General features: G+C 39.2%; 4 protein-coding genes across 5 annotated transcripts; 2 read left to right on the forward strand and 2 right to left on the reverse strand.

Moving 5' to 3' along the window:
* The first annotated feature begins 7262 nt into the window (after positions 1 to 7262).
* On the forward strand, positions 7263 to 11119 carry LOC135595199 (putative respiratory burst oxidase homolog protein H). Its single transcript, XM_065085811.1, has 14 exons — positions 7263 to 7712; positions 7786 to 7948; positions 8031 to 8079; positions 8153 to 8266; positions 8344 to 9150; positions 9219 to 9314; positions 9379 to 9494; positions 9574 to 9676; positions 9764 to 9852; positions 10022 to 10172; positions 10246 to 10383; positions 10462 to 10590; positions 10676 to 10754; positions 10831 to 11119. Exons 1-14 carry the CDS (start codon positions 7355 to 7357, stop codon positions 10938 to 10940), a joined length of 2502 nt encoding a protein of 833 aa, XP_064941883.1. The 5' UTR covers positions 7263 to 7354; the 3' UTR covers positions 10941 to 11119.
* Positions 11120 to 12079: 960 nt separating this feature from the next.
* On the forward strand, positions 12080 to 15262 carry LOC135595201 (uncharacterized). Its single transcript, XM_065085814.1, has 2 exons — positions 12080 to 12220; positions 14832 to 15262. The coding sequence occupies exon 2, from the start codon at positions 14855 to 14857 to the stop codon at positions 15020 to 15022; it is 168 nt and encodes a 55-aa protein (XP_064941886.1). The 5' UTR covers positions 12080 to 12220; positions 14832 to 14854; the 3' UTR covers positions 15023 to 15262.
* Positions 15263 to 15604: 342 nt separating this feature from the next.
* LOC135595200 (protein CANDIDATE G-PROTEIN COUPLED RECEPTOR 7-like) lies at positions 15605 to 19740 on the reverse strand. Of its 2 annotated transcripts, none has more exons than XM_065085812.1 (2): positions 18256 to 19740; positions 15605 to 15815 (listed from the first exon to the last, which is right to left on the reverse strand). In XM_065085812.1, exon 1 carries the CDS (start codon positions 19627 to 19629, stop codon positions 18274 to 18276), a length of 1356 nt encoding a protein of 451 aa, XP_064941884.1. In that variant the 5' UTR covers positions 19630 to 19740; the 3' UTR covers positions 15605 to 15815; positions 18256 to 18273. The 2 variants fall into 2 exon arrangements, with proteins under 2 accessions (XP_064941884.1, XP_064941885.1); XM_065085813.1 differs by having other exon boundaries at positions 18240 to 19740.
* Positions 19741 to 49377: 29637 nt separating this feature from the next.
* On the reverse strand, positions 49378 to 51241 carry LOC135594879 (exocyst complex component EXO70H1-like). The gene has a single exon (XM_065085389.1). The coding sequence runs from the start codon at positions 51118 to 51120 to the stop codon at positions 49507 to 49509; it is 1614 nt and encodes a 537-aa protein (XP_064941461.1). The 5' UTR covers positions 51121 to 51241; the 3' UTR covers positions 49378 to 49506.
* Between the last annotated feature and the right edge of the window lie 998 nt (positions 51242 to 52239).

Genomic DNA, 52239 nt, shown 5'->3' on the forward strand with positions numbered 1-52239 from the left:
TGACCCAAAAAAATAAAGTATCGTATACAAGTGATCAAGTTATTATTAGCAACTAACTCTTAGTCACTATTTTGTAGCAGTTACTTCATTTAGTCAGTCCATAGTGGGTAAACATGATGTCCATAAACCATACTGTCTGAGCATACAGAACGCACTACCAATATCATATGTCAATGTACATCCTATAAAAGGCATCTTATACTTTAGAAAACTCTTCTAACAAAGTTTTTTTTTTTTTTTTTACGAAGAATGCTCAAAATCTTGGTAGTAAAAAACCAAATTCCTGGCTTCACAATATTCAAAATAATAAACATCAATGGTTGAGGGTTCGAAATCTCATCTAATATATATATATATATATATATATATATATATATATATATATATTAAAACCCTAAAACCCTAGTTTCACGATGTTTAGACTATCTAGTTTCAAAATATTATAGAAATAGAGACATACCTTATAGAACCTAAAAGTTCTGTCACAAATGATGAAACCCTACCGGCCAACAAGCTAAAATTAATGTAGGGGAATATATGAAACTCGATGAGAAAATGAAATGTTAAAACCCTAGAAGCCTCTTGTAGTGACGACGGAATACAATGGAATAGTGTTAGTAGTGTTGGAACTCGACGGTCTTTAACACTAATCAAAAATCTTAAACCCTTTGATCCGTGAACTCGATAGAATAGGAGAAAAATCATATGCCACCGGTCCCGTCGATTGATAAATGTGAAATAAGATGGTATAGTGCACCGTAAAAGAACTGTTTCAAGTAAAATCAATTTTTTTTCTAATTTTAAGGTAATATTATCTTTTAAAAAAGTAGAGGTGTTATTTAGGTATTTTTCAAAGCTCTACTAAAAAAATAAAAAGTTTGAGGCTTTTTCTCGGAATTTACCCATATAAATTTATTTTTTCCTTTTATCTTTTCTTAGGATTTTTTTTTGTGTCTATCAAAATCTGGAATTGACAAAAGGATTTGATTCATGTGTTAAGTTTACTTGGATGATTTATAATAAATTATTTAGTGCATATAACATATCGAAGCCAATTATCCACTCAAATTTCAGGACCCAAATTTGGTTATCACAACAAATTAGGAATTAAAAATTGACATCGAAGAGAATTTAGTTTACGATCATAAAAAAATTTAAAATTTTAACTATATATTGTTAATATAGATTTTGATTGTCGGAGACATCAGGTCACAAAGCCAATTAGTTCTCGTTCGAGTCCATCACAAAAGTTGAGATCATGCCTTTAGAGTCAAGGAAGTAGCAAAAATATATAGAGGTAGGTGTTGGAGGGCTCAAGATTAGAAGAATGAAGGCTTCGATAATCGATGAGTGTTAAGGAGAATTAATGTGAAGAATGGAATGAACATTGGAGGATTGAAGTAAACAACATCACACGTTGTGAGGTACTTGGGCTGATGTGTGGGACTGACGAGGTGTTCGAGAACATTGGTGTGGCATTCAGATGTTCATGTATTTGGATTCCCCTTATCATTCTTCGATTCAGATGTTGATGTTTTTTTATTTGAACGAAAGAAACAAAATTAGTCAATTTATTATTTATTCCGCGCTCGTTTCTCTTAAAGGTGCGATTTGGATTGGGCCGCTCGGCCCAATTACATGGGCTGACGTCAATCGCTAATCAGCATCCAAGCAGCCCACAACGATTTCCAAAGGTTAATTCTTTTCTTTTCTTTTCTTTTTTTACAAAAAGAAAAAAAGAAATATGAATTTACATTGACAAAAGATAAATAATAACCCCCATTCACTTTCCCGCAAACCAAGAGATCTACGCTGAAGGAAATGAATTCCTTCATAGAGTGGCCCCGAGTACGAATGGATTATTAGATACATGATTTTCGAATTTGTTCATAATATGTTAGCCACTACATAATATGCCAATTTATTCATTAAAAAATAATAATCAAATTTAAAATATCATATTTTACATGAAATTTATGAGAACATTTTACATAATTGCCTCCTCATTCTTTCAATCGAATGGCAGATCAGACAAAGCAATCACGTGCTTACAGTGACTTTTAGCATCCCATTTGCTGCTGCATTGCATTTTTCTTTTATGATACAACGAAAACCACATGCGGTTTCAATGAGTAAAACCCGATCCATTGGCATTTATAAAAGACTCCATTGTTACATTCTCGTATCCATTGGCTTTTAAACTTTCAGATATAGTCAACTTCTTCCTACAGCCACAGACAAGAGTGTCATGTTTGGTGATTGGTGCACTTCTTCTTGTACTGCTAGAGGCCAAATCAAATGAGTGGTTTTACTTGTGGTTTCCGAGGAGGGAGGAGGAAGCTGGAAATCGATGAGCGAGAGATGGTGAGTTGAACCACCCACCATTTGCACGTCTGAAGCTCGATCTTGGGAGTAGATCTGTGAGCGAAGCTTGCAAAACTACTACAAGTTAGAAGGTGAAGAAGAAAGACAAGTATGAGATAATTTCTCCTTGTTATTTAATAATCGGTCATAAATACTATCGGTCAATCATTATAGTAATCCTGTATCAAATAGAGAAAGACCTGTTCTCATGGTAGATCTATGGAGGCTCTCCGAGTAATCTTCACTTAACCCTCGGTCAAAACATAATTATATCGAGCGTAAGATCGGAATGAGTTTGGTAAGCTGTCCATCGTACAATCAGCTCTTGTTAATTTCTAGATGGAGACGAGAGGGTGAGTGACTTCTCACCGGGCATCATTTTTGGCTGTAGCACAGGAGAAGGAAGTAGTGCGGAGGTTTAGGTGGAGAGGGAAGAGACGACTGCGGACAAAAAGGCGTCACATGGTCTCCAAACCACAACATATAATTTAGAGCTCGGGCATGTGAGTAGGGGTAGGCTGTCTCCATCCAGCCTGCTGTGGCCAGCCAAGCATGCTGTTCTTTCGACATTGAACTAAATCACGAGGATAAGTCAAGGGGGCGAGAAGAAAAGTGTTAAGTTACTCTTTGGTTCTTAATATATTTTAATATCTTAAATTAGTTCAACATCGATGGTAAGAGATAAATTTATTTGAGAGAACATGAATGTTTGACCTACAAGTGAAGTTGAAGGAGATCAAGATTAGGTAGGATTTTTGACGTTGTTTATTCAACTCAAATTTATAACGAGATGAATAGGTAGTAAATGATCTTGAATATTTTGTAAAAATAAATAGAATATATTTTAAAATATTTTATACCAACTATGTTACCACATGTTCAGTCATGATAATAGATAAATATTTCTCAAGACTATTATTATTAATTTATATTAAATTATTTTAGGCTTTAAACTCAATAAAAGGTTTAGTTGTGATTGAAAGTGAGATATAACTTTATATCATTTATCTAATATTAACCAATACTTAAACGTGTTGTTCAGACTCAATAAATTAATGAGTCGCTTGGGAGCAACAGAGTTCGAATTAAATAATAATAATAATAAACTATATGTGTTAGCGAGACTACAGGACACGTTACGACCTGACGCCTCATGTGCGTCATTCTATACATTTTTTATCTAAACGATCCTTACATCAAATCTTAAACTTATTATAATAAGTTAGTTAGACTTAAATATTTTAGCTCATTGATTTATGTTTAATGAATTAATGGATCGATTTATTGGTCGAGTCGACAAGATTAGCCTCCACAAAATCATGATCCTCATAATTTAGATAAAAAAAGATTGAGAAAAATAAAAAGAAGAGGAAGAAAATGGAAAAGAAAAAAAAAAAGAGAACATTTTATATATATTCTTCCCACCAATAAATAGAATTTTCTTATCTCGACCAACCCACCGACAGACCGATGTGTGACACACAATCCACGAGATAGTCGAACGGTGTTGCCTATCAGGAGAGCGACAAATAACTTATTATAAAATTTTAAAAATTAATTTATAACCTCTTTAATTTTATTTTTACTCTTTTTTTTTCTTTTTTCCATAGCCCCCGACTACCTACCCTATTATCATTGACTCTCCCCATCGTTTACCAATCCTATTGGAGAATTTTTAAAAACTTAAAAAAATATGACATCTTTTAAGTTAATATGATTGATATAAAACATGATACCACCTGAGCTATTACAAAATATACATAACCCTAAAAATACTAAATCAGTCAAAAACTATTTCTCATCATTTGGTTTATTTTTATCATTTTATGCCACCTCTCATCATTAAGAGGAGAGAGAGAAGAAAAAGAAGGAAAAAAAATGATGTCTTTTTATAAAAAAAAATAAAAATATTAAAATTTCTTAACATAAGGTTATAAATTACAATAAAAGGATTACAAATAGTAATCTCCTGTTCGTTTTACCTATGGCAAACTTGGACGAAAATATCTTTAGGGTTTTACTTAAATAACTTCATCACATAGCTATTCAAAAAAATCTTTCATTTTGATAATTAATTATAATAAAATTCTTAAAAAATAATACTAATCATCTTAGAATTATGTCTAGTGATACACTATAATTTTGAGTTGGTTTAGTGGATGTTGATAGAGTTGCACACGATTATAGTACCAATTCAAAATTTTTAAAATTTTGATAATTAATTAATATAAAATATTTTAAAAAATAAAAATACTAATTACATTATATTAAAATCAGGTCCTAGTAATTTTGTAAATTTTAGGCTAATTTAGTATAAGTTAGTCAAGTTATACTTGAGATTAAATTAAGTTACACTGGATTATAAAATATAACCTATTCAAATACATTTTAATTTTGATAATTTGATTATTATAAAATCCTGTAAAAATAATAAAAAAATATTAATCATCTTAAAATATGCTTTGTTTGGTGAAAATTTGAGTTGGTTTAATGAAAGTTGATCAATTTACTCGAAATTTAACTAAGTTACACTCAATAATAAAACATATTAAAAAATCTCTAACTTTAATAATTAATTATCATAAAATATTTTAAAATAAAAAGATACTAATCAATATAGAAAAGTTTAGGTTGATTTAGTAAAAAATGATAAATTTATACTCCAAATGTACTAAGTTATACTCAATTATAACTAATTATCATAAAATTTATATAAAGAAAAATAATATTAATCATCAAAGTTTGGATTGACTTAGTAAAAATTAACTTAGTTATACTCAAGATTATACTTGATCATACAACCTATCTAAAAAGTCTTTCGTTTCAATTGTGTTTGGTTCATGAGCATTTTTATCATTAAAAATAAATACCATAAATAAATATCATCTTAATCAAACTTATATAATAAATATATATTTTTTATCTATGTACAGGGTCAAATTATTATAAAAAGATCTCATTCCTAAGTATATAATAAATATTAATTTTTATGGTAACATCAAAAATTCTTATATAGAGTCAAATTTGATAAGCGATGTGATAAAAGATAAGATTTAATAAAGCTAAAGCTAAAGCTATTTTAATAAAGCTTCTTCAATAAAACTTTTCAATAATTATTCTTATCTTCTATTCTTTCCATCATGGTATCATAGCAGTGAGAAAAGCTAAGCTTCGCTCTTGCCTTTAGCCAGCGACATTCCTAAGAGGCTCCACGGTTAATCCTCATCTTTCTCACCGCGGTAGTCTTCGCTGATCTGCCAATAGTCGACGGACTTAAGGAGAATGAAGGGCAAACTTCAGAAAAACGAAGGGAACGCTTGTGCCCTCACAGCAACAGCAATCGCACCATTCTTTGTATCGATCCAAGATTTGTATCCTTTCAGGAGCCTTTCTCATAATCTGTATAAATAGGAGATGGAACATATTAATGTATTCAAGCTAAAGCTTCTTCAATAAAGCTTCTTCAATAATTGTTCTTATCTTCTATTCTTTTCATTAAGAAGATAACAACAATTATTGAAGAAATTTTATTAAATAAGCTTTATTAAAATAGCTTTAGCTTTACATTAACATGTCCTTCTCCTATTTATACAGATTAGGAGAGAGGATTTTCTTCAACAGAATAGAGGATTTCCTTTCCCTCAACAGAATAGAGAGATTTCCTCATATAGTTGAGGAAATCTTATCTGCTATCATGTGCTCCAAATATACCAATCTTGAATTTATGCAAAGCAAACAGTTTACGAGTCAGAGGCTTCATGAATAGAGCAAGAGCAAATCGTTGTTGCTGTTGTTGCTGTTGCTGCGATGGCGATGACTATAATAAAGGAGAAAGCTATAATAGAAGTGCAGCAGAAGAGGAAAGGTGGGGCAGTGCTGATGAGCGTAGCACTAGAGACGTCACAGCAGAAGGGAATGGACGTTGGCGTAGAATGGCAATGGAGAAGACAGTTCTTTTGTTGCCGGAGATGGAGAAGCAACAGTGATGAGTCAATAGCGAGAAGAGAGCTTGCTCTAGGTAAGCGGCTCTGATACCATGATGGAAAGAATAGAAGAAGCTTTAGCTTGAATATATTAACATGTTCTCTCTCCTATGAATTTTTCTCAATAGAATATAGGATTTTCCTCAATAGAGAGCTTGCTCAAGGTAAGCGGCTCTGATACCATGATGGAAAGAATAAAAGAAGCTTTAGCTTGAATACATTAACATGTTCCCTCTCCTATGAATTTTTCTCAATAGAATATAGGATTTTGAGAGATTTTCTTATATAGAATGAGAATCAGGCTCATTATCCTTCATTGATGATCAAAATCTACACTAATAATTATCAGCATGGTTATATTAGTTAATTTGAGTTAAAAATATATTTTGATATTTTATAATCATGATAATAAAAAAATTAAAATTTAAAGAATATCAAATAGGAAAATGACAGTGAGTTGATATAGAACATCCACAAGGCTATATAAATGAATTTCTAAATTTACAAGGATAAATATATTAACATCAATTTTATGGGAAATATATTAATGTGTAAGTAAGATAGGTACAAAACTCACCCCTACAGTATAGAAATAAGAGGATTTAATGACACAGAGTATGATTGGTGATGCCAATTGACCACCGTGTTATCCTTCCTTTATATAGGTAAGAAATTGTAGCCTTCTTCTGAACCAGATATCATGGACATAATTCAATATGTTGATAAGCTCCTTTTTCTTTACTGAATCATCTCAGATCAATTTAAAATATCCAAAACATAATTTAAATTATTTATCATATTTAGGAAATATCTCCGTCAATTTCCCACCCACTCTCTCTCTCTCTCTCTCTCTCTCTCTATCATAGCATCCTTAAAGCTCCCATCTTTTGATTGGTTCTCTCCCACTCGCACATCTCTGTAACGCGGTGGCGCATATAAAGTGAGGACAGCGGCAAGCGAGTAAATATCCAATCTGACATAAACCATTGGGAACAGCGCACGAACACATGGACATTCCGCTTGATGACCGTCCGACGCATGAGCTGGAGAGCATCATCGTCGCCCACGGCGACCAGATCCAGCCGGCTGCTTCCAATCCCCCGCCCCCGAGAGCATCCGGGCCGTCGGGGAGCCTCGCCCGGACCCTGCTGTCTCAGCCATCCAAGATCATGGCCGGGGTGCAGGGGTTCGCGTCCCGGGTCGGCGGGGATAAGAGGCATCCCGGGAGGACGACGGCAGCGTCCGGCGCCAAGGGGCTTCGGTTCCTCGACAAGAAGGCCGGCGGCTGGAAGGCCGTTGAGAAGCGCTTCGACCAATTCGCCGTCGACGGCAGGCTTCCCAAGGAGAGCTTCGGCCGCTGCATCGGTGAGTCTCTCTTGCTCGTCTGCCGGTACACGTTCTTCAGCTTAGTCACCTGGTCGGGGTTCCCTTTGCCAAGGCATGGGCGAGTCGCAGGAGTTCGCTGGCGAGCTATTTGTTGCTTTGGCAAGGAGGGGGAACATAACGCCAGAACATGGCATCACCAAAGACGAACTGAAGGAGTTCTGGCAGCAAATGACCGACCAAAACTTCGACTCTCGGCTGCAGATCTTCTTCGACATGTACTCAATCATTCTCTCACCATAAACTGCTTTCAGCAGCACTGAATTGACCATCACATCATCTGCTCTGTCAACACAACAGGTGCGACAAGAATGGCGACGGGAAGCTCTCAGAAAACGAGGTGAAAGAGGTACCAATCTTCCTAAACCGCTCGATTGATCCCCCATCTTCATGTTCTCAAGTACCGTTGTTTGTCTCCTCAGGTCATCGGTCTCAGTGCCTCAGCAAATAAGCTTTCCAAGTTGAAAGCGCATGCAGCGAACTACGCTGCTCTCATAATGGAGGAGCTCGACCCAGACGGTCTTGGCTACATCGAGGTAAAAGAAAGGCAAATTTCTTCGATCAGTAGAGAGTAATCACACAAGCGCTTACTGGTGACGACCTTTCGCTCCAGATTCGGCAGCTGGAGACATTGATTCGAGGGATGGTGAGCTCACAGGTAACCGAGAGAACACTGAAACGTTCACACGGGCATGCAAGAAGGATGATACCGAAGCGATACAGATACCCGGTCAACAGATTTGTGGGCAAGGCTACAGATTTCGTTCTGGACAACTGGAAGAGAATATGGGTTTTCTCCCTCTGGTTGACCCTGAACGCCGTCCTGGCTGCGTGGAAGTTCTACCAGTACGAGAGAAGAGCAGCATTCGAGGTGATGGGCTACTGCGTCTGCGTAGCCAAGGCTGCGGCTGAGACCCTGAAGCTAAACATGGCTCTGATCCTCATCCCTGTTTGCCGCAACACCCTCACAAGGCTCAGATCGACTTGCCTCAGCTCCGTATTCCCTTTTGATGACAACATCAACCTCCACAAGGCCATTGCACTGGCGATCACAATCGGGACTCTGGTGCACACTCTTGCTCATGTGACCTGTGACTTCCCGAGGCTGATCACATGCCCCGAATCAAAGTTCATGAGACTACTGGGACCTAATTTCCACTACAAGCAGCCCACCTATGCATCTCTGTTAGCAAGTGTTCCCGGGGTCACTGGTATCCTCATGATCATCATCATGGCGTTCTCCTTCACTCTGGCAACACACTCTTTTAGGAGGAGTGTGGTGAAGCTACCACCGCCCCTCCACCATTTAGCTGGTTTCAATGCGTTTTGGTACGCTCACCATCTCCTGGCCGTCGTTTATGTCCTTCTGATCGTCCATTCCTACTTCCTATTCCTCACCAAGGAATGGTACAAGAAGACGGTAGGTCATGATGCTTTGTACTTCGGCATGGAGCAATGACACAGACTTAATTACCTGCATTTGCGCAGACATGGATGTATCTTACGATTCCCCTCCTCTTTTATGCCTGTGAGAGATTGATTCGGAAAGTTCGTGAGAAAAGCATTGGCGTCAGCATCGTTAAGGTATGCTGCTCATAAATATATCGAGATTTAGAGGTATTCATGCGCTGATGTATCGATCATACAGGCAGCTATATATCCAGGCAACGTCCTTTCGATACATATGAGGAAGCCACCAGGTTTCAGATACAAAAGTGGGATGTACCTGTTCGTCAAATGTCCGGATGTCTCACCTTTCGAATGGTATCAGCTTAGCTTCAGATTGAGTTGGATTACAGGGTTGCATTTCCTCTGCTCACCTTCTTATTGATGATTTCAACAGGCATCCGTTCTCGATCACTTCTGCACCGGATGATGAGCACTTGAGTGTTCATATCCGAACCCTGGGAGACTGGACGACCGAGCTAAGAAATCTCTTCGGAAAAGTTGGTTTAAGTAGAAAGATTGTTCTTGATGTCAGGCAAGATCAGATTGCAAGTTCATAGTACTTAGCAGAGATCTTCTTGACGCAGGTCTGTCAGGCGCAGGTTACTCTGAAGAAGGCTAATCTGGTGAGACTCGAAACCACAGTCGTCGCAGATGTTCAATTCGACGATGCAAGGTGATGAGAACTCTGCATTATTAGAAGTGACATTTGATAGCAGATAAAATTTTCCCAACTGCACGAGAAAATTTCCTCAACAAAGCAGCGTTGTGCAGTTGGAAAACTCTTATCTGCTATCAACATTAACCATGAGTAATCCACACACTCTCTCTGTGTGCTACTTCAGATTCCCAAAGCTCTACATTGATGGGCCATATGGCGCACCAGCTCAAGACTACAAGAAGTACGACATTCTTTTGCTCATCGGATTAGGAATCGGTGCAACTCCATTCATCAGCATCCTGAAGGATCTCCTCAACAACATAAAGTCCAACGAAGTATATACCACATTCGCAGACATCGACATGCACTTGCATGCACTGTTGGTTGACAAGCTCAAAACTCATGCAGGAAACACACGACGCAGCTGCAAACTTCATCCAAGGAAATGGCCCTGGAAGAGCTTACTTCTACTGGGTGACCAGGGAACAAGGATCATTTGAATGGTTCAAAGGTGTCATGAACGAAGTTGCAGAGAGTGACCACCATGTACTAATTAAGCATCACTGCTTCCTTGAATCCATTTCTCACAGAACTACAATTGACAGGAAATGGTTGGATTTGCAGAATGTCATAGAGATGCACAACTACTTGACGAGCGTGTACGAAGAAGGTGATGCAAGGTCAGCCCTCATCGCCATGATTCAGTCACTGCAGCACTCCAAAAGTGGCGTTGACATCGTCTCTGGGAGTCGGGTAACTAATTGACCATCTATAATGTAGTGATTCAGATAGAAGAAGAAAGATTGATCCGTTCTGGTTCCTGACTCATGCACGACAGATACGAACACACTTCGCGAGGCCAAACTGGAGGAAAGTGTTCTCGGACTTGGCCAATGCCCACAAAGATTCTCGGATCGGTGAGCTTTTCTCGAATTCTTAGCATATGTCGTTGTCATCTTCACTTTCTGGATTCCTGACATGGGGGTGTTGCAGGTGTTTTCTACTGTGGATCAGCAACTCTTACAAAGCATCTCAGGGAGCTATCACAAGAATTCAGCCATGACAGCGCCACTCGTTTCGATTTCCACAAGGAGAACTTCTAAAGCAGAGACCAGATGATGTTGATAGGCAATTTATTGTTGTATACGAGACGAAAAAGGAGTAATTAAGTAGTACAGTCCTGTAAAAATCTGTGTTGGTTGATGTTCCGGTGCATGGTAAAGATTAAGAACAGGTGTGAAGCAATAAGGAATGATTCACAATCCCCAACTTGATTCCAGGATGACTCAAAGCGTGTTCATTTACTCCATCATGCTATATTGAAGCAATGCTATTTGGTTTATCTTTGCTTAGAGTTCCTGCTCACTGGTCATAATCGCAACTCTTCCTGTAGAAAGTACCTTCAACTGATATTGAGTCGGTAAGAAAGTAAGAAGCCTCTCCTGCAGGCCGAATTCCTTTTGAATAGATGCCGTTCTCCCGAGCGAGTGCTCACTTTGTGTGCTTTAAGGATTGAGTACAAAAGACTGAGCTTGCGGATCATCTGCAGCATACAAAAAGTGAGAACTATGGGATCTACCAATACATTGTTAGCAGCTCTCGGGATGTGATTTACCTTCAGTTTGCCAACAACCAAAAAAAGATGTCTCAAAAAGACATCATCGAAAAAACAAGGGGATGAGGTTTAAGCCTGTACAAAACAGACATGATATCAATCTTCTTGCCCTATATACATAAATATTGAGGTTAATTATAAATTATTTATATAATAATTATCTTTAATATTTTGATTCTTATTTTTTAAAATTATATTGAAATCTGTATACTTACGAACGAACGTAAAATTTGAGATGGTTAAAACGATAATTTTATAAAATTAAAAATTTAAAAATTGATGAAATATAAGAACTCTCATTATTTATTTATTATGATGTAATCATAAATTTTTTCTTTGGACGTAATAAGATGTTCAAATCATTTAAAAGAATCCTCTTAAGAAATTATATATTTAATCCGATGATTGGATTCTTAATGTCAACGCAAGCCGAAAGAAACTGTGGGCGAGAATCCAACATGGGTCTTGGTTCCACATATCGGATCGGGTTTCTAAAGCGTCGGATCGAATCCGAGTTATCCCGGGTCTGATCCAACTCAGATCCGTCTACATCGGCCAAGTCCGTACCGTGCCTTTGTCGATCCGCACCGAGATCGATGGTTCCTTGTTGCGGTAGCAAAGCCCGTTCGCCCATGGAAGGCAAGTGAGCAACCCAGGGAGGAAGGGCGACAGCCATCACCACCAGTGCTCCCTCTCTCGGGGTCTCTGCCTCTGTACCGTCTCCGCCTTCTTCGGACCAGCTGCACGGTTGAGGAAAGCGACGATCAGGTGAGACGTTGCTCGTGTTTGTGTTGACCTACCGTGCCGTTTAAATTCTTGGTCTTCGATTGAATTCTTTTTCTTTCCCGAGGAATGCATCTGATTTGTGTTGTTTCTTTTCTGATCAAATCTTTGTTTGATTGGGGAAAAACGAATAAAGAAGTGATCTTGATCGCTGTGCGAGAATAGACTCAGCCCTAGATTTTAGCGCATCGATTAGGGTTCTTCGTCTTTGACGAGGTATAAAGTAAAGACTTCGGGCAAGGAAAGCCATCTAGAAGACGATTTCCGTGGGGTTTCAAGCAATTATCTTTGTCCTTGTGAGGAGTATCATCTATTTGTGCTGTCTGCACGGGGATCGTAGGTGTGCCTGTGTCTAGGACCTGTGGTTTTCTCAGACATTGGTTGTAGTTGAAGTATGCGCACTTGCTTCTCATCTCTCCTAAAGGCTACGAAGATTAGAAATCATATGAACAGTTTGCAGTGATCTTTGGTTACGGTGTCGATGTTCTTGCTGATTTCAGACCTGGTTGAGGGTTTCAGGTTTTAGGCCACTCATTGACAAACTTGTGATCAAGAAAGGTGGCACTTTGAGGCTTTTGATGGAATGGTCATCGGTGTCTTGGGTTTTGGCACAAAACGTATTCGATGAAATGAACATGGGAATCTGATCACCAAATTAGTGTAAGAATCTCTGAGAGCCTCTGATATCACGAAAGATGAGGAGAATTCTATGGCCGGCTGCGTGCAATCAACCAATACCAATGGAAGGTTTGATGATATATTTTGATGCGACCTTTGTCATCTCTAAGGTGCTCGACAGAGATAAGGTGGATCGTCTACAGCTTCAACTCGTGAAGGTGGTGGAGATATGCTAACGTTTGATTTGAACAATTTATAGGATGTTATGCTTGCATATAGGATGCTTGGGTTCACGTGATCAGGATTACAATAGGGATCACATTGTGATCTAAGATCAGGATGAAGATTGGAACCAGAATCATTTTGGTCAGATATGTAGAGCCAAATAGAAAGTTTTAAGTGAAAATTATCTAAAAGAAGATCAAGATAGGAAAAAGTGTGTTGTGTGCTAGAATTTCTAGGATATATTTTTATACATGTTTATGAAATTTGATGATCCTTATGTGTGACTTACAAATGCGATGGCATCAACTTTCTCTTCTTCTCTCCACCGGTTATGGTGGCATCCTACAGCCAATTCTAGTAGGATGCTTCATTTACTTTGGGTTTGGAATGGCTTGTTGATATGATAGTGTTGGAAGATTTTGTTTAGAAAGAGGCTTTTCTCTCCTTTTTCTTTCTGTTCTCTCTCTGTTTCTGTTAATCTCACCTGGCTCTTCCTCTTTTCTCTTTTCCTCTTGCTTTTCTTCTCTCATTCTCTCTTTCTCTCAACCCTCCCTTTTCCCCTCTCTCATTTCATCCAACGCAACTCAGAACTGACTGCTGCAAGTGACATGCTGGCAGCCATTTTTTTGCCCACTCCTTTTTATGCTTTTATTTTTCCCTCTTTTTGTCTTTGTGGTCGGCTCTTCGGTCGCTTTCTGTTATGTTCTTGTTTCCCTCCATTGATCTGTTCCTCGGCAGCAAAATCCGCACGGAACAGGGTGAATCTGACTCCCGGTGAATGAGAGTGGAACTGGTAGTATTTGGTAGATTGTGAACCAGTCTTGATGTACCATATGGAAATTGTTACACTCTATTTTTCCAACCTCCAAAAACAGGTAATGGCTGTTTAGATGTAACACACATGGTGGTATGTTCTTGGTCTGATTGTGTCTAATCAGCCGGTAAAAGTTTCGTTGTTCTGAAATTACCCCTAATGTGATAACTAATGGATATTGATTTGTTATATTTAGCAATGATAGTTCTATACCTCTTTTAACTTAAAAAGACCACTTCAAGACAAAGCCATATAAAACTTTTTCCTCCAATTGTTTAGCTGTTTCAATGAGGCAATGGAAGATAAGAAATAAAACAATAACCTATATTGTGATTGTGGAAGAGATTACTGCTAAAGCAAACTCATTTAAGAGCTTGTCCAATGCTATTAGAACCCGAAGTATTGGTGAACAATAAACTCCAACAGTAGAAATCTGAAGTTGTTCTGTGCACGTTTAAAGCATCTGCTCGTTGCTTAGTAGTCAGAATTAGTGTTAGATAGTATTGTTCGAAAGGAGATTTCAATACATCTTTGGGAATATTCCTTCACTGTTATAGCATGATTAAGAACAACTCCGATCGATATGATATGGAAGTTAGTAGGGCAAGATTGTTCTATTGGTTAGTGCTCTTCTATAGGAAATCACCAGCTAGCAACAGCCCTCCAACTTTTCTTGAGACTAAGGCCTTTGTGATTTTAGAGAAACCTCATTTCTTATGATGAATGACAACTTATCTACTACGGTCTGGGGTCCTACACAACAACCTAAAGCCATTTTTTATATTTATCTATCATCTTTTTGTTTTCATAATTCTTAGGTACATTTGATATGTCATGTTCTTATGCACATACATGCAGTATAGTTAGTACTGTGAAAGCCACCATCATGATATTTTCCTTACTCCCATTCAGAGATGCTGACTCTTCCTTTTCGTTTAGGTTGCACTGCAGAGCGGTGCAAGATGGGGATAATAAGGAGCAGCTTCTCATTTCTACTGGGAGCTGGTTGCGGTATTTATGTTGCACAGAACTACAATGTCCCCAACGTAAAGAAGCTCATCAATACTTATATTTTCGTGGCGAAACACATAGAAGAAACCTACAGGAAGCCTAAGAAAGACGAAGACTAGTCACAAGAATTCATTAGCTGAAGTCATGCCAATAAGGCCGATTATGGTCCACATAACAATACTTTCTTTGGTGAGCACATGTACTTGTAAAAAATCGTCGTCACCTCACGCTTAGTTTCAATGGATACTTAGCGCTTCATTGCGGCTCTTCTCCTATGAGGTTTTGTGGATGGAAGACCTTGAAACTTAAATGTAGCAGCTTATTTTGTGTGGATGAAAGATTTGTATGTTTGCAGCTCACCGGGGCGGTTTATGTGGATGATTCTGTTGAAAGATAATAACCACTTGCAACTCAAGAGAGCTCATATAACATTCCAATTTATTTTCACAGGAGTCTACAATCATTTTAACTTGGATGAGATTTCAGTCTCTTGGGTCAATGATTCATGATCAATAAAGTTATTTGATTAGTTATCTTGTTACGGAAAGTGGACTTGCCTATCTTGAATCTGAATCAGTGATACAGACTCAATAAGCTTATGGGGTCAAGTATCTTGAATTTGAATCAGTGATACAGACTCAATAAGCTTATGGGGTCAATTATCTCATCGAATTGAATCATATCGTGGCATAATGTCACAGTTAGTTCAATCTAACTTGAAAAGGACCAAAAACAACCAATAATGTAACACATTATCAAACTGTAAACATAAACTTGGACTAATAGAGAAATCTACCTCCAACATAACACCAGGCATTCATATGTATTCTCGAACCAACTTCTCAGAAGAAGAGGCAGCACAGAATCCATCAAACAAGTATAGGAAAATTCATCACCCTTGGGATAGCACATCTGCATTTTAAATGGTAGTTGCAACAATTTAGTTGGATAGAAAAATCCATCAAACTTCCCTCCAACTTTCCAGACAAAATTTACAGACAAAAAAAGTCATGTTTAGTAGCTGCATTTTACCATGGTCACAATATAAGAATCAGAATTTGTGGGTGTAGTATACAAATTTTGACCAGTATCAATAAACGGCATGGCACAAAACGTGTGCTATGTAAAGCAACATGAATCATGGCAGTGGCATGGCAGACACTATATAAATTTTATTTCTATCCATTGCTTGTATCTGATTTTTGCCAACTCAGATCTCCTAAAAGACTACATCTCAACTCCACTGGAATAGTCTGACTCACCAACCATGCATCAAAGTAAGCATACCTTGCACCTTGCAAGTAATACCAACTAACTACTTTGTGGTAAACCAGCTAAAAGATGTAAAATTTGAATAAAGCATTTAGAAAGAATGAGGACTCACTTGATGGAACATTATCAAAACATGGTAAAAAAAGGATTAAGAGGAATATTATCACAGATGAACAATTACTACACCAAAACCGTAACAATGAAATTTTTGTAGCGGCACCTAATGAATGAATTAAAATAAAAAATTTGTTGTGCCAAGTAAAGATGAGTTTTCCATCAACTCTGTACAGTTCACAACTTTCTGTGTTTGATGGTAGCATGTATCTATTCACGAGCAATCCAGTGGTGAAATTATAATAATTTTCTGCAATAAATCTTGTTGGTGATCTCTTCGAATGATTTTATTAGTTTTTACATTGACCAATCCTCTGCATGATAATACGAGAAGCATCAAGGCCATAATAGGATGTCAATATATTCAAAGCTGCAGGTGGATTACTTTTGCATCTTTTTTATGACAATTATTTAATATCCTTGTACTAAATAATAAAATTGATGTTTTATAAGTATATCAAATTACAATAATGAATTATTTACCATTGCTTTTTTATTTTTCTACTATACTATTTTTTATCTTCTTTATTATAGTTTCAATGTAATTTTTTAGAAGTTAGATATCTTACAGAACACTAAGGTATAAGAGTTTTTAGTATATAATATTTTATTTCCTCAAATTGCACTTTATTTTTAATTTTGTGCTCATTTTATGACTTCTTATATTTCTTAAATTTTAGATTGTTTCCCTGGCAATTCTGATCCCGCCAATCCTCCAATTAATCTTGCCAATTTCGATTGTATCATCTCTAGATGATTTTGGTCCTGACACATATTTGATGAGCTCTCCATAAGACTATTAAACAAGACAGCTATGAATTCACAACAAGCTCATGCTAACCAATTCAAATCAAACTTCCAGTGCCTCTAGATTCTTTTTTGGTCATTGTCACACAAAAAAATCATTTGTGAGATATATGTTTCAACTTAATAACATATTTAAAGAGGTAGAATAATGCTAATAGTATTTCTAAGATCTCCAGGCATGCAGTCAGAAAACAAAAACAAAAATAAAAAAGAATGTTTTAAATATCTCCAACAACATTAAAATAGACACATTTCTAGAAACCATTCCTTTCTCCTAAGGTATATATGAAAATGAAAAGATTGTTTAATGATGGCAAAGTATTTGTCCCATTTCATACCTGTCCTAAACTTGTAGTTAATCTTCTAAAATGATGCTACCCTGGCATATTGGTATTCCCTTTCTGGGAAGGCTCATCTGATCTATGGAAAATGAACCACAATTAGAAAATGAACCACAATCCTCTTCTCTGTCTCATTTACTGAAGGTACCCCAATTAAGAAAAAAGTTAGCATATGCTTTAATAATGCAAACTCCTGATTTTATCTGATCCGCTACAACCTAAAAATCACTGTACAAGAAAGATAACCTGTTTCTGAGTTCCTAGAGCCCTCTCATGAGCTCTCTTATACTTATTGACATGTAATAATCTGCTCACAACACTAATTGTGTCTGACTACATATTTGGCTAGTGATATCTATAAATACCTATGTCTTCTCTTGACAATCCAGGAATGCAGAATTGCAATGCAATTGGGAACATGGTCTGTTAACCTAATCCATATGATAACCAGCTGAATTCATATAATGGCACACTTTATGTCCAACCCTACATTTTTTGTCTAAGCAATTTGTATGAATCTCCATTTTTCTCCTTGCCAATTCAGGCAAAACCTAATCATGTGATCAGTGTATGCAAGAGTTCGTCTCAGTAGTCCACAATGCTTCACATCTTATCTGCAGATATTTCGTAGCCACCAAGATAGGAGAGAACACTATGAAAACTTAGATTCATAAGGAAAAATAAGATAAGCAGAGCAATGGATAGAGCATCCAAGATTCTAATGGACCATAGAAAAGTACAAGAACTGCTAAGCCTTTTCACTCTATAGAATAACATTACTAAATAAGAATAGAGACCACACCAGGAAGCAAACATACAAATGAATCTGCAGAGTTTCAGAGCTCGAACTCTTCCTCGCGCAACACCATTTCCGCAGCCTCTTCCTCTTCGTCATCAAGCACGAAGTACTGATTCTTCTCCACTGGCTTAAACATATAAAACATGAAGATGTAGAAGGCAAGGCTCGCTGTCTCTTCAGCCGCCACACTGACCCATCGGTACTTGTAAGATGCAATCGTCTTTAGCGCATAAACCACAATCCTCGTGAAGTACAGATACCCGATCACCACAATGTAGAACTGGCGGAAAAGAGAGAGCTTGGCGAGGTTCCTGGCAGCCTTTCCATCGGTCTTTGAGGTCTCACGGAGAGATCTAATTGACCAGATGATAGGGAACAAAATGGCGCAGCAGCAGATGACATCGATGAGGAGGAAGACCTGATTCCAGGTGACCCAGTCCCGGATGAAGGGCCCGGTCTCTCCAATCACGACTGACGCGATGTTGGCGATGACCTGAAGAGGGATCACGATCATTAGCACCTTCTTCTCTCGCTCCTGGAGGAAGGGCTTGAGGAAGGACCAGCCAGTGCCGATGAGGACGATGACGGTAAACAAGAGGACGCCTTTTAGGAACTGGAAGAGGTAGAAGAGGACGTCCCACCCGTGGGGGGTGCCAGTCTGGCGAATGTAGTGCTGGTCCTCAGCAGCGAAGACAAGGTTGAGGGCCTTGGTGAGGAGAAGGCCGGCCATGAGGTGGTGGATCCGGTGTGCGGCGAGGCGGTTCTTGAAGAGGGTGAGGTAGATCCAGACGGCAAAGAAGGCGATGTAAGCGGCGGCGAAGAAGGTGTAGAGGGAAGGAACGGGGGACTGGCCGACGGAGAGGAAGTCGCGGGAGCCATCAGGGCGGGCGTTGTACATCTCCGTGAAGACGGACATGGAGACCGCGGTCTCGGGGGCACAATTGGCGAAGAAGAGACTGTACTCGTCCGGGAGGGAGACGGGGAAGGAGCGATTCAAAGCGACGGAGGAACCCGGGGAAAGCTCGGCAAAGGTGAATAGGAGGCGGACGTAGGTGCTATGAAGCACGCATCCCAGGTTGGGTCCGGGGTTAGGGTTAGGGTTCGAGCGGTGATCATGCTGGGAATCGTAGGCCGCCTGGATGAGGCTCTCGTCGGAGAGGAAGAAGAAGCCGAGGAGGGCGGGGTCGGGGGTGCCGAGGGCGGAGGAGACGGAGACATCGGAGACGGCGATGGTCACCTCTCCGCGAGGGGTGAAGCCGAACTTCTCGAAGAGGATGGTCGCCCGGGAGTCGGAGGAGATCTTGAGGTTCTTGATCTCCGCCAGGGACGAAGAGATCGAAGCGAGAACGACGAGAAGGAGCGGGAGAAGATGAATCCGTAGTGGCCTCGCCATGGAGATCAAGACTACACCTTCGCGACCGCGTCGGCGAGAGAGAGAGACTCTCGATTGAGTGGAGACCAGCGAAGACTGCGAGATGAAGTCGGTGGGCGAAGGCGCGGTCTATTGTCTTCGCTCTTGAGCTGGTCCGGCAAGTGGTCCTACGCTAATCTACAACCGTCAGACAGACTTTAAGATTGATGACAGTTGCCGAGGGTAAAGCTTTACGTGGAGATCGGGCGAAGGAATAAAGTTTTGGGGCAACGGAGACTTCATCGCAAAGCAGTCAATAGCCAGTTATTCTGCACTTAAGGAATAACGTAAGAAAACAAATGATGTGTATATGGCTTCAAATTTAAGAAGCATAGATTTAAATTGATTAAGGGAAAGGTAAAAGACGCCTAAACACCTTAACTATATTATTTAATTCACATATACGGTACCAAATTGGATCAGATATATGAAGTAATAGACCTCACGAGAGCAACGTGGGAGCTGAAACACCAGCCAAGACGCCCTGCTGAAGCCTTATTTTTTCAGCACAACCAGGGCTAAATATGCTACTTCAAGATGGTGTCTTCCACACACAACCAATTTGACTATGAATAGTCAACTATCTCTCTAAATGATATATTAATTTTAGATAATATAATAATAAGTCATTTATTCGGAACATCGGACCGATTCGAGTAATTGGATGAGGAGGACCCGATCGAGCCACCAAAGACCCCGTAGACTCGGTTCCTAACGTTCTCGAGCGAGAACCACATCACCTCCCCTATTATAGCGTCGAAGTTCCTCAGCATCGTCTGACGCTGCTCGTAGAACTCCGAAAAGGCATGCACCACCATTTGCATTACTGCCTCCCTTACATTCTCTCGCAATCCCCGTCCCCCATGACCATCCCGTTAAATTATGTGACTCTTTATAATTAGATAATATATATATAATAGAACTAATTGGATTCTGATGATAGATATTGACTAATAGAAAAAAAAGTTCATATTATAATATGATTCCTTAGGGGATGTCCTTGATGGAAGGAACTCTCCTAATAATTTATTCTAGACCCTTTGCTTTCGCTTATATATAGACATTACTTTTAGGGACTAAATGATGTATATCATAGAGAACACAGTTGAGAAATTATAGTTTCTCTCTCAACCTCCCTAAATCATCAATAATAGTGGTTCAGTGAAAAATTAGGAAGAGAGGAGAAATAGTATCTAGTTGTCCTTGCAGATTGACATCATTGTGATATTCGAATCCGGGGGACAGCGCATTTGCAGTTCACATAGAAATCTTTTCAGATGATATTGAAAGGTACAAGTCGTAAATCCGGTCTAATATTATTTGATTTCAATCATCGCATAAAAGTTTTTTCACATTACATATGACATATCACAGATTTTATGCTTACAATTTGTATTAGAGCCTAAATTCTTAAGATCAAATATATTAGATTTATTATTTTTATTTACGATGCTTAAATGATCCATATATTTTGTCGATTTAAACTCCTATCTTTTCTATATTGCTGCTTACTTGCGAGCGATAAAAGATTCTTTGTAACGCAATCTTTAATGATCATGAAGCAATGACAATTGCTGTGCCACACCATTGCCGACCTCGATGTATACGGTCGCTATGGCAGATCTACTAGTGGCAGTGGTTACGCTGGGCAACATGGGCACTGCAATAGCAACAGTGACCATGAGTGGTCGCTAGGCGAATAGTAATACATCGCAATTGACCACGCATCGCGGCGGCCATGCTAGCGACGATAATATTAGTGAAGGATAATATTTTGGAAAGAATTGACCGCACATATCTCTAAGGAAAGAAATGAAAGATTAGGAAAGGATAATATTTTGGAACATTTAGACTTCACTGATTTTGATATTTGTATAGATTGTATTAAGGGATAGCAAACTAAACATGCAAAGAAAAATGCCACAAGAAGTAACGAACTCCTTGAGATTATTTATATTGATATCTACGGACCACTCCATATTCTCTGCTTTAGTGGAGAAAGGTATTTCATTACATTTATAGATAACCTATCCAGATTGCTAGTCATAGGTGCCCTATAAGCCAATCACGTGAGTGAGGGTATGTATGACATGATATGTGTTAGGATCGAAATTAACACTAAGACAAAATCATAAAACTCTTTTCATTTTAAATAAATTTATAAAATTTTAAAAAATATTTAAAGCAATCACTTTTATATGCTAAGAAGTATGTTCAATTGTATCTACTATAATCCTCAATAATTACAAAGTCGTATTTACTACCTTCTAGACTTGTTGTATCAATTGGTCTAAATAAATCTATATGGATCAATTGTAGTGGTCTAGATGTGCTTATTGATTCTTTAATTTGAAACTACTTTTTATTTGTTTTCTTAGTTAGCATGCATTATAAACTTTGTCTTTGATAAACTTGTTGCGAGGCATTCCTCTTACAAATTCTCTAGTTGAAATTTGAGAGATTAGTTTCCTACTAGCATGACCTAATCTCCTATGCCAAAGTCATACATCATCATTTAAAGCCAAAAAATATATTTCATCACAAAAATTATCAATATTAATAATATACACATTATTATGTGTTAAGGCAATCATAGATCTATTTTTGTGTGGTATTTCAATTATACAAGCATTAGATTCAAATTTGATGGTATATCCTTTATCACATAATTGATCAATGCTTAGTATATTATGTTTTAAACCATCTACTAATAACATGTCTTTAATCAAGAGTCTTAACTTATTACATATGGTTCCTTTGCCAATAATTTTTCCCTTGTTGTTGTCTCCGAATGTGACATATCCTTCGTCTTGGCTAGTGAGCTTAGAGAAGTGTGTTGGATTTCTAATCATGTGCTTTGAGCATCCACTATCAAGGTATCATCTCTTGCTCCTAGCTTTTGATTGTAAATATATATATAAGAAAGAAAGTTTTCTTTTAAATACCAATTTAACTTTGGGTCTCTTATTAATAGATCTACCTATCTTAACTATTAGCATTGAGTTATTCATGGTTGCTTTAGGAACTCAAACTAATTTGTGTGGACTATACTTTTTAAATGAATATATATAGGCATAATGTCCAAATCTACCATAAAAATTATATTTATTTCTAGTGAAATATGTAATGTGGATCCTTTAACGAAGATAGTTGGCTTTTGTTGAGTGTTACTCACAAAGCTAATTCCTTCCTTTCTATGAATATAACCCTTATTAGCAAGGATCATGTTTAAAGATTTATTATTTATTTTATTTTTTTTTAAATATTTTTTATAGTAAAATATTTTCTTTCTTAATTGAATCTAACTTTTCACACTTGGTGCAATGAGCTAATATACAATCATCATGCTCATTTTTTTATTTTTTAAATTCACTAGCAAGAGAAGCATGATCCTTTATTAATAGTTTATATTTTTTACTAACAAATTTAAAATCATCAAATACGTCATTAAATGCATTGAATAATTCATGTAAGATAAGGAAGATTCGTTTGAGTTATATACCTCATTGTCAAATATCATTAATTTATAATTTATAACTTCTTCTTTGTTGGTTGGCTCCTCATCTTTAGATGGACTTGAATCATCCCAATTTACTTTGAGTGCCTTCTTTTTCTTTAGTAGCTTCTTTTTCACTTAGGGAGATTTGTCCTAGCTTATTGCATTCATAGCATATCACCGTGTTCTTTTTGGATTCATTTTTGTTCTTAGTATCTTGTTTTTGTTAGGATCGGAGCGGCACTAAGAGGGGGGGGGGTGAATTAGTGCAGCGGATTAAAACTCATAAGTTTGAAAATGATTTCGTAAATACAAGGAGATTTCGTTTCGATAGTAACTTGAGTAGATGAAAACCGAAAGCTTGCAGTAGTGTAAATAATAATTTCAGGAAAGTAAGAACTCACACATTCAAGGAACACGCCAATTTAAAGTGGTTCGGTCAAAATGACCTACATCCACTTGCGAAGCCTTCTTCAAAGAGGCTCCCAACTTCCACTAGCAAATCACTTTGAAGGGGAAGGACAAATACCCCTCTTACAATCTTTTACAAGTGGTTCACACTTTTACAATTTTTCAACGAGAAAGAAGGAGGTGAACACTCAAGCAATTGAAAAACAAGACTTGCTAAAGACTTTGCTAAGACTTTATCTCAATTTCTTACTCCTCAAAAGGTTGTGTTCTCTGCTGAGAATTGAGTGGTATTTATAGGCCCCAAGAGGATTCAAATTTGAGCTCTAAAATTTGAATTCTCTTGGCTTTCCGAGGCTGGCGGTGCCACCGCCTGTCGGTGGCGGTGCCACCGCCCGACCTCTCGGGTGCTGGGCGGTGCCACCGCTCAGTCCAGCGGTGCCACCACTCAGTTCTCAGGTTCTAGGCGGTGCCACTGCCTACACTATTTCAGCTCACTGGTTGGGCTCCAAACTTGGCCCAAACCAGTCCGAACTCGGGCCTAATTGGCCCCTACTTAGGTTATAGGATTAACACATAATCCTAACCATAATTAGCATACTAACTACAAATTTAAAGACATTTCCTAAGCTATTACAAAGTCCGCAAGTCAAGATTTTTTCCGACTAGCTTCCGGCGGTCTTTCGACGAACTCTCGGAAACCATTCTGCGGACTCCCGGCAAGCTCCTAGACTTCACGATTTGATCTTGGCAAGTTCCAATGAGCTTCTTCGGCAGGCTCCGATCTTTCTCAGTGAGCTCTGCGAACTTTCCAACGAGCTTCCGAAAAACCCTTCGGCAAGCTCCCTACTCATTCTCGGCTAGTTCCGACAGCATTCCCGACGAACCTTCGGACTTCCGTCAAACTCTCGAACTCGCAACGAATCATTCGCGCTTGACTCTGACACTTTGTTTTGCTTTATGTCTTCATCATTATCGTAGTTAATCCTGCACATACAAGCCAAAACTCTACTATGATCTAGACAATTATTACGACGCGAATTGACATTCTGTTGCCCGGCACGTCATTGGTTGGCGCTTCGTTTGATTCTTCAGTGCATCGTCCTCTCTTGTGGCTTGTTGCCCAATCGGCGGTTGACCTCCGCAACCCCGATATCCTTGGCGCAATTCCGCTCTCCTTGGCCCGATGCCTGACGTCCGAAGCGTTCTGCCGTCCAATATCCTGACATGATCTCCTCCGGCGCAACGCCAATTCCTCTTGCTTTAATTGTCTCATCCTGATCGAAGCAACCTACGTCACTCAAAACACAGATTAAATCATAAACACATATCAAGTGGTTTCATTATCAAAATACGAGATTCAACAATCTCCCCCTTTTTGATGATGACAACCACTTGATGACGGAGTTGACCTGAACTCCCGGAGTTTAAACAAACTCCCCCTATCAATATGGCTTATTGATAGAAACTCTTGGATTCAAGAATCCAAGCAACATGTCATCATAAACTTATGCATAGCATGTCATGTCATCATACTTCTCCCCCTTTGTCATCAACAAAAATGAGAAGTTCCTACTCTTATGTGTTTAGTGATAAAAAGTTTCATACATTGCATGAAAAACATAGTATCAAATTTTATCATCATGCAATCTAGCAATTAAAGATGTGTAAGTTTAGCATGTTTGCTTTTCTTGAGATAACAACTAATTGCTTCTCTTTAGACTACAAGCTAGCAATTTTCATGATATGCAAGTTTCAAGCTAGCAAATTTTTGCTTCCTTTGCAATGTTTGAGCTAGCAATTTTGCTTCCGTAACAAGTTAGCATGTTTTGTATTTTGAGATAGGCAAGATAGCACATTTGCTTTTTTTGAGATAGCAACTCTTTTGAGATAATGATCTTAGCAAATTTTACATCATGCAAGGTAGCAAATTTTTGTGATGTTCAAGATGGTAAGTTCTTTCTTCTCTTTTGAGAAGTGCTATTTTTGCTTCCTTTACAAAGTGCAAGCTAGTAAAGTGTTTGAAAAAGTGAGCAAGTTTTGCAATATACAAGCTAGTAAAAATTTCAAAAGCAAATACAAGATAGCTTTCTTGTTGAAGTGTGTAAGCTATCGATTCTTGCTTCCTATTGTAATGTGCAGGTTGCAAGTCTTGCTTCTTGAGATAGGCAAGATAGTGATGTTCAAGAAGACAACTTTTGCTTCTTGAAATAAGCAAGTTAGCAATCTTTGTTACTTAAGATAGGCAAGCTAGCAATCAAGTTTTTGCATCTTCTTGACTTGTGCAAGCTAGCTATCTCCCCCTTTGTCATTGTCAAAAAGAAGGGAAGACCCTTTACATCAATTATGACAAAGGTAAGTATCAATCTTATTTGTGCATCATCATATTTTCAAATTAGAATATGCATATTTTTAAAAATCTTATATTCATTCATGCACGATATTGAATAAATCGATCAACATTATGAGGATGTCATACATGATACTAAAATTTTTAACGATTTGTCAATATTTTGATCATGATACCAAACATTCATCATTTAGAGTATTCATGATACAAAACATTAAATCAATATTTATAATACATCATTTTAGCAACAACTCATAGTATTTTAAATCATGATTTACAAGAACGCGATTTCGTTGGGAGTTCGAGAGTTTGTCGGAAGTCCGAACGTTCATCGGAAGTTCTACCGAAATTGACCGAGAAGTCCAGGAGCTTGCTAAAGAAGCTCATCAGAACTCTCTAAGAAGATCATCGTGAAGTCCAGGAGCTTGTCGGGAGTCCATTGGAACATTATCGAGAGATTATCAGAAGTTCGCTGGAAGATCGTCGGAAGCTCACCGGAAGAAACCTAGACTTACGGACTTTAGCTTAGTAAATGTCCAAAAATTCATAGTTAGTACATAATTGGGATTAGAATTGGGCCAACCTAATTAGAGGATAGTTGGGCCCAATTTTGGGCTGTGTTTGGCCAAGAAAAAGGCTCAAACAGTGATCAAACAGGTGAAACCATCATGGCACAATCTCTAAGACTGTGTCAGACGGTGGTACCACCAGTCTAGGCGATAGTACCACCTAGACATAGTCTTCTAGGCGATGGTACCATTAGACTGGATAGTGGTACCACCCAGTGTCAGACTGTAGGTGGTGGTACTACTAGTCATAGGTGCCCAGTAAGCTAATCACGTGAGTGATGGCACATGTGACTTGATACAGAATCTTTTTGCTTATTATATTTTGGCGTATATCACTTTATAACTATTACATAAATGCATATATATATATATATATATATATATATATATATATATATATATATATATATATATATATATATATATATATATATATATATATATATATATATATATATATATATATATTGTGATGTCCTTGGATTTGTGCAATGGGAATCGGATCGTGATGAGATCGATTCACCTTTAAACACATATCCTAAATAATCCCGGTCATAGGTTACTCGAGAGGGACATCGTGATAACCGGACAGACTGGTGTGCTGTATACCCGTCCATATGATGGATGCAGTTGGTCTCATAGCTGCTCGTGTAGGGACACTAGGGATACAGTACAGGTGCTCATTGGAGAATGAGTTCACTGATTGATCCGCTTACGGAATGCTGGATGGTTGATGATGCCTTATTGTCAGATAGTGATTCCGTAGTCCTAGTGGTGTATCTAGTCCTTAGACTTGAGACACCAAGGATGTCCTGTATGAGTGCTCCACTCTTTCATACCAGACTTATAGGTTTGGCTGTCCCAGATCTAGTACAGCTGGTCATTGGGAGTGGTAGTCGACATTACGAGGGCTATTGAGTGTCGATAGAGGATCATCCACTCTCGGCGTCATGAGAGGAATATCCCATGTGTTCTTGCTCAGACAAATCCCTGGCTAGGGTCATTCGGGTTGAGAGAGAAAGAGTTCTCCGGGAGAATCCGATTAGAGCGAGACTCGAGTAGAAACCGTATGGGTCTGACAGCACCATGCTCGATATACGGTCTTTGGGATATTAGATGGATGAGGGACTATAGGTACACGGTAACTGAGGAAAGACAGGTCCAATGGATTGGATTCCCCTGTATCGTCTGGGGACTACGGCGTAGTGGTCTAGTACGTCCGTAGTCGATGAGTCAAGTGAATTATTACAGAGATAATAATTCACTGAGTTAGAAGGAGTTCTGACAGGTATGACTCACGGCCAGCTCGATATTGGGCCTAGAGGGTCACACACATATGGTAGGCATTGCGATGAGTACAGGTTCGGATATGAGATATCCGACGGAGCCCTTGTCTTATTGGATGCTGATCCAATACCCACTAGGGGAGGACCCGTTAGGTTTTGACAGGGGACCTCTATAAATAGGAGGGATTCAGAGCCTCATAGGCTAGAGCCTTTGCTTGCCTTTCCTATTCTCCTCTCCCTCTCCACCTCAGAGCAGGCCTAGAGTTTTGAGGAGCGTCGTTGCAACCCTGCTGTGTGGATCACCGCTAGAGAGGAGGACGCTTGACCTCCTTCATCCTCTCCTAAGGATCTACAAGGAAACAGGGATATATGATCTCCCTAGGTAACACAATCTACTCTATATGCGGTTTTAAGTATCGCGGATTTTGCACACCAATCTTCGCACGACGACGAACATCATTTTGGGAATTGGGGATTTTGTTTTCTTGTTCTTCCGTTGCGCATATGATGTTGCCCCCAAGATTTCCCAATAGTGGTATCAGAGCCAGGTTGTTCGTGCGAATGATTGGTTTTGAATTGTGTGTGTTGTGTTTAGGAAGAATTTTGACGTTAAAATCATTGATGCAAAAACAAGGAAGGGCAACAACAGTTGTTGCCCTCGATCTGCGTGCGTGCAGCGCAGCCGAAGGTGGACAGCATAGGGGCTGCGTCTGCAGCAGGCTTGGGACAGCACCGCCTGCGGGCGTTGCCCCGCCAGCAACGCCGCCTGCAGGCGAGGGCAGCGCCCTCGCCCCGCCGTACAGGCCGCCGCCAGCAGGGTGGCGGCGGCGGCAGTAGTAAGAGAGAATTAGGGTTTTGGACAAAAAGACAGTTTTGCCCCTGTGAATTTGAGAAATTCCAATTTCTGTCTTTTATCTAAATTACAAAAATACCCTTAGGAATTGAAAAATTCCCTACATGTCCCTGATTTCAGAAAATATTAATTAATTAAAAGGTTTAGTTGATTATTATTTTTATTATTATCTAGTAGTCCTACATGATGATGATTATTTATACATGTGATGTATGATGTGTGGACGGATGATCATGGACCGTGTGATGTGTGTACTTGTGATTATTATTATTGAGGTCTGCGTGCCTCCATTATATTTCTCGTTTATTGTCGGACCTGCGTGCCTATGATTAAGTTGTAATCACATGAGGAGGCACAGCGGGAGCGTGGATGCGATAGTAGGACCCACGAGACGGACGATCGTGATGCATGAAGATGCATCAAGATGTCGACGGAACCGACGAGGACGAGATGGACGATCATAGGGCATGGAGATGCACCGTTGCACACATAGATCATGATCATCTGGTGTGATTGCTTATACACATACTAGATATGTATATATACTTGCATGCAATGTAGATATATATTAAATATATATATGTGTGACATGTCATATTAGGAGACCAAATCACAGAAACATCTCTCGATAATATTAAGTCGGTAAACGTGAGGCAATTAGATTGACCCACGTGGCCTTCCATCGTTATGAGTAGGAACCGAGTCCCGGTGTAGGTTGAGTTGGTCGAGTCCCTTGAGACTCACCTATATCGCGATTCGCTATCTTGCTTATGACATAGAGATGTCATCGGTGACCTGAGGGCATGGTATGCTTGGTCGAGTCCCTCGAGGGTATATCATCAAATCAGACTTATCTTGTAACGAATGTGTTGATTTAACCGAGCATCATGGTTGGTCGAGTCCCTCGAGGCTATGGTGATTCGGAGGCCGAACAGGACAGGAATCACAAGGAGTTGTGATCAGCAAGAGTTGCCTACCTTTTAGGCTTAGTGTGATTGGTCGAGTCCCTCGAGGTTACACTAAGACGCTGATTGAATCCTGATCCCCACTAGAAGTCTGCCGGAGACTTCCGTTTCACGTGCTGAGGGTGTCGCGTGACTCGTTAGTAAAATAGTGGGAGCATATTAAGATAGAAGTCCATATCTTGATAGTTTATTTCTTACAAAATCTGCATGTTATTCATTTCTACTGCATCTTTATTTTCAGAAAATGTTGCTTTCAAATCCCTTACGTGGCATACTTGATGTCAACCGTCTCACTGGTCCAAATTATATGGATTGGCTCCGTAACTTGAGAATTGTTCTCACAGCGGAGAAAATCGTGTACGTCCTTGATACAGTGATGCCTACGCCCGAAGAAGGGGCAAACGAGGATGAGATCGCTCGCTACGTGAAGTACATTGATGACTCCACTCTTGCTCAGTGCTATATGTTGGGCTCTATGACTCCTGAGTTACAGAGACAACATGAAAAGATGGATGCCAGATCCATTATCCTACATGTCCGTAAATTTTTTGAGGAACAGGGAAGGACTCAGCGATATGAGATATCCAAGAGCCTCTTCTGCGCTAGGATAACTGAGGGGACACCGGTTCAGAACCATGTCCTAAAGATGATTGAGTGGATAGAGAAACTCACAAGTCTAGGAATGGTCCTAGAGGATAACTTGTGTGTGGACATTGTGCTTCAGTTCCTACCAGATTCCTTTTCACAGTTCATAATGAATTTGTTAGAACCCTTACAGAATTCAAACTTGGGGTTGATCTCTTTAGGGGATCGGCCTCCTTGGAACTCTATAGGGGTTCCTCCCTCCAAGTTGCTGCTCAAAGGCTGCAGAAAAGATTCATCTATTGCTTATCAAAAGAGAAGAAATACATGGCTATTTATAGGGCTTCTAAACCCTAACTCCTACTTAAGACTCTTATTTCTAACCAACTCCTAGTAGGACTCCTAGTCAAGACTCCTATTCCCTTACAACTCATAATTCTTCTCTAAGAAAACACCTCCTACATGAATGCCCCTCTCAATTAGGACTCTCCTAGCTAGAGTCCTAACAGAATGTCCCTCTCAATTAGGACTCTCCTAGCTAGAGTCCTAACAGTTTTACATGAATGTCCCTCTCAATTAGGACTCTCCGAGCTAGAGTCCTAACAGACCCGCCCTCTTCAAATCAGCCTTGTCCTCGAGGCTGATGATTCGTGAATTCTGGGAATTTGATCTTCAAGTCGTCATAGTTCTCCCAAGTGGCATCTTCTATTGGTAGGTTCGCCCACTGTATTAGCACTTCATTAGTAGGTCATCGTCATCGAGTCACGATCCGTCGATCAATAATGGCACTTGGCTGGGTCTAGAGTTCTCTTTGGGTAGTCATATTTGGTGGGTGGCTTTGGGTTGTCTCCAAGCACCTATTTAAAACTTTCATCTGGCCGTTGGTTTGTGGGTGATATGTCATACTCCTTTTCAATTTAGTATCCTGCATATGGAATAACTTTGTCCAAAATCTGCTCGTGAAGATGCAAGTAGAATTTATCATAAGCACAATGCGTCCCTTATAATGTAATTCTTTTGAGTCCCAATTGTAATGAGCCATGGGGCTTGGTGCTTCCTCCAATTTTTTTATAATCTTACTAGTCTTTGAATCTTCCTGTCATTCCATCTTAATATCCTTAAGAAAGTCGCTGGTCGGAAGTGAAACGGCCGAAACTTCAACTTGCTCGGGTAGCTACGAAAGTACTTGAGGCTTTTATGGTTGGTTTTAATTTGAAATCGTCGGCCAATCAAGTAGGGTCTCCACCTCGTTGTTGCGCGCACAATGGCGAGCATCTCCTTATCATATGTTGACTTATTTTGATGGGAGGGAGATAATGCCTTGCTAGTGTATATGAGTGGTCGACCATCTTGCATGAGAATGGCTCCAATTTTGACTCCATATGCGTCGGCCTCAATAATGAAGGGTCGGTTGAAATCTGGTAGTGTTAGCACCGGTGTCGTCGTCATGGCTGCCTTAAGTTTGTCGAAGGCAACGGAGGCTCTGTCCGACCATTGGAAGATATCTTTTTTCAGTAAGGAAGTAAGTGGTGCACTGATCTCTCCATAGTTTTTCATGAACTTGCAGTAGTAGCCTGTTAAACCCAGAAAGCCATGTAGCAATTTTATGTTCCACGGGGTTAGCCAGTTTTGCATTGCTCCAATTTTGAAGGGGTCTACTGCCACACCTTCCTCTGATATGATATGCCCAAGATATTCCACCTTCTTATGAAGAAAGCAAAAATTCATAGTGGTTGTTGTGTGTTCAAAAGGTGGTTTTCGGTATGTCTTTTTCGCATACTCGTTTTTGATGATACCCGGATCGAAGGTCCAGCTTTGTGAAGATTTGTGCTCCCTTAGCAACTCATCTACTACTGGAATAGGGTATTTATCCTTGATGGTTTTGCCATTGAGAGCTCGGTAATCAACACATAATCGCCATATTCCATCCTTCTTTCGTATGAGGAGCACCGGTGAAGAGTAGGGGCTGCAACTTGGCCGAATAACTCCTGTTTTGAGCATATCTTTTACAATCCTTTCTATTTCATCCTTCTGGAGATGTGGATATTGATATGACTGAGCATTTGCTGGAGATTTTCCTGGAAGAATAATTATACAATAATCATGCCGACAGGTAAGAGGTAGGTTGCGCGGTTCATCAAATATATCCGAAAATTCAGCAAGCAAAGGAAGTAGATTTGGATCTTTAAATTTTGTTGGCTCTCCCTTAGTTTGTTGCTCAAGTTGTACCAAAAAGCCGCTGCATGCTTTATGCAAAACCTTCTTCATTTGTTGTGTGCAAATCGTCGTTACGTCGCCCTCACGTTTCCCATGCAATATCACCGGTTTCTCCTTACTATAAAATTTTATAATTAGTTGCAAAAAATTCCAAGAAATATCACCTAATGTCATCAACCATTTAATTCTGAGTATGGCCTCATGATCATCAAGAGGGAGGAGGAAGAAATCTGCAATTATCTCTTGGTCCTGCAACAACAGTTTCACCTGCGGGCACCTATGATCACACTTCAAAATCCGTCCGTTGGCGACCTTAACGACAAACCTGCTGCAATTCTCAATAGGTAAGTTCATATAGACAGCAACCTTACTGTTTAGGAAGTTATTAGTGCTGCCCGTGTCGATGAGAACAGTGATCGGTTGTTGTTTGAGAAGGCCTCCAACTTTCATCGTTTGTGGGATTGAGTAGCCAACTAGTGTATGTACCGTAACTTTGGTCGATTGTGGCTCTTCTTCTGCATCTTCTTCTTCATGTTCAAGGCTCTCTTTTGGATGTTCAATGACCTCTTCTTCTATCAGTTCAATCATAAGAAGTCCCCCTTTACTACAGCGATGCTCATGGCTCCACGGCTCATCACAATGCCAACATAACCCCTTCGCATATCGCTCCCGAAGCTCTTCTCTTGTTAACCTCTTTGGTGTAGGGACTTGGTCGAAAGTAGGGGGGGCTAATGGCTTCAATATTACTGGTTGAGGAGTGACCCTAGTCCTCTGAGCTTTATGGTTCAATTGCTCCTCTTGATGTCGTGCGAAAGAGATGGCTACCATAAGCGTATACGGTTGTCGCGCTTTAACTTCTCCTCGGATCTCCGGCTTCATGCCCTCAATAAAGGTTCTCAATAGCTATTTTTGAGACCAATTATGAGTTTAATTAGATAAACTTTCAAACCTGGTTTGGTACTCCTGAATGGTAGAGGTTTGTCGGATCTTTGCTAGTTGTCCGTCAATATTCTCGTAATCGGTTGGTCTGAAGCGGATCAGCAGTTCTTCTTTAAATTTTCGCCATGAAAGGACTCCATAAGTATGTTCAAACCAGTCAAACTACTGTATAGCATCCCCTTTAAGATATATAGCTGTAATTTTCACCATAGATGCATTCGCGATTTTATGGTACCAAAAATATCGCTCCGCGCGCGAGATCCAACCAATTGGGTCTCCTTCTTCCCATCTAGGGAAGTCCACTCTCATGCATGGATAATTGGGGTTGGTCATAGAGCTTCCCCTCTCTTGGAAGTCATATCTTTGGGCTTGGTGTGATTGGGCAAAGCTCTCTCCTTGATATGATTTCTTCGGGCTTAGTGGTCGGCCCAATCTGAGTTCGGTAAAGAGCGTCCGAATCTTATCCTCCATTCGCGCCTCAAAGGCTTCGAATTTAGCATTGATTGCCTCCTTAGATGCCATAGTATATGCCTCCAAATCTATGATGTTAAGATCTCTCTTTTGTTGTTAGGTTAAAGGCATGTATAGGTTGAGAGAAGTGATGGTCGAAAGGGTTGGTGGATCGGTGGATGTAGGCTACGATTTAGGCTTGTTTTGTGGCAGTTTTGGGTGCAGTTTGAGGGTGTAATTTAGTGGAGTTTTAGGGCTGTGGATGAAAGTTTTGGATCTGTGGTAGATGGCAGCAAAGGTTTGACAGAAATCAGTGGAAGTTGCAGCAAGTATGTGCTGTCTTGTAAGAGTAGAATTGTCGTCGAAGAAACAATGGTTTCTCGATGTAATTTCTACCAAAAACTTAAGAGAATTGAGGAGGGAATTGATAGCAAAATCATAGATTATATGAAAGCAAGGATGTCTAATTTAATCAAGAGAATTTCAGCAGTATAACAGCAAGAAAATTGGTGTAAGTTGCGATAGCAGAATTATCGTCGAAAAATTTCAGCGGGTTACGATGAAAATTTGCAGCAACACAAAATGATCTATGAAGTGTATAAGAAATTTCATTCAAAAAATATTACAAATAGATGGGTTAAGGCAACAATATGCCGCTGAAATTTTCTGCAGCACAGATTTTTAAGTATAGCAGATTGGACGTAAAAGATCAGTGGTTTATATTGAGAATTTTTTGATGAAACCAAAGGGAAATCCACTGTTAGGAAGTGTCAAAGCTATCATAAAAATTTCATAGAGATTTGGATAGAAACAATATAGTATCAAGATCAAACAAATAGTGCTATGCAGCTAAAATTTTATAGTGCAGATTTTCAAGTATAGCAGATTAGGCGTAAAAGATCAATGGTTTATATTGAGAATTTTTTGAAAAAACCAAAGGAAAATCTGCTGTTAGGAAGTGTCAAAGATGTCATAAAAATTTCATAGAAATTTGGATAGAAAAAGCACAGTAGCAAGATCAAACAGATGGTGCTATGCGGGTGGAATTCTGTAATGTATCTTTCGTCGTAGAGATGAAAACTTTGTGACGAAAGGTTTATGCAGCAATATAGGAACAGTTTTTTTTTTTGGATTTTCGAATAAGGATAACTAAATTGCAGCAGCAGTAAGGTAGGAAACCAGAACCTGTTGCAATTCACGGGGAGATCAAAGGATAATCTACGGTGGTGGAGATGATGGCGGAATTCGGCGACGATCTTTTAAGCAATTGTGGGAATTGCTTTGGGAGGTTGTGGAGGGCTGATGGATGGTAATGGAAGGGCAGCGAGATGCCAAGAACACTACTCTGATACCAGGTGTTAGAACCCTTGCAGAATTCTAAACTTGGGGTTGAGCTCTTTAGGGGATCGGCCTCCTTGGAACTCTATAGGGGTTCCTCCCTCCAAGTTGCTGCTCAAAGGCTGCAGAAAAGATTCATCTATTGCTTATCAAAAGAGAAAGAATACATGGCTATTTATAGGGCTTATAAACCCTAACTCCTAATAGGACTCCTACTTAAGACTCTTACTTCTAACCAACTCCTAGTAGGACTCCTAGTCAGGACTCCTATTCCCTTACAACTCCTAATTCTTCTCTAAGAAAACACCTCCTACATGAATGCCCCTCTCAATTAGGACTCTCCTAGCTAGAGTCCTAACAGAATGTCCCTCTCAATTAGGACTCTCCTAGCTAGAGTTCTAACAGTTTTACATGAATGTCCCTCTCAATTAGGACTCTCCAAGCTAGAGTCCTAACAGAATTTTAATATGAACAAGCTTGAGGTGACTCTCCCAGAGCTCCTCAATATGTTGAGGGAGGCAGAGAGTACTATTAAGAAAGAGAAGTCAGTTCTCTACACTGGTGAGACCAAAAAGAAAAGGAAAGCAGAAAGGTCCCTTAAGAAGGGAAAGGGCAAGGACAAACCAGGTAAAGCAAAGGTTGCTAAAAAAGACTCAGCAAAGGACAAAGGCCAGTGCTTCCACTGTGGTAAAGATGGGCACTGGAAGAGAAACTGCAAAGAGAACCTTGCAGAAAGGGAGAAATAGAAACTTGGAGAAGCTTCAGGTACATTCATGATCAATCTCCAATTGTCAGATTTTTGTGATAGTGCATTGGTATTGGATACTAGTATTGCTTATCACATCTACAATTTATTGTAAATTCTAGCAAAGCCGAGGGGAGATTGACGAGAGGAATATTGCATAAAGGTTTATTTATGCAAGACACTACTCCACATATCATGAATGTAAGTGTCTAAGAGGAAACGAGATGAGGTGAACAGTGCATACCTGTGGCATTGTAGGCTAGGTCACATCCATGAAAGAAGGATTCAAAAGTTACTAAATGATGGATATCTAGATCCATTCGACTATGTGTCATATGCAACTTGTGAGCCTTGCATTCGTGGAAAACTGACCAACTCTCCATTTAGTGGAACTGGAGAGAGAGCCATTGAGTTGTTGGAACTCATACATAGTGATGTATGTAGACCCATGTCAACTCATGCCATTGGAGGTTACTCCTACTTCATTACATTTACTGATGATTTCTCAAGGTATGGATATGTGTACTTAATGAAGTACAAGTCCGAGGCCTTTGAGAAATTCAGAGAGTATAAGAATGAGGTGGAGAACCAGACTGGAAAGAGTATCAAAACTCTTCGATCAGATCGAGGAGGTGAGTACTTAAGTACAGAGTTTACTCAGTTCCTCAAGAACCATTGGATGTTGTCCCAATGGATACCTCCTTATACACCTCAGCTCAATGGTGTCTCTGAAAGGAGAAATCGTACGTTATTAGATATGGTACGATCCATGATGAGTTTCCCTGACCTACCCATCTCATTCTGGGGATATGCCCTAGAAACCGTAACTTACCTTCTGAATAGAGTTCCAACTAAGTCGGTAGTGTCTACACCATATGAGATATGGAAAGGGAAGAAGCCTGATCTTAAGGTTGTTAAGATTTGGGGCTGCCCTACCCACATTAAAAGACACAACCCCGATAAGTTAGAATCAAGGACAGAGCGATGCAAATTTGTGGGATACCCCAAGGAAACTTGTGGGTATTATTTCTATCATCTCGAGGACCAAAAGGTCTTTGTAGCTAAGAGAGTAGTGTTCCTTGAGAAGGAACACATTCTTGGCGGAGACAGTGGGAGAATGATAGAGTTGAGCGAGGTTAGAGAACTAAGCTCAAGCACCACTCTACAGCCCGAGTCTGTTCAGGTACCTAATACACAAGTTTCAACTTTACGCAGGTCTGATAGAGTATCTCATCCTCCTGAGAGATATGTGGGACATATTAAAGGAGAGGATGTTGAGGATATTGATCCTCAGACCTACGAGGAGGCTATTATGAGTATAGACTCCGGGAAGTGGCAAAAAGCCATGAATTCTGAGATGGATTCTATGTACTCCAAAAAGGTTTGGAACCTAGTTGATGCGCCCGAAGGTATTGTACCCATCGGTTGCAAGTGAATCTTTAAGAAAAAGATCGGAGTAGATGGAAAGGTAGAGACCTATAAAGCAAGGCTAGTGGCTAAGGGGTATCGTCAAAGGCAAGGTGTTGACTACGACGAAACCTTCTCACCCGTAGCAATGCTAAAATCCATCAGAATTCTATTGGCTATTGTAGCACACTATGATTATGAGATCTGGCAGATGGATGTGAAAACTGCATTCCTAAATGGGAACCTCGAGGAGAAGGTGTATATGATGCAACGTGAGGGATTCATGTCCAAGAACTGCCCAGATAAGGTGTGTAGGTTGCTTAGATCCATTTATGGACTAAAGCAAGCTTCCCGAAGTTGGAACATAAGATTTGATGAGGTAATCAGATCCTATGACTTCGTTAAGAACGAAGATGAGCCTTGTGTGTATAGGAAGGTAAGTGGGAGTGTTATTGCCTTTTTTGGTGTTATATGTGGATGGCATCCTCATCATTGGGAACGACGTAGGAATGTTATCCACAGTAAAGGCTTGGTTATCTAGACACTTCTCCATGAAGGACTTAGGGGAAGCATCATATATCTTGGGGATTAGAATCTATAGAGATAGATCCAAGAGGATGTTTGCCTTGTCCCAATCCAAGTACATAGAAACCATTGTCAAAAGGTTTGGCATGAAAAATTCCAAGAGAGGTCTCATACCGATGAGACATGGGATATCGCTTTCTACGAGTATATCCCCAAAGACTCCAGAAGAAAGGGCGAACATGAATATGATACCTTATGCCTCATCAATAGGGTCTATCATGTATGCCATGCTATGTACTAGGCTTGATATAGCGCATGCTCTGAGTGTCACGAGCAGGTATCAGGCGGATCCAGGATTGGAGCATTGGAAAGCAGTAAAGTGTATCCTTAAGTACTTGAGAAGGACTAAGGATCTTTTACTAGTATATGGAGGTAATAGCCTTAAGGTTGAAGGCTACACTGACTCAAGTTTTCAGTCTGATGTCGATGATAGCAAGTCGAATTCAGGGTATGTGTACACCTTGAATGGAGGAGCAGTGTGCTGGAAGAGTTTCAAGCAAGATACTACTGCTGACTCGACCACAGAGGCGGAGTACATTATTGCATCAGATGCAGCAAAGGAGGGAGTCTGGTTGAAGAAGTTCATTACAGATTTGAGAGTCGTTCCAGATAGCGAGAAGTCGACTTCCTTATATTGTGACAACTATGGGGAGATTACTCAAATAAGGGAACCCGAGTCTCATCAGAAGTGTTCTGAGGAGGTTCTAGCTTATCAGAGAGATCGTAACCCGAGGAGATGTAGCAGTGGAAAGAGTTCCATCCGAAGATAACATTGCAGATCCACTAACAAAGTCGTTGTCTCAAATTGCCTTTGAGCATCACAGGGGTCTGATGGGGATCAGACACATAGGTGATTGGCTTTAGGTCAAGTGGGAGATTGCTAGTCATAGGTGCCCAGCAAGCTAATCACGTGAGTGATGGCACGTGTGACTTGATACAGAATCTTTTTGCTTATTATATTTTGGCGTATATCACTTTATAACTATTGCATAAATGCACATATATATATTGTGATATCCTTGGATTTGTGCAATGGGAATCGGATCGTGATGAGATCACGATAATGAGATCGATTCACCTTTAAACACATATCCTAAATAATCCCGGTCATAGGTTACTCGAGAGGGATATCGTGATAACCAGACAGACTGGTGTGCTGTATATCCGTCCATATGATGGATGCAGTTGGTCTCATAGCTGCTCGTGTAGGGACACTAGGGATACAATACAGTTGCTCATTGGAGAATGAGTTCACTGATTGATCCGCTTACGGAATGCTGGATGGTTGATGATGCCTTATTGTCAGACAGCGATTCCGTAGTCCTAGTGGTGTATCTGGTCCTTAGACTTGAGACACCAAGGATGTCCTGTATGAGTGCTCCACTCTTTGATACCAGACTTATAGGTTTGGTTGTCCTAGATCTAGTACAGTTGGTCATTGGGAGTAGTAGTCGACCTTACGAGGGCTATTGAGTGTCGATAGAGGATCATCCACTCTCGGCGTTATGAGAGGAATATCCCATGTGTTCTTGCTCAGACAAATCCCTGGCCAGGGTCATTCGGGTTGAGAGAGAAAGAGTTCTCCGGGAGAATCCGATTAGAGCGAGACTCGAGTAGAAACCGTATGGGTCTGACAACACCATGCTCGATATACGGTCTCTGGGATATTAGATGGATGAGGGACTATAGGTATACAGTAACTGAGGATAGACAGGTCCAATGGATTGGATTCCCTTGTATCGTCTGGGGACTACGGCGTAGTGGCCTAGTACGTCCGTAGTCGATGAGTCAAGTGAATTATTACAGAGATAATAATTCACTGAGTTAGAAAGAGTTCTGACAGGTATGACTCACGGCCAGCTCGATATTGGGCCTAGAGGGTCACACACATATGGTAGGCATTGCGATGAGTACAGGTTCGGATATGAGATATTCGACGGAGCCCTTGTCTTATTGGATGCAGATCCAATACCCACTAGGGGAGGACCCGTTAGGTTTTGACAGGGGACCTCTATAAATAGGAGGGATTCAGAGCCTTATAGGCTAGAGCCTTTGCTTGCCTTTCCTATTCTCCTCTCCCTCTCCACCTCAGAGCAGGCCTGGAGTTTTGAGGAGCGTCTTTGCAACCCTGCTGTGTGGATCACCACTAGAGAGGAGGACGCTTGACCTCCTTCATCCTCTCCTAAGGATCTGCAAGGAAACAGGGATATACGATCTCCCTATGTAACACAATCTACTCTATATGCAATTTTAAGTTTCACGGATTTTACGCACCAATCTTCGCACGATGACGAACATCTTTTTGGGAATCGGGGATTTTGTTTTCTTGTTCTTCTGTTGCCTATATGATGTCGCCCCCAAGATTTTCCAACAGGTACCGCCCAGTGCAGGCGGTGGTACCACCCATACCCTGAAATTTTGAGGGATTTGAATTTTGGCTCCATTTTTGAAGTCATTTGGGGTCTATAAATACCCTAACTATTCCTACATGGAGAAGGAAGAAAAGTAAATAAAAACTCTATGTTTCTAGAGTTGAAAACACTTGTAAAGTATAGAGTCCCTCCTCCTAAAGTTTAGATATCATTCTAAGGGAGAGTGTGAGGGAAGCTCTGTAAAAAAGGGGGTGTAAAGGTTCTCTCCTAAGCCTGCAAAAGGAGAATAGAGTTGTAAGAAGGAGGTTGATCTTCACCTATTAAAGGAAGATCATTAGTGAATGTCGGTAGCCTTGATGGAAGAGGAATCGATGGAGTGGATGTAGGTCACGACGACCGAGCCACTATAAAAACTTACTTGCTATTTACCTTCACTGCAAACTACTTACTTGCTTTACTTCCATTATGCTTAAGAATATAATTTCAAAGTTAACATCTCTCCGAAATGGTTTTCGTTGAAATCGATTTTAATCGAACGAAGATTTTTAAACCGACGTAATCTTTCTGCTGCACTAATTCACCGCCTCCCCACCCCCCCTCTCCCCCCCCCCCCCTCTTAGTACTAACTTGTTCCTAACAGTTGGCATCAGAGCTATATTTTTCTCATTTGGTTTAACACCCAAAGAGAAATGACTCTTTTCGGATTTCAAGAGAGTCACTCTCTCATTCGTCTTCCCATGTTCAATAGGATGGACTACACATATTGGAAAACTCAAATGAGAGTTTTCTTGCTTTCTTTGGATTTAAATTTATGGAGTATTGTTGAAAATGACTTTTAAAAATCTTCTAAACCAATGAACGAATGTAATGATTTGGAGAAGAAGATTTTTTTTTCTTTAAATGCTAGAGCTATGAATGCTTTATTTTGCGCCTTAGACAAAAATGAATTTAATCATGTTTCTATGTGCAAAATGGCTTTCGATATTTGGCACACTCTTGAAATCACACATGAAGGCATTACTAGAGTTAAAGATTCTAAAGTCAATTTTTTAATGTACGATTTTGAACTATTTCGAATAAAGTCGAGCAAAATCATTGTTGACATATACACCCGTTTGACAAATATCGTCAATGGTTTAAAAGCACTTGATAAATATTTTTTAAATTTTAAAATTGTTAATAAAGTTTTACGATCACTTTCTAAAAATTGGGATTCAAAAGTAATGACAATACAATAATCAAAAGATTTGAACCATTTTCTAATCGAAGAACTAATTAGGTCTTTAATGACCTATGAAATAAGTTTTATAACATATGTGATACAAAACAAACTTGAGAATAACCTTCCAAAGAACAGAAAGGATTTCGGACTAAGAACAATCGAAGACCACTCGAGCATAAGCTCAAGTGATGGTGAACTTGAACTCCTCACTATGAAATTTAAAAAGTTCATGAAAAAAAAATTAAAGAACAAAAAGAACGCAACTACTTACTATGAGCGCAATAAGAGGGAACCACTTTGGGACAAATCGAGCTCATCCGAAGACGAGAAGAAAATCAACAAAGGCGACGTGGCAAACTACGCCTTAAGGGCTTTTGACGACGAGGTAATCAAAATCCCCTTAGTTTATTTCAAAATTACATGATGCTTTTCATGAGTTATTTTTAATTTAGTTTAATTATTTTTTAAAAAAATTATATGTTTAATAATGTAATGAAAATGCTAAAAAATTGGGATCATGCTAGTAATTTTAAAAATGCTAATGAAAATTACATGTTTTATGATAAAAAATAAAATGTTAGATTTAAATCTAATGATAATCCTATGTATATTTTTAAGAAGCATTAATGTGTATCATGTTGATTTCTGTATTGTCTCTCGATTTTGATTAAAGATGCTTTATGATTAATGATATCATACCCAAAGTAATAAAGCATAATGATCATATTTAATAAGTTCATATTTCAAAATTATGCATGATAATTTTTATGATTTATGGCTTATCGGTTTGTACCGTAATGAAAATTACTTTTTTAGTTTTAAAAATGATGTATTTTTTGATATGGCATAAAAGAAAAAGGTATGCTTACATGAAATAATGTAAGTATCAACAATTTTATATTTAAATTATGCATGATGATTTGAAGGAATGATGATTTTTGGGTAAATTATGGTTTATTGATCTTGATGATTTCAATGATGAGATTTACTCTTTCGATTTTAAACCATGATGTATGGTTTTCATACGAAAAACTTGAGCATGCTAATATAAAATCAATCACTTAAATTAAAATAACTAAAACGAGGAAAACATTTTTTTTTGAAATTTTTTTTTTCTTTATCTTATTGATTTTGATGAAACTATTTATATTATTTTTATGAATCTCTTAAAAGTGACTTTGTTGATTTAACAAGTTGAATGATTTGAAGATAAATGATAATTTTTCTCTTGATTATAACTTGTGATATTTTTTATATGAATCATCATCTTGATTTCTCTATATTTGATACATGAGATTTCTCTGTGAATCAAGATCTTGTTTTTGAACTCCTATGTTTCTTCTTATTATTTTTCTAAAAAGGAGAAATTAATGAATCTATCTATGTCCTTTTTATGAATGAATCTCTTGAAAATGATTTTGATTTGATGATTTGAATTCGAATGAGCTTTATCTTGATTTTTTGAGATTTATAACTAAAGGTTTCTTATGCATCAATCAAGATATTATATCATTTTTTTCTCCTATGTTTCTTTTTGACAATTGCTAAAGAGAAAATAAATGATCAAAATGTTGATTTAATGATGATTGTTTGGTACCAACAATCATGAAGTGATAAATGCTTAAAAATGTTGATTTAATGTTTGGTATCATGATTGCTTTATTATCATGCATGAGAGTAATGATGAAGGTTTTGAACACCAATGTTAGTATCATGTATGATATGATGATTGATTTATTTTTAGTATCATGCATAGAGTAAGGATGATATGTAAAGTTTTAAAATTGTGCATGTTGTAAATTGAAATCATAATGATGCACAAACATATTGAAATAAGATTGATACTTTATCTTTGTCATGCTTTAAAAATTATTGTAAAGAGAAAAGAACTACAACATTGTATTCTTCCCTTGTTTTTGATAATGACAAAGGGGGAGATAAAGTTTGCTAGCTTGCATACTTCAAAGGAGAAGCAAAGATTGCTAACTTGTATATTTCAAGAAGCAAAAGTTGCTTTCTTGAATATCTCAAATATTGCTAGCTTATATTTTTTTAAATGATGTAAAATTTTGCTAGCTTGCATGATGTAGAACTTGCTATCTTGAACATCTCCAAGACTTGTTAGCTTGCAATCTCAAGAGAAGCAATAGTGCTATGTTACCTATCTCAAGAAGCAAAACATGCTAAACTTGCACATATAGCAAAATTTACAAACTTGTAAAACTCAAATTTTTGCTAGCTTGCATGATGATAAAACTGAAGATTATATTTATAATGTAATAATTTGAAATGTAATATATCCTAAACACTTAATAATTGAACTTCTTCTTTTTGTTGATGATAAAGGGGGAGAAGTATGTTGTTATGCATAAGTTTATGATAACATGTTGCTTGGATTTTTGAATCCAAGAGTTCTATTAATATGACATATTAATAGGGGGAGTTAAGGTTAACTCCGTCATCAATTGGTTGTCATCATCAAAAAGGGGGAGATTGTTGAATCTCAAATTTTGATGATGAAACCAATTAATAGTATTTATAATTTAATATGCGTTTTGAGTGACGTAGGAAGCTTCATTCAGAGAGAGACAATTAAAGTAGAAAGAATCATGTTGGGCCGGAGAAAAATATGTTAGAAGATTGGACATCGCGCCGGAGGATCGGTTGACATATCGATGAAGGCTTGGGCCATGGTTTCAGGCATCAGGCCAAGAAGAGTAGATATTGTGCCAAGGATATCGAAGTTACGGGGTTAACTGGCTGATTGGGCAATAGGCCGCAAGAGAGGACGATGAACCGAAGAATCAAACGAAGCATCGATGGACCAATGATTCATGCCGGACAACATGATTCATGCTTAGTAATAATTGTTTATATTGAAGTGTGTTTTATGTGTGTAGGATTAACTACGATAGCAAGGCATAAAGCAAAATGAAGTCCCAGAGTCAAGAACGCGATTTCATTGGGAGTTCGAGAGTTCATCGAAAGTTCTACCGGAATTGACCGAGAAGTCTAGGAGCTTGCCAAAGAAGCTCATCAGAACTCTCTAAGAAGATCATCGTGAAGTTCAGGAGCTTGCTGGGAGTCCGTTGTAACATTGCCGAGAGATCGTCGGAAGTTCGCCGGAAGATCGCCGGAAGAAATCTAGACTTATGGACTTTGTTTAGCTTAGTAAATATCTTAAAATTCATAGTTAGCATATAATTGGGATTAGAATTGGACCAACCCAATTAGGGGATAGTTGGGCCTAAGTTTGAGCTGTGTTGGGCCAAGAGAAAGACCCAAACAATGACCAAACAAGTGAAACTATCGTAGCACAATCTCCGAGACTGTATCAGGCAATGGTACCACCAGTCTGGGTAGTGGTACCACCTAGACACAATCTTCTAGGTTATGGTACTGTCAGACTGAGCGATGGTACTGCCTAGTGTCAAACTGCAAGCGATGGTACCGCCCAGTGCAGGCGGTGGTACCGTCGGTACCCTGAAATTTCGGGGGATTTGAATTTTGGTTTCATTTTTTAAGTCATTTGAGGTCTATAAATACCCTAGTTATTCCTACATGGAGAAGGAAGAAAAGTGAATAAAAACTCTATGTTTCTAGAGTTGAAAACCCTTGTAAAGTATAGAGTCTCTCCTCCTAAAATTTAGAGATCATTCTAAAAGAGAGTGTGAGGGAAGCTTTGTAAAAAAGGGGATGTAAAGGTTCTCTCCTGAGCATGCAAAAGGAGAATAGAGTTATAAGAAGGAGGTTGATCTTTAGCTATTAAAGAAAGATCATTAGTGAATGCCGGTGGCCTCGACAGAAGAGGAATCGGCGAAGTGAATGTAGGTCACAGCGACTGAACCACTATAAAAACTTGGTTTGCATTTCTATTCTTGCTATTTACCGTCACTGCAAACTACTTACTTGCTTTACTTCCATTATGCTTATGAATACGATTTCAAAGTTAACATCTCTCCGAAATGGTTTTCGTCGAAATCGATTTTAATCGAAAGAAGATTTTTAAACCAACGTAATCTTTCCACTACACTAATTCACACCCCCATCCCCTCCTCTCCCCCCCCACACCCCCCCCCCCCTCTCTCCCTCTCAAGTCATAAATTTTCTCAAAATGTCAAGTAGCATATTATGGTTTGTTAGGATAAGTCTCCTTTTTTTTTGTGAATAGTAAAGAGAAACAAGGAGAAAATGATCTTAATTCATAGAAAGATTTCAAGTATCAAATATCGAGAAATCAAGATCATTAATTGGATTATTTTTCTCTTTAGTAAATGGCAAAAAGAAACATAAGAGATCAAATAAGATATCTTGATTCATAAAAGATTTCATGTTATAAATCTCAAGAAATTATGATTTCGATAAAACTCATTCAAATTCATTTTCATAGTCCAAGAAATTCACAAAAGCATAATATACATAGATTCATAAATCTTTTATCAAAAAATCAATAAGATATAGATGTTTCATTTTATGTTGTTTGTTTCATACAAGCAAGCCTTTGTCTTTTTATGCCAAATAAAAATATGCATAATTGTTTAAGACCGAAAAAATAAATTTCATCATCATGACCAAAAATATGACACATTAAACATATGGCTTCTTTAATCAAGAGATGTGATTTATCATTTTAATTCCAACGATCATATATTTTCCTTTTTATGTGTTTTATTTTATATTTCATATAAATATTCTCAAGTTTTTCATATGAAAACCATCCATCTTGTTTACAACCAAAAAAACAACTTTCATTGCGACAAAGATCGATAAGCCATGAATCACAAAAATCATCATGCATAATTTCGAAATATAAACTTATTAAGCATGATCATTATGTATAACTACTTTAGGCATGACATCAAAACATGGTTTTAAGTTTTCAAGGTATAACATGCATAATTTCAAACTATAAACTCATTAAGCATGATATCATAAATATGATTTCATAAAGCATTTTCAATCAAAATCGGAAATCATCACTTTAGATACACATTATTTTTTTTCTTAAAAACATACATTGGATTAATCATTAGATTTAAATCTAATATTTTATTATATTTTCATAAAACATACAATTATCATTTTCAAAATTAGCTAGAAAAAGAAGCTTGATATATATTTTTTATTTACTAACTAATTTAAAAATAACTCACAAAAAAAATCAAGTAATTTTGAAATAAGGTAAAGAGGTTTTGGTTGCCTCTTCATCGAAAGTCGTTAAGGCGTAGTTTGTCACCTCGCCTTTGTCGGTTTGTTCTTCATCTTCGGATGAACTCGGTTCGTTCCAAGCTGCCTTGAGTGCTCTCTTCTTCTTTGGCAACTTCTTTTTAAGTTTATTTTTATTTTTTAATTCTTATTTAATGAACCTTTTAAATTTTATAGTGAGAAGTTCGAGTTCATCATCGCTTGAGCTTTCACTCGAGTAGTCTTCATTTGTTCTAAGTGACAAATCTTTCCTACTCTTTGGAAGGGTGTTCTTAAGTTCAAGTGTCACATAAGTCATTTCATAGGTCATTAAAGACCCAATAAGTTCTTCAATGATTCTTGTATTGTCGTTACTTTCGAGTCCCAATTTTTAGAAAGTGATCGTAAAACTTTATTCACAAATTCAAGATTCGAAAAACTTTTACCAAGAACTTTTAGACTATTGACGACATTTGTAAAACGAGTGTACATGTCTCCACTTGTCTCGCTTGGCTTCATACGAAATAATTCAAAATCACACATCAAAATATTTATTTTAGAGTCTTTAACTCTACTAGTGCCTTCGTGTATGATTTCAAGAGTGTGTCAAATCTCAAAAGTCGTTTCATAAGCCGAAATATGATTAAACTCATTTTTATCTAAAGCGCAAAATAAAGCATTCATAGCTTTTGCATTTAAAGAGAAAGTCTTCTTCTCCAAATCATTCCAATCGTTCATTCGAAGAGAAGACTTTTGAAATTTATTTTCGATAATATTCCATAAATTAAGATTCAACGAAAGCAAGAAAACTCTCATCCGAGTTTTCCAATAAGTATAGTCCATCCCATTGAACATAGGAGGACGAACGATACAAAAACCCTCTTGAATTCCGAAAAGAGTCATTTCTCTTGGGTGTTAAACCAAATAAGAAATAGTGTGGCTCTGATACCAACTGTTAGGAATGAGTCGATACTAAGAGGGGGTGAATTAGTGTAGTCGATAAAAACGTCGGTTTAAAATTTCTTCGTACGATAAAATCCAATCTTGGAAATACTTAACTTGAAAGTATACGGAAGTGTAGTAAAAGTAAGAATTCTATTTACAATAAAGGTAAATAGTAAGAAATAAATGCAAACTAGATTTTTATAGTGGTTCGATCGTCGTGACCTATATCCACTCCACCGATTCCTCTTTCGTCGAGGCCACCATCATCCACTAACGATCTTCCTTCAATGGGCAAAGATCAATTATTCTTATAACTCGATTCTCCTTTTGAGAAGATAGGTTCAGGAGAGAACTTTTAGAAACATAGAGTTTTCAACTTGAAGCTTGAAAAATAGGTTCACGAGAGAACTTTTACAACCCCTTTCTACGAAGCATTTCTAACTCTATGTTTCTAACTCTATCTTTCAGGTTAAGCATTTTTAGAAACATAGAGAACTTTTGACAAGATATGCTTAACTCTATACTTTACAAGGGTTTTCAACTTTAGAAACATAGATTTTTTTATTACCTTTCTTACTGCTCTATGCAGGAATATCTGAGGTATTTATAGACCCCAAGTGGCTTCAAAACTTGGAGCCAAAATTTAAATCCCCAAAATTTTGGGGTACGGGTGGTACCACCGCCTGCAGCCTGACACTGGGCAGTACCACCGCCTGACAGTCTCATAGACTAAGTCTGGGTGGTACCATCACCTGATATAGTCTCGGAGACTATGCCACGTTGATTCCACCTGTTGGGTCACTGTTTGGGCCTTTTCGTTTGGCCCAACACAGCCCAAACTTAGCCCAATTGGCCCCTAATTAAATTGGCCCAATTTCAACCCAATTATATGCTAACTATGAATTTTAAGATATTTACTAAGCTAAATAAGTTTGTAAGTCTAGGTTTCTTCCAGCAAGCTTCCAGCGATCTTCCAGTGAACTTCCGATGATCTCTCGGCAATGTTCTAGCAGACTCCCGACAAGCTCCTGGACTTCACGACGATCTTCTTGGCGAGTTCCAACGAGCTTCTCTGGCAAGCTCCTGGACTTCTCGATCAATTCCGATAGAACTTCTGATGAACTCTCGAACTCCCAACGAAGTCTCATTCTTGACTCCGAGACTTTATTTTGCTTTATGACTTGCTATCGTAGTTAATCCTACACACTTAAAACCTACTTTGATCTAGACAATTATTATAATGCTTAAATCAAATGTTATTCGGCATGTCATTGGTTCATCGACGCTTTATCTGATTCTTCGACACATCATCCTATCTTGCGGCCTATTGCCCAATCGACTAGTTGACCTCTGCAACTCCGATTTTCTTAGCATAATTTCTGCTCTTCTTGGCCTGATGCTCGAACCCATGGCCCGAGGCCTTCTATCGATATGTCGACCAATCCTTCGGCTTGACGTCCAATCTTTTGACATGTTTCTCTCCGACCCAACATGATTTTTCCTACATTAATTATCTCTCCCTAATCGAAGCTTTATGCGTCACTCAAAATACAAATCAAATCATAAACATTATCAATTGATTTCATTATCAAAATATGAGATTCAACGGTATGTCGATGTAATTTAGAGATTACGATTTCTTTTTCAATGTCCCTAAATCATAAATAATAATGGTCTTGTAAAAATATAGGAAGAGAGAAATGTCTAGTTATCTATCGACTTCACTATAATATTGGGATTCGAGGGATAATATCTTTGCAGATCACATAGAGATCTTTTCAGATAACATCAAAATATACACATCGTAAATCTGATATAATATTATTTGATTAAGTATACATTTTTTTTCATATTATATATGACATAATATTTTATGCTTACACAACTACCCCCACTTACTCCCGGCAAATTGCCACCGGCGCCGGGTTAAACTCCCGCATTGACTGCTAGGCCTCCCTCGCGTCCAGCTCCGCCGACTTGTCCGCCGGAACCGTCGCAGCCACTTTGCTCCAGGCCAGCCGCTCGCAGCTCGCTGCGTGATGCCTCGCCTTCGCCTCGTGCCGCGCCACCCATAAGTCTCCAAGAAGGAGTCGCAGCTTGCTCTCCTTCACCTTCCGAACTATGAACTGGATGTTGTTCGCCAAGAAGAGGTAAGAAAGCGCCACCTCCCGATAGAGCTCCGCCTTGATGTCGAGCTTGCAGATGAGCACGAGGACCAGCCATGCGATCCGGACCGAAATCGACCCTGAGGCAGCGGCGGAAGAGGAGGAGCTCAACGGCCTGCTGCTCTCCGAGGAGGTAGTGGAGGCGGAAGACGGAGAGGACGAAGGCGGCGTCGCCACCTCTGCCGCGTCGAAGAAGGACTCCGGCAAGGGGCTCGGGGGTTCGAAGGCTAAGTCCGCGAAAATGTCGGCGAGGGTCTGCTGATAGTTGGCGAGGAAGACGAGGTAGTTCATCACATAGCGGGTGAGCGGGTGGACGTCACCGCCGGTTATTAGCGATCTGGATGCGTCCCTTTGGATTGCCGCCTCGAAGTCGGCCAGACTCGACCGTGCTACTTCTGTGAGCCTGAGGAGGGAGTTGACCGCCTGCTTCCGGATAGCAGCGGTGGACTCGAACCTGAACATCGACTCGATATCCGGCCAGAGTTCTGCGACAGCGTTGTGGAGATCGAGGATTAGGAACAGCTTCTCTGGCGATCTCTTCGACCTTGCCACCAACTCCGGGAAGGCAAGGAACCGCGCGGCGGCGTCTCGGGTGACGTCGGCGAAGCAGGACTCGCGGATGGAGTCTGAGCCAGCGAAAACGCGGTCGCAGAGGAGGCGCTCGCCTGTGAAGAGGGCCCTGAAAGCGACTGGGGCGGTGGCGAGCCAATCTCGGATCTTTGACTCGAGGGCATCCCATTCGAACTTCTGGATCTGCGACTGCGTCAGTCGCTCGAAGCCCAACCGGCGAACGGACTCGTCGACGAAGGATTTCCGCATCGTCTTGTAGACCCGTACGCACTCCACTCCGTAACCCGCGAATATCATGGACTCTGCGACTGCTCGGATGTCGGCCGTGGCGACGTCTGAGGCGTTCTCCACCTGGGCGAGGGATTCCGTGGCGTCATCAACGTCAGAGATGTTGGAAGCTGGGCGGAGGGGATCGAAGGGGTTGAGGCGCTGGCCGTGGGCGGAGAGGAGGAGGTGGAGCTCGCTCTCGAGGCGGCGCATGGCGGCGGAGAGGAGGGAATGGGCACGAAGGAGTGAGGCGGACCGGGCTGCTGGGTCGGCGGAGGGCGAGGTGAAGAAGAGCATGGAGCGGTGGAGGTCCGCCGTGGCGCGGAGGAAGCGTTTGGAGTCGGCGCGGCCGCTGTCGGAGAAGAGAGAGGCGTCTACTTGCAGGCCCCACTGGTTTACGACCTCCTCAGCAGCCGCGATGTTCTCCTCCATCGTACTGTCCATTGCACCCGCAGCTGCATGGACCCGATGACGACGACGATGATAATGGCGAATCTGATGACTGCCCTGCTTCGAGGAAGAAGATTTGAGTAGGCTCCGTAATCCCTTCCATGTCATCGTTATCAGTGTACAGTGAGCAACAAAGAGGAGCTTCGAGTTACTCCCGAAGGAGACAAGAGGAAAGAAGACTGCGACACAGCTTGCTGCGTTGTGCGTGTTCGTGTGGCCGAGGAGACGACGCCAATACCCTATTGTTATATAGCCATTGGAGTAGATGAGGGCACGTAAACTGCTCTTGGTACATTGGAGCAGTAGAAGCTCTGCTCTAATCCAGTTCAACGAAGATTAAATATAACGAACACAAGAAGTCAACTGCGATCAAAGCAAAGAAAGATAGGTATCCAGATCCATGCACCAAAAAAGACCGGCCATGTCGAGGTCAAACTACACCAGCTGCAGACATTTTAGATCGAACTGTCCTACGTGATATGGATAGATTAGTCACGTCATAGAGCAAATAAGCAAATTGCAGCTGGAATGGCTTGATTAAGTATCTTATCTCTTTCTTCCTTGTGCCCTATCAAGTGCATCACAAAACTCACATGTTATAATTGAATTGTTGAATGCATGCATATTGACCATGGTACGCGGTCTTCTTATCTTATCTGATAGCTTATTAACTTCTATGTACATGATAAATAAAAGAGGTGATACGATAAACTGCTGTGGAGATAATCTAAAGCACGTTGTTCGTGGAGTCAAAGGAAGAACTCCACGACGAAATGATCTGCACGCTTAGGTTTTCATTCCTTCACGTGGGCGGCATGCTGTTGACGAATCAACAGGAACGTGCCTAATCTTGCCGTTTATTCTGCCATGCTGAGCATGGATTAATTAAAAATTAATTTATATTTAAGGGAAGATTTCCCTAAAAAAATATCTTTCATTTTAATTTTCGTAAAAGGGGCCTCCTGATTTGGTTGAGGTTAAGAATATATTTAAATTATTTATCATGTTTTTAAGTAGCTTTACAATTTTTTATTGTGGTGATCTTAAATTTATAACAAGTAAAATTTTTTATCCCTATTTTAATTATGTTATTTTTATTAGGGTACTGAAAATATTATATAATATTTTAAAAAAATATTATAAGTAATATAATATTTTGCTCATAAACTATTACGATATCAAAATTTTATGTTTGAAGTCGGGTTGGTTATGGTTATGAGTCCATTT

This window comes from Musa acuminata, chromosome BXJ1-10 (assembly GCF_036884655.1).
Source record: "Musa acuminata AAA Group cultivar baxijiao chromosome BXJ1-10, Cavendish_Baxijiao_AAA, whole genome shotgun sequence".
NCBI lineage: Eukaryota > Viridiplantae > Streptophyta > Magnoliopsida > Zingiberales > Musaceae > Musa > Musa acuminata.

Excerpts from the sequence above, each read along its gene's own strand:
- LOC135595199 (XM_065085811.1), top strand. The coding sequence starts at position 7,355 with ATGGACATTCCGCTTGATGACCGTCCGACGCATGAGCTGGAGAGCATC. Across the intron at positions 7,949-8,030 it reads CTGCAGATCTTCTTCGACAT|GTGCGACAAGAATGGCGACG; the intron begins GTACTCAATCAT and ends TCAACACAACAG. Across the intron at positions 9,853-10,021 it reads GTTCAATTCGACGATGCAAG|ATTCCCAAAGCTCTACATTG; the intron begins GTGATGAGAACT and ends GTGCTACTTCAG.
- LOC135595200 (XM_065085812.1), bottom strand. The coding sequence starts at position 19,629 with ATGGCGAGGCCACTACGGATTCATCTTCTCCCGCTCCTTCTCGTCGTT.
- LOC135594879 (XM_065085389.1), bottom strand. The coding sequence starts at position 51,120 with ATGACATGGAAGGGATTACGGAGCCTACTCAAATCTTCTTCCTCGAAG.
- LOC135595201 (XM_065085814.1), top strand. The coding sequence starts at position 14,855 with ATGGGGATAATAAGGAGCAGCTTCTCATTTCTACTGGGAGCTGGTTGC.